Source organism: Glycine soja, chromosome 10, assembly GCF_004193775.1.
Source record: "Glycine soja cultivar W05 chromosome 10, ASM419377v2, whole genome shotgun sequence".
Classification (NCBI taxonomy): domain Eukaryota; kingdom Viridiplantae; phylum Streptophyta; class Magnoliopsida; order Fabales; family Fabaceae; genus Glycine; species Glycine soja.
The window spans coordinates 25,609,982-25,682,070 of record NC_041011.1 but is presented as its reverse complement, the minus strand read 5'-3'; the positions used below and the strand labels follow the sequence as shown (position 1 = coordinate 25,682,070).

General features: G+C 36.5%; 3 protein-coding genes and 3 long non-coding RNA genes across 14 annotated transcripts; 1 reads left to right on the top strand and 5 right to left on the bottom strand.

The window, feature by feature from the left end:
• Positions 1–8,545: 8,545 nt before the first annotated feature.
• Positions 8,546–12,038, bottom strand: LOC114369293 (zinc finger protein VAR3, chloroplastic-like). Of its 7 annotated transcripts, none has more exons than XR_003657577.1 (5): positions 11,956–12,038; positions 11,141–11,864; positions 9,542–11,033; positions 9,246–9,365; positions 8,546–8,810 (listed from the first exon to the last, which is right to left on the bottom strand). XR_003657577.1 is itself a non-coding variant. In XM_028326497.1 (4 exons), the coding sequence occupies exons 1-4, from the start codon at positions 11,586–11,588 to the stop codon at positions 10,880–10,882; spliced, it is 402 nt and encodes a 133-aa protein (XP_028182298.1). In that variant the 5' UTR covers positions 11,589–12,036; the 3' UTR covers positions 10,742–10,879. The 7 variants fall into 7 exon arrangements, 1 of the variants encoding a protein (XP_028182298.1); XR_003657576.1 differs by having other exon boundaries at positions 11,971–12,038; XR_003657573.1 differs by having other exon boundaries at positions 9,542–9,676; positions 9,755–11,033; positions 11,141–12,036.
• Positions 12,039–26,686: 14,648 nt separating this feature from the next.
• LOC114370500 (zeatin O-glucosyltransferase-like) lies at positions 26,687–28,294 on the top strand. Its single transcript, XM_028327862.1, has one exon. The coding sequence runs from the start codon at positions 26,696–26,698 to the stop codon at positions 28,139–28,141; it is 1,446 nt and encodes a 481-aa protein (XP_028183663.1). The 5' UTR covers positions 26,687–26,695; the 3' UTR covers positions 28,142–28,294.
• Positions 28,295–29,356: 1,062 nt separating this feature from the next.
• Positions 29,357–32,339, bottom strand: LOC114371067. The gene is made up of 3 exons (XR_003658001.1): positions 31,631–32,339; positions 30,234–30,291; positions 29,357–30,146 (listed from the first exon to the last, which is right to left on the bottom strand). It is a non-coding gene; the product is annotated as an uncharacterized LOC114371067 (long non-coding RNA).
• A 300-nt stretch (positions 32,340–32,639) lies between these two features.
• Positions 32,640–33,683, bottom strand: LOC114371562. Its single transcript, XM_028328963.1, has 2 exons — positions 33,152–33,683; positions 32,640–33,037 (listed from the first exon to the last, which is right to left on the bottom strand). Exons 1-2 carry the CDS (start codon positions 33,681–33,683, stop codon positions 32,640–32,642), a joined length of 930 nt encoding a protein of 309 aa, XP_028184764.1.
• A 2,083-nt stretch (positions 33,684–35,766) lies between these two features.
• Positions 35,767–39,945, bottom strand: LOC114371078. Its single transcript, XR_003658005.1, has 6 exons — positions 39,187–39,945; positions 39,035–39,107; positions 37,691–38,874; positions 37,412–37,605; positions 36,043–36,663; positions 35,767–35,965 (listed from the first exon to the last, which is right to left on the bottom strand). It is a non-coding gene; the product is annotated as an uncharacterized LOC114371078 (long non-coding RNA).
• A 12,379-nt stretch (positions 39,946–52,324) lies between these two features.
• LOC114369415 lies at positions 52,325–55,319 on the bottom strand. 3 transcript variants are annotated; one of them, XR_003657627.1, is made up of 10 exons: positions 54,906–55,319; positions 54,270–54,809; positions 54,108–54,179; positions 53,874–54,001; positions 53,706–53,796; positions 53,476–53,629; positions 53,036–53,322; positions 52,751–52,921; positions 52,555–52,671; positions 52,325–52,460 (listed from the first exon to the last, which is right to left on the bottom strand). It is a non-coding gene; the product is annotated as an uncharacterized LOC114369415 (long non-coding RNA). The 3 variants fall into 3 exon arrangements; XR_003657625.1 differs by having other exon boundaries at positions 52,339–52,460; positions 52,548–52,671; XR_003657626.1 differs by having other exon boundaries at positions 52,339–52,460; positions 52,548–52,662.
• Between the last annotated feature and the right edge of the window lie 16,770 nt (positions 55,320–72,089).

Below are 72,089 nucleotides of genomic sequence, written 5' to 3'. Positions count from 1 at the left end.
AAAATTATAATGGACGTCTGCTACATTAGTTACAAGAGAAAAATCACAGTCCAAATTGACAACACTCTGTAATTTGCACACGTGTCTAAAAAATAAAATGTCTCACTAGGAAAATTGACATGAAATGGACAACTCAAAATCTTTTTTTTCACTTTGAATATCATAATGGATGTCTGCTACATCAGTTACCAGGGAAAAATCACAGTCCAAATTGACAACATTCTGCAATTTGCACACGTGTCTAAAAAATAAAATGTCTCACTAGGAAAACTGACATGAAATGGACAACTCAAAAACTCTTTTTTCACTCTGAAAATTATAATAGGCGTCTGCTGCTTTAGTTACAAGGGAAAAATCACAGTCCGAATTGACAACATTCTGCAATTTGCACATGTCTCTAAAAAATAAATGTCTCACCAACAAAAATGACATGAAATGGACAACTCAAAATCTCTTTTTTTACTCTGAAAATTATAATGGATGTCTGCTGCATTAGTTACAAGGGAAAAGTCACAGTCCAAATCGACAACACTTTGCAATTTGCACATGTCTCTAAAAATTAAATGTGTCACCAACAAAACTGACATGAAATGGACAACTCAAAATCTTTTTTTTTTCACTTTGAATATCATAATGGACGCCTCCTGCATCAGTTACCATGGAAAACTCACAATCCAAATTGACAACACTCTACAATTTGCACACGTTTCTAAAAATTAAATGCCTCACTAGCAAAACTGACATGAAACGTACAACTTCGAATCTCTTTTTTCACTCTGAAAATTATAATGGACATCTACTGCATTAGTTACAAGGGAAAAATCATAGTCCAAATTGACAACACTCTATAATTTGCACACTCTCTAAAAAATAAATGTCTCACTAACAAAACTGACATGAAATGGACAACTCAGATGTAGCATGGACAAACTCAAGGATTTAATCAAGCAAGTTGCACCTATAGGGGTTCCCCCTTATGGAATTCACGAATCATAGTTGGTTAGACGATTGTTCTTACGACAACCAGGTCATGCTAAGTATTTAGAAAATTTAATATGAAATAACAAAACTGAAAAACGACAAAGACGTGTTAAAGATGTTAGTACAATCAAACTATTGGAAATGATTCTGCCCAATAGAAATTTTAGCTATTTTTAACAAACTAGTAACTAAAATAGAGGAAGACATGTCTTTTGCACAACATCTTTCAGATTATCATTAGTTTCATCATATTTGTGTTGCAATTGTATTTTTTTAATATGTTTCTTTATTCTCGGCTATCATCTCAGTTACCACACTTTTTAATTTTATGTCTATTGTATAAGAAAGATGTATCAATTATTTATTCATTGTGTTTTTTAATTTGTTTTAATACTACTAGCTAATTTTCTCATTTTTTAATTAACGTACATAATACAACAAAACTCTCAACGACACATAAATTTAGCCAAAAAATACATACATTGTAACTAAATTTTTTTACTATTGTTTTCACCAATTTTTACATTTTCCTTTATCTATATATATCTCTTAAAAAATTTATAAAAAAATTATTTTAATAACAAATTATTTTTAAAATCAATTAAAAATATATTTATACAATATAATATTTGTATTATTTTAATAATTTAAATTAAAATACAAATTTAAAAATAAAAATAAATTAAAAAAACAAAGCACCGTACGGAAGTCAGGGTGGCCAGTCCCAACTTCCCAAAGATGATGAAAAGTGCTGTAGTTTGGGTATTATTTTGTAAATAGGTGTATTTTGAGCAAAAATTGGAGAAAGAATGTGTACTTCCATAAAAAACCTCATATTTTCCATCACTTGCTTATCAATCATCATGGTGTCTAACAACTGCAGCTTTATTAACGAAATTGATATTGTTGAAAACACAAAATGAAATGGCTGGTTTAAGTGGATGCCACATCCTCCATCTCCTTATTTTTCTTAACTATAGCAGCTACTCAAAATTGTTGGTACACTTGTTTCTTGGTAAAAAAAACACACTACTAAAAAAAGTTTTTTTTATGACGCGGTTTCGATGGCGGTTGCCAGAGAATCGTCTTAAATAAAAAGCCGGTGGCACTTTCGTAAATCCCAGTATCTAAGACAAAGGCGGTTTTCAAAACCCTGTTCTAGGATGATTACTTATAAAACCATCTTAGAATCCATTGTATGAAAAATAGTAGGAAAGGAGACAAAGACGACTTTTGAATGGGACCATCTTTGTTTTTAAAGATTAAGGAAATAAGTGTATCATTGTCCTCGATCTCGTGCTCATCACTCTCCTTCATAAATCCTTTATTTTGGTTAATGTTGTTTTGTAAGATGAGCCAGGAATCCTACTCCTTGCTCGTGCTGTGGCCTGCCTCTAGCTCCCGATGTGGCCTACCTGTAGCTCCTGCCATGGCCTGACTGTAGTTTGCATCGTCGCCTCACCGTACCTTGCGCCCTGCAACTTTGGGTCAATGAAATATGTACAACTCTATTGTTATATGTTGTGGCAACATTAGGCTAGAGTCATGTCGTTAAAAGTCTCATAGGCTAGAGGATGTGTAACAGTTCCACACTCCTGAATCAGATTGTCGACAACATCTCCAGCTGGAGTGTTTATGAAAGTCTCATAGGCTAGAGTCATGCAGTTGAAACAAACTTGAGCTGGACCAAAAAACATTATAATCCCTTCAACAACAGGATGAGAGTATGCCTCTCTTAGTATCTCTTCCAAGTACTATGCCTACTCTAGAAACAAGAATAAGAGAAAAGTAAAGGGAATACAATTAGTCACATGATATATTAAGATTTGTTTGTTTTTTTCTTTTCTTGTAATTGATAAAAAAGACAAAATTGGTGCCTTTTGCATTAAGGTGCCATTCATAAGAACTTGTGAAAATAAATTGATCAGTTTAATTTCCTTATACTTCAAGTGAAAATATTTTTATACTATGAACTAAGTAGAAATCATTCTATGATTTTTAAAATAATTATTATAAAAGTACCATACATCATAATTTGATATTGTAGACAACATAAACAACATTTACACTGCTTTTTCATTCTAATTTGATACATATAAGATGTTTTTCATACATCATAATTTCATGAAGTTTTTCTTATAGCTTAGCAAAATAAACTAATAGTAGTAAACAAATTTTGTTCTAAGACTATAAAACATCCTCAAATGGTTGCTCGAAATGAGACACAAGTTCAACTCAACCTCTAAAAGGAAAAAAAAACAGCCTTGTATACTACGCTGGAAACAAAAAATAGATATGGCAAAGTAAACTTTGAGTTGCAAAAGTCTCGTTGAAAAGTAAAAACAATGAAGAGTTGTATTTAGGCTGACCATGCTAATTTAACAAGTCTATTTTCTTGATTTAAGATGGCTTGTTCTAAAGCTCATTAACGACTTTTGCTCAATAAGTCCAAATTTCTTAAATTTGGATTTTGTCCTATTCAGTTATCATACCGAGAAACAAAATGATAAACTAATCATCTTTTCTTTTTTCCCTGCATATGTTTGCTTACCTTGTTTAATTTATTAATCTGAATCCTTTTATGCAACTTTTTCACATCATAAGAAACAGAAATATATTTCCCAAGAAGATAACAACCTGTGTATTACTACTTCTGAAAAAATACCAGTCCTTTAAGGCATATAACAATTTAATCAAATACAATTGGAAATGTTTGAAAAATACATTCAATACACAATTACTAAACGAATATTCAATTCCACTATTCCATATTGTGCATATAACAATCTTCATGTATTATTCTAGTACATTCAGATACTTGAATAACTTCATCTAGGAGATTTACATCCAGAACTTTGGGAATGATACCAACACCAATTCCTTGGATCAGATTCTTACCTTTTGGAACGTAACTTCTGTGGTAATTTTAAGAATCATGCTGCTTAATTGGCCTTTAACACCTATTAGTTATTATATTTTATCTTTGGTAGAATTATATACGTTGTGAGGTTGCTCTTCTCTTTTAGTCTTGCCTATAGAAAGTGATATTGCAATTTTGTATTTTACTTTGAGTGAGAGTGGAGTCCTTGCATGTTCTCATTCACACCTCAGCTTGGTGGATTTTGCGTGCAATATGGAAGATGAATTCATGTTTTTTTAGCAACAACCTCAGTGTTTGAGTCTAGTGTTGTTATTGGAATTCAGTTCCCTCGTTATGTTTTAATGTAATCTTTCTTAGGCCCTGCTAATTCAAAAAGAAAAAATTATTATTATTATTTTCCAAACAAAACAACAAAGAAGATCAAACATGTGATTTTTCTCATTTTCTTCTTTATTTAACATTCTATGATCCAACAAGTCTTTAGCGAACTTTGTTTGCTTTATGTGAGATTTCCTTATCCAAACACTAAATAAAAATATGTTTAACTACTTATTTTTGTCCATATATATATATATATATATATATATATATATATATATATATATATATATTGTAAGTATAATTATCTCTAAAAGAAGAAGAAAAACTCCCTCTAAAAAATACTTTTTATAACAAACAAAAATGATTGTTTTGCATAACTTGTTTATTTAAAAATGTTTCATTTACACATCTTGACTCTTGACTATCGAGCACTTTATTTTAGAAGAAAAAAAAATGCACAAAGGGGTCCCTAACATTGAATTGATTTCAGATCCTGTAGATCCATTGAAACAACACACAAATATTCCAGGCAACACTGGTTTTAGTGCTTCACTCTATAGACATCATGGAAAAACACCAATAAAAAATGGGAACAATGAAGAACATACGAGCTGAATGGGATTTTTTATTGTTAATTCCAAAATAAAAATGTATTTAGAGAAATAAACTAAAATTAAGCTCTATTTAGCATAATTGTTAGTTTAATAATTTTAATTTTAAGCGTTTTACTGTTTTCATTTTCCCAAAGGGTCTTTTGGAAGCATGGTTTTATTCCATGTGTTCCAATTTTAACTTGGTTCCAATTCTATTGTTCAATGCATATAACAAATTTTCTTCTATACATCTTGATAGAGAGATGAAAATAATATAACCATCAGTCTTGGATGTCTTGAATTTTAATCGTCCATGAATACGATGATAGAGTCCAATAGTTATACAATGAAATAGACCAGAGAGAAATATACAGAATGGTCAGCTGACATGACTATAGCTCCACACCATAAAGCTTGGGGGGGGGGGGGGGCACAAGAAATCATAAAGTTAGTATAAGAAACTTGTTCCCAAGTTCTCTCCTAGTAAAGAAAGTATGCATGGTAAACAAATCAACCTTGATATCTTGGTTTTTCTCCTTAAGGAATCTTCCAACACCTGATATTGACCCCCCCCCCCCCAGTTCCTATCCATGCAACCAAAGCATCAATTTTCCCTCATGAGTCTCTCCAAATCTCAGGGCCTATTCTCTCATAATGAACTATAGGGACGACAAATTAAACAACTGTAATTTTTCTTAACACAAGGCAACGATTTATCTTTGTACATATTAGATTAAGGTTTCATTATTTTTGAGCCTTGTATTTAGGGTTCCATAGTGTTGGGAGGGTACCCTAGTAATGTAGAGTTTTTTAGTCCTTGTATTTTAGGACATTTAGACTAATTTTTATATTATGAGTAGTTTTGTAATTTCACATGCATTAAATGCACTATTTGATGTGTGTGTTGGAGATAAACTTAATTGAATTGGGAGAAGCCCAATCCAATTAAATTTTGGACCATCTTAAGGGGAAGGTGAGCATTTACTTGCTACACCTCATTGTCACATCATATAGTTATACTTTGTGCATGTCCTTCATGTTTTACATGTCTCATGACACCTAAGCACACTTAATGGAGAATCTTGGACTTGATCTTGGATTAGTGGGCTGAACCATAACTAAAATTTACTAATCATAATTAGTGAAATTTTGGCTCCAAATTTGGCTCCACCAATTCAAATTCAAATTCAAGTGAAATTTGAATAAAAATTCAAAAACTTTGTGTGACACTTAGACTATAAATAGAGATTTTATGTGTCCATTCTTTTCAACTTTGATCATTTGAGAATTACACTTTGGTGTGTTGCTTGAAGAAATATTTTTAAGTCTTGGAGGTTAACCATCCTAGGAGCACCATTGGATTTGAAGCAAACAAAGTCTTACCAAATCTTGAGTGAAACACTTGAGAAAACAAACAAGCATTGAAGACAAATTTGAAGACCTTAATTGCTTTGTTAAATTAGTTGTAATAGAACAATTGAGTGTTGAATTGTTTTCTCTATTGCAATTCCTTGTGTTTGGACATTCTTCAGGGATGTATTGGGAGTCTCCAAGAGACCACCCAAACCTCTATTTGTGTGTAATAACTTAGTGTAAACCGTGTAGACTAAGTGAAGACCTAGTTGGGACCTCCAAAGGGTCATCCAAGCCTTCACATAGGAAACCATCTAGCTTGCTTTAAATTTCCTTTATCTTTTATTGTCAAACAACCTATATAACTTGTTTTTTACCAATTAGTTTTTACATTATCTTTCACACCTCTTTTAGTGTTTATTTTGACAAGTTTCAACTATAGTTTTGTTTACCTTTTATTTTCAAATCCCCAACAAGAAAGAACCATAACTTAGGAATCAATATGAGTCTTCATTCTTCATCTAGTGTTAATGGTGATGGTTCTACTCCTAAAGACCCCTTGTATAAGATATTAGATGAGTTAAAATCCCTTAAATTGTGGAAAGAAAAACAAGAGAGAAAAGAAAAAGGAAAAAAAGAGTGGAAGAAATAAGTCTAGATGAAAGAGAGAAAATAAGAGAGGAAGAAAGAAAAAAAATAATGAAAGAAATGAAAAGAGAAAAACATGTCTCCTATAGTAGTCATGACTCTTGCAAGAGTTTAAGTGAAGAACTTAGCGATTATTATAGAGGGCGCCATAAGTCACATACTAAACATCTCTCCTAAAGAAAAGAAAAGGATAGAAAGTGATGGAAGCTTGCTTGTGGAACTTCTATGGAGGCTGGATCTTTGAGCTTCAATGAGGTCCTTTAATGGTGATTTTCCACCATGGAGATGCAGCGGAAGACAAAGGAGAAGAGATGAGAGGAGGCGCCATCCACTAGGGAATAAGCCATGGAAGAAGGAATTTCACCACCAAGATGAGCCTTGGATAAGAAGCTTGGAGAGGATGCTTCAATGGAGGAAAAGAAAGAGGGAGAGAAAGAGAGAGGAGGGAGCACGAAATTGAAGGAAGAAAAAAAGGAGAGAAGTTGAACTTTGAGTTTTGTCTTACAAGAGTCTCATTCATCAAAGTTACAACAAGTGTTACACATGCTTTTATTTATAGACTAGGTAGCTTCCTTGAGAAGCTTTCTTGAGAAAATTTCCTTGAGAAACTTCTTTGAGAAAACTTCCTTGAGAAGCTAGAGCTTAGCTACACATACCCCTCTCATAACTAAGCTCACCTCCTTGAGAAACTTCCTTAAGAAGATTCCTAAAGAAGCTAGAGCTTAGCTACACACACCTCTCTAATAGCTAAGCTCACCTTCTTGATATGAAAAACTAGAGTTTAGCTACACACCCCCTATAATAGTTAAGCTCACCCCCATGACAAAATACATGAAAATACAAAAAATTCTCTACTACAAAGACTACTCAAAATGCCTCGAAATACAATGCTAAAACCCTATATTACCAGAATGGCCAAAATATAAGGTCCAAACGAAGGAAAAACCTATTTTAATATTTACAAAGATAAGCAGACTCATACTTAGTCCATGGGCTCAAAATTTATACTAAAGCTCATGAGAACCCTAAGGCCTTCCCTTGGATCTCTAACCCAATCTACTTGGAGTCTTCTATTCAATACCCTTGCGGGATAAGATTGCATCAGAAGGCCTCAAGAAGTTAACATTAGTCTTCCATATTTCCATGGAAAAGATAATGTTGAGGCCTACCTAGATTGAAAAATGAATGTTGAACAACTCTTTGCTTGCCATCATATTAGTAAAGGAGAAAAGTTCTATTGGCTACCTTTAACTTTCAAGGGTATGCCCTCTATTGGTGGACTTCCTTTATTAGGAAATAAAAGATTCATGGGGATCTTTCAGTAAAGTATTGGAATGATCTTAAGGGTGCCCTTAGGAAGAGACACATTCTCTCCTATTATGAAAGGGAGCTTATGGACAAGCTTCAAAACCTAAGGAAGATAAGGATAATACCACAGAGAAATCCACCCCTAAGCATTTACTTGTTACACCCCAAGGAAGATAAGCATTTACTTGCTACACTCCATTGCCACATCACATAGTCACACTTTGTGTATGTCCTTCATGTTTTACATGTCTTATGACACCTAAGTACACTTAGTGAAGAATAACTTGATTTAGGATTAGTGGGTTGAACCATAACTAAAATTCACTAATCATAATTAGTGAAATTTTGGCTCCAAATTTGGCTCCACCAATTCAAATTCAAATTTAAGTGAAATTTGAATATCTATTCAAATTTCCCTCCAATTTTGTGTGACATTTAGGCTATAAATAGAAGTTTTGTGTGCGCATTTTTTTCAACTTTAATCATTTGAGAATTATACTTCAAAGTTCATACCTCATTTGAGGCATAAAATTTCATGCTCCTTCTCTCTCCACTCATCTTTTCCTACGTTCAAACTCTTATTCATGACTTCGTATGATAGTGAACTTATTCTTGACTCATCTTTTTTTTGAAGTGACATCTCCAATCATCTTTCTTCCTTCTCCATTCCGCTGTCATTGATCTTTAAGAAACAAGAAACTCCATTGATGAAGAAGATCCAAGACCTACAAACTCCACATGAAATTACATCAATTAACTTATGCCTACCATTGAGTGACGGTAGATACAAACCATTTACTTGTACTTATATGCTTTAATCGTAGGTAAAAGTCACATAATAAAAAACTCACATTGCTCGTTATCTATTGAGATACTTTATGTTTCCAAAATATTATTAATATTATTATAAAACAAAATCCTCTTATGATATTCCCAAGTACATCACTTCTCTTTTAATCATAAGCAAAATTTTCTACAGCCTTTGACAAACCCAAAAGGCTTCCATTAATTTTTTTAAACATTGAATCTCCCAATTATCTTATATCTTCATAGAAGCTTTAGATCTTTTTTCATATACAAGCAGAGCATTGACAAGGTTTGTCTCAATGACTAGGTCAAGAAAACCAAGATAAAGAGGGAAATGAACAGTGCCAACAAACCCAATATCATCATGATCTGGCCCATTGCTCTAGCCTTCTTCATGACCATTGCCACTTTTTTCTGATATCATAAATTATGAGACGCACTTCAACTTTCACTACTTTCTTTGCTATGCTCACCTAATAATGTATTACAATCATTCACAAGCATCATACAAATAAAAAAAACAGAGAGAGAAGGGAATCTAATAGGTGTTGGCAATAAAAAAATGTTGATAAACAACTATACATTAGGTTGAGAAAAAATTTGATTGTATTCTCCTAACTCTTACTCAAGTTCTGCGTGTTATAGATACCTGGGTATGCACAAAATAATCTAAGGTTTCATCATTGTCATTTGATCCATAGTTCTTACAAGCCAACAAAGGTTGTTGTCAATTGTTCCCTACACAGAAAGGACGAGTAATATCTATTGCTTCCTGATTGCTAACCTGATCATACAAAATTCAAAATAGAAGCTTAATTAGTTAATAGCTGAATAATAATATCATGCATGATACAAGAATTACCCGAGTCTCAATTTTGTCCCTTTCATCTTCCCTAGAAGGCTTGTGATCAGATGTTAGGACTTCAGCCATACCCTCTTTGCTAATCACAGCATGACAATCACCAGCATTGGACACAACAAGGTTACCATTCCATATCAACCCTCCCACAGTAAGAACCACCATTATGATCCTCCTTCTTCAAGAATTCAAAATCTGTGTTGAGGTACATACTTTGCTGCCTCCTCAATGTCACATTCATCACTTCTAACCACTTTGTCCAAAACATTCTTTTCTTATGGTATAAAAAACATCATGTTGAAGCAATCGTATATATTTTACAATGCTCAATGTGAAACTCAAATCTATTGAGGGCAAAATCTATTGATTGGTTATAGTGAAAGTAACTAAATTTGTTCACATAAGTAACATCATACTGCTAAATATTTTTAGGGGAATAATAATGGAGGAGCCTCCATAATTGATTCAAAAGTCTTATTAAAAAAAAGAAGAATTGATTCAAAAGTAAACAAGCACATAGAACTTAATCTATGTCGTAATTAAATCAATTTCTATGTTTACCTGTTATGCACAACAATAAGAGCCTAACTTAAAAATAGATGACATTCAAACCTTAAAAATCAAATAAAAAACTATATTTTATGATAAGTTTGTTGATTTTTATAATAGTTATCTTAAAAATCATATTTATCATGATTTTTGATTAGTTAGACAATGGAAAAATGTTTACATAGACATTACATACAAATATAACTCTTCTGGAATCCTACCTTTTTTTCCAAACCATTCGTCCATTTCTTCATCATTAGTACTCTGATTATTGACAGAACAAAACTCGTTATCAGTACTCAGGTTATTTGAAGAACAAAACTTGTCATCAGTTTCACTTTGCCATGAAGGCCTTTTGCACTGATTTGGCAACTCAGTCTTGTATGCTTCTCTCCTTTGTACCTTAGTCAAGTGAGTCTTACCTCCAACAATAGGAAAATCTATAAATTCAGAAGGATTATTTGATTTATTTAAGCACTTGTTATTTTCATTTCAATCCTCTACAAATCTCCACATAGGTGAATCTTTGTTCCTATTTTTTCTTTCAAACACCATTGGTGTTTCATCACTTCTATTACCCTAATGTGCCACAAAGGCAAATTTGCTATTCTTATCGTGGTCTATATCTTCTGGCTGAGGTTGAAGGGAAGAGCTTGAAGCCTTTGACACTATAAGGCGTCTATGATCACATTTCAGGAAAACCATGTTTCTTCTGAAATTGATGTAGATGCACCTGCACACATACAGGAATTCAATAATTTCAATAGTGAGTAAATACAAAAAGACTCTGGTCATTTCTTACAGAAACTGAAACAAAATACCAGTATAGTTGAAAAGAACCTGAGTCACATTACCACTCCCCGGGATTAATTTGACGATTGGAAGTCCTTTCTTTGCATTGCAAACATCTTGTATTCTTTGCAAAATTTAGGAAATTGCATCTTCAAAAATCAAAATTGATTATAATTTAAAATTAAATACTAGTGTCATATAAGCCTACAAGATAATAACAACCATTACTTATTGCATATCCAGTCTCCCTTCTTCAAAGGAAGGTGATTATTATCCTCCTTCAATTGGTTGATTCTTTCCTCAAAGAAGCTGTCACAGCGCAAGCACCTAATGTTTCTAGTAAAGTTCATGAAATTGCATCTGGCCAATGAAAATTGAAAATGAAAACATAAACAAGTGCAGGAGAAACTAGTACAAGATTTCAATTTAATACAATAAATAATTAGTAGATGGAAATTAAGTTCTACTTCGGGCAAAGCCAGTCGCCTTGCTTCATCTTTGAAACATCTATTTTTCCCTTGTCTTACTCATTTAACATGTCCAGTGACAACCTCTGTGCTGTCTGGAAAATTAGAATTTTCCGCTTTGTTACTGTGCTCTACTATTTCTTTCAGCAGTCTTCTCCCAGATTCTTCTACCCTTTTCGTTAGACATGGTTTGTTCTCCACTGAACCATTAATTGGATCAAGCCCATAAGTTAAAATAATACGCATAATGTCCACTGTTTGTCCACCTTCATCTTCACGTGCCTTCCACTGTTCAATTTCACTACCTCCACAATTATAATTATTATCTAAGTTAGTAATTCAACTTATCCAACCTCTGATTCTGCACCGAATCTAAACGCAGAGCCTTATTTGAACCTTGTCAATGCTTACTGATTAGCAAAGGATTGTAACGGTGCTGGTTTCCATTCATTTCAGTTGTGTTCATCCAACTATAGCCTAGAAATGTAGTTGAGGATAATTTTTTTTAGAATCAGCCAAGAGAATATATAGATAATAACAGAAAAAACAAAAGATAAGTAATATCCATTACGAATTATAAGATCCGATAACTAATTCAAGATCATCTAATACAAACTATATATATTGGAGGTTATAAAAATTTGAATAACATAACACCCAACCCAAATAATCTATAACCAACAGCAAATATAACCCCAACAAAACCAAAATAATGCCCCCCTGCATAAGACAGAACACAGGCATAGACTAGAAAATGAGCATGTTATTCCTCAAACACAAAAAGAGGCTAAGCCCACCATTTCATTGAAATCATCATAGGCGAACTTACGCCAAGTTTAATTGAGCTCCAAAAGGGACCCCATAATTTGAAGGAAATAAAATATTATACTATTTTTTCCAACCACTTTAACATCCAAGGATTTTTATGTTGAGGATAATATGAAAAAAGTTTTCTTGTGATCGATATAAAACCAGTCTTTAACTAGCTCCCCTCACAGTTGGCCAGATCAGTAATGCATTTAGTATATAACTGATAGTGGATCTTTGAGTTCTTCTAGTTGTCTCTTGGGACAAAAGAAGATAAAATATTACTAATGTAAAAAGGCAATTATGTGAGTATTAAACAAGATTTCAGGGCTGCCATTCCTGTTATCATGACGGGTCAAAAGTGATCAGAATTTACCTACAGGATGATTGGAAACATCTAATAATAAATTGATATAATGCAAACATATCTAGAGTCCACTTATGTAATATATGTTTAAGTATCAGAAAAGTATAAAACTTATAAGGACACTATTCAAGGTCCTGCAGTTCAGCCACCAGCATAGAAATAAGAATGACAACAAATTTGTCGAGTTTAATTACCATCCTTGGTGAAATACACTTGCTAATCATCTTCTCAAATAATTTTAAAAATGATACTGATGAATGATATTAGTTAAGAACAGTAATGTCTTTCACACAGAACAGGTTATACACTTCCATTTACCATAATATTTAAACCATAAGTGCAAAATTTCTTAAAATTTGAAAATCACAAAAAAAATAGTTGGCCTTTATCTCGTCAGCCATCAACTCGCCATTAGTATTCTGCACACCTCTCTTTATAGCATATGGTAAAAATACTATAAAATGATTGAAATGCTCAAAGATCCACATGCGTAATAGATTTTAGACTTTTTTTAAATAAAAAATCTATTCATTACGCAGAGATTTTAAAATTAATGAACATAAAAAAAATGGATAAGATTCTCGCCTTCATCAACCTCCAGAAAGAGCCAAAGTGCCACAACTCTTACTACCAGAGACTTCGTCCATCGTTAACGACTTTACCTTCTTAGTATCTAAATCAACAACAACAACGACGAAAATTATAAACCAATCTTTAATTTTAATTTCGAAGAAAAAAAACGAGAATGAAAGAAAAAATTCAAACCATTCGATTCATAAAAAATAACAGAAAACGATACGGTTCAGAAACTTGATTAGACGTATATTCTAAAAACCACGAGGAAAAGAATTTAAAAGGAAGACTAGTTACCGGTGAGAGGGAGATCGAATAGAGAGCAGCGGAGAGTGCAACGGTGGCACCACCGCGAGCGGCGGCTGTGAGATCCAAAGAGAGAGGGAGTGATGTGTATTGTATCCAAAGTAACTTTTTTTTTCGTTTTTTTTTAAATGAAGTAAATTTCAAAAAGAATTACATTACTGATAATATCTCTTTTTTCCCTCATTTTTATAAAATTATCAGACAAATCCTTCCGTCTTCACCTCCTTTTTCCTGCTTTTACCGGGATGCTTTCCACTAAAACCAAATCAGAAATTCTCACACTGAAGTAAAAGCTCAAAACTTGGTACATATTACATAATTGTAGGATTTTATTGAGAACAAGTCAACAATTACAAACACCGTTTATTAATATGTTAAAACAATTATTTTTTTCCTTTCATTATTGTTGTTCTGATATTTTTCGAAATAATTATTTTAATATGTTAAAAAATATTTTTATATGAGAAAAAGAGTAAGAATAACTTATGGTGTTGAGTCTATTATTAAAATAATTATTTTAATATGTATTTGTTTTATGAAATTTTACATACATTATATATTTTGAAGATAAATTTTTTTTAAATTTTATTTATATCGATAGACTGTAGGTACAAGTTTAATAAAATCTTATTAGTTATTGTAAGCATGTATTTTTTTAAATATTACCAACAATGAACGTTTGTAAATAGTTATATTTTGAGTTTTACCTACATCAAATAACAATGAATACAAATCTTTAAATTTTATCTATGATAAAAATTATAAATATAAATATTTTTTTACTTTTACCTAAATTAAGTTATATTGATAGATAAAAACTTCCATAGACATATATCTTTTTTCTTGTAGTGTTTTTTCCTACATATGTGTGTATGTACACTCATTCTTTTCATATGTTCCATATTTTATAAATTGAAACAGAAGTTGTCAAATATTGCAGAAAATTTACTAGTAAAATTATGACCTTCAATCAATTAATATTTTAATCTTTCAATTTTGGAAGCAAACTAGTTGAGTTATAGTTCTACCAAACCAGTCGCTTACGCTATACATGTAAAATGATAGGTGTTTAAATACAGTGGCGGAGTTTGATAAAAAAAAAAAAAAAAAAAGATTGGAGGAGCCAAAATAATTAAAATTGTAATCTATAAATTAAATATAATAATTTTTTAATATCATTTTTATAGGTGATTTTAAGCATTTAATAATATTTTTAAATATTAATTATTTTCTTAATTAATAATATTTTATGACACTAAAATATGTTTTTTTACAAGAATACACAAAAAAATAGTAAAGTTCTAAACGAATTTTTGAATGAATTCAAGGAAATAATCATTTTTTTTTCCAAAATCAAAACAAGTTTTGCATAAAGCAATTGCAAGAAAATCACAAAAATCATTAAAAAAAAAACATTGCATGAAAAGCCTATAAGAAAAATTCACACAAAAGATATAGATTGTTCGTATATCACATCTTGATCACTAAATGAATCCTTAAATTATCATAGAAGTTTTTCTATACATAACAAAGATAGAAAAGTTACAGAAAAATGAGATTGATGAATGCAAAAAGTTGTTTTCATTATGAATCACCCCTTTAATTGTTATAATTTTTTTTTTCATTTGACACAGTTGTAAATTATATATTATTCCATCATCTAATGGTTACTAAATATTTATGTAAATATTATCATAAATATTTAATAACCACCAAGTAATAAAACATTTCTAGCTATGATTGAAATGACAAACCCAAACTACACATGCAACACCACATTTAGTATGTTTGAATATTTTCAAACAAAAAATGACCCCTCATGTCATGCTAATAACTAAGGAAATTGCAAAAAAGTTTGTGGGTCATGGCCCCCTCTGTCCCAACGTAGCTTTGCCACTGTTTAAATAGTTTGTTGAACTTATACTTCTTTAAAACCTAACACAAACAATTCATGGGATATGCTAGGTGCACCCAGCATTATTGCTGGTGCACCCAGCAATTTATTGAAAGGTCAATTTTGCCCTTTATTTAAAAACATAAAAAACTTTTTCCCTCTTTCGGAAGCATTCCGTTTTCTCTCTTCCGCGAAAAAGCTTTTCTCCTCTCTTCTCTCTTCTGCGAAATTCCTTGGTGGTCTTCTTCTCTGCGAGGCTTCTCCGGCTTCATCTTCCATTTGCATTCGAGGTAGGTGGCCTTCTTCTTAGCTTTCCTTTTGTTTTGCACTGTATGTATAGCATTTAGGGTAGGTTAGTTGAACCTTAGGGTAGATGAACCTTAGGGTAGAGGACGCCGGAAAAAATGGCGGAAGCTTGGTGACGGTGAGCCTTCCGGAAGACCCGTTAGGGGTTCTTCAGGAACTTCCGGAAGAAGATCTTCCGGAAGAAGGGTTCTTCCGGAGGTAATGAAACGACTTCCGGAAGAACAGGTCTTTCGGAAAGCTCTCGGAACACCTCTTCCGGAATGTTTCCGGAAGATGTACTTCTTTCGAAAACATTCCGAAAGAGGGTTCTTGCGGATGACCTTTCAGTGGTTCCGGAAGCACTTTCCGGAAGACCCTTCTTCCGGAAGTTTTTTTTTTAAAAAAAAATATTATTATTGTTAATTGTTTTAGTTTATTTTTTATATCATTTTAGTTGACTAATTTACTAATTATTTAATTTAAAATTACTTATGTATTATTTTATAAATGAAGTAGTTTATTTGTATAAATAAAGTTGTGTATGTTTGGAAATATTTTTTTCCTATTATTGTTTTATTTGTATATATAATTTTAGTGGTGTATGTTTACTAATTATATATTTTGAAAGTAGTTGTTTTTTTTTGTCTATAAATAAAGTTTTTTATTTTATTATAAATAAAGTTGTTTATTTGATTATAAATGAAGTATTTTTTTTTATAAATGAAGTTGTTTAATTTTTTTTTAAAATTAAGTTGTGGATGTTTAGTAATGAATTATTTTTATATTAGTTGTTTTTTTTTATAAATGAAGTTGTTTATTTTTTTAAAAAAAAATTAACTTGTGGATGTTTACTAAGTAATTTAGTTGTGTTTTTTTTTTTTAGAAATGAAGTTTCTTATTTTTTTTTAAATTAAGAGTTGGATGTTTACTAATTAATTTTTTTTTACATTAGTTGTGTTTTTTTTTTTATAAATGAAGTTTGTTTAATTTTTTTTTAAATTAAGTTGTGTATGTTTAGTAATGAATTATTTTTATATTAGTTGTGTTTTTTTTTATAAATAATTGAAGTTGTATATTTTTTTATAAAAAAATTAACTTGTGGATGTTTACTAAGTAATTTAGTTGTGTTTTTTTTAGAAATGAAGTTTCTTATTTTTTTTTTAATTAAGAGTTGGATGTTTACTAATTAATTTTTTTTTACATTAGTTGTGTTTTTTTTTTATAAATGAAGTTTGTTTAATTTTTTTTTAAATTAAGTTGTGGATATTTAGTAATGAATTATTTTTATATTAGTTGTGTTTTTTTATAAATAATTGAAGTTGTATATTTTTTTTAAAAAAAATTAACTTGTGGATGTTTACTAAATAATTTAGTTGTGTTTTTTTTATAAATGAAGTTGTTTAATTTTTTTTTAAAATTAAGTTGTGCATGTTTATTAATAAATTTTTTTTTACATTAGTTGTGTTTTTTTTATAAATCAAGTTGTTTAATTTTTTTTTAAATTAGGTTGTGTATGTTTTAAAATAATTTGATTTAAGTTAGTCTTATTTGTTTATAAATAAAGTTGTTTTTTTATAAAGAAAATTGTGTATATTTTGACCGAAAGAAATACGTGTTCGACATGATTTATAGATCATGGCCAGAACACGAGGTTTAGGTCGTGCCATAGGTAGAGTTGTAGGCAGAGATAGACCTGTTGGCGATGTTCCCGAGAGGCGTAGGCCTACTGCCTCAGCCCGTAGACTACGCGTTCATCAGATGACTACGGAGGGACGTGATATGGCTGAGGACGTCGCTGACATGACTGATGATGTCCCTGAGCAGCCTACGGAGGCACCTGAGATGCGTGCGGACGCACAGGGTGCGGATAGTGGTGAAGGGTCAGATGGTGATGATGCTGTAGAGGGATTCGCTGGTGGTCCACGTGACCCGTCAGTGCTCACATCATTTGCCGAGCATGTTGCACATGCCGTGTGGAGTGGTCAGGTATTTTAATTTGTTAATTATTTGTCATTGTTGATTTATTTGTTTATGATTAATTTTTTTTAATAATTGTATAATTTGAACTTCAAATCAGGAACGTCCTGATTTGAAGTTAGTGTCACATGGGAGGAAGGTGACACTGATTGGGAGGCCAGTGCCTGAGATTGAAGGCATGGTGGCTGCCACAGGATTAAGTCCACTGATAGATTGTTCAGTTATTACTGGCGATCCTGGACTTATATCCGCATTTGTGGAGAGGTGGCACAGTGAGACTAGCACCTTCCACCATCCTATAGGAGAGCTGACGATCACATTGGATGATGTGTCATCCATCCTACATTTGCCCATCACTGGCGCCTTGCACAATTTCCACGCTCTTTCTACGGAGGAGGCCAGATTCTTGCTTACGGAGTTGCTGGAAGTGTCTGCCGAAGAGGCTAGAGCCGACACAGCACTCACATGTGGAGCATATGTACGATTAGGATGGGTTCGTGACATTTATGAGACCAGATGTCAGGCCCGGCGGTGGATTGTCGCAGCTCGTGCTTATCTGCTGCACCTTGTCGGTTGCACTCTTTTTGCTAATAAGAGTGCAACATACGTGCATGTGGTCCACCTTGACGCTTTCCGGGACCTCGCTCATAGTGGTGGTTACGCTTGGGGGGTTGCCGTGCTGGTTCATATGTATGACCAGTTAGATGAGGCTTGTAGGACCACCACCCGACAGCTTGCGGGGTACTTGACGCTACTTCAGGTAAATTTTGTGTTTATTAATATGTTAGGTTCGATTATGATTTAAACATGTTTTTATGTTATGTTAACCTCAATTATTGTGTAGTGCTGGATCTATGAGCACTTCCCTAGTGTGCACCAGTGCGTGATTGACGACACATACCAGGAGACGTCCCCACGTGCTTCCCGGTGGTTGACGTCGAAGGCGCACATGAAGGGCATCACAGGAGCACCCTACAGAGCACGTTGTGATGGTTTGACCGTCACAGATGTGTCCTGGTTGCCGTACACTGAGCATCGGGGGGTTAGGGCGTTTCAGGAGATTTCATCGTTCCAGGGTCCACTCAGATGGGGTCCTATGATCATCACAGTTCGACTGGAGAGGGTGGTACGCCAGTTCGGTTACATCCAGAGCATCCCTCCACTGCCTGTTAGTGCACGATTGTCACACGATCAGATAGATGACAGGTGGATGGAGTTTGCGGATTACTTACTACCCTGCGGGTCAGCTTTGTCTAGTGCCTGAGCAGGTATCTGCGGATTACATGGAGTGGTTTTTCCGCATATCTCACCCTTTCATGACACCGACCCAAGCAGGTGACCAGCAGAGGGATGCACCAGCTGTAGACCCTGAGGACTACATACAGCCGTCCAGCCCCCAGGTTCCAGTGGCATTTGACCCCCCTCCACATGTGGTAAGTATATTTGCGCGTTTAATGTTTTATGAGTTGTTGTTTATTTTAAATTTCATAATAAATATTTTTAATGACTTTGACAGGATGATTACGAGGGATATGAGGCGATTGCACAGAGGTTGGAGCGTGTGCTCAACCTTAGGATAGTCATTGCAGGCACAGAGTTATATGACATTATGCAGAACTGCCTGACGATCGCGAGAGGGGGACCCAGTGCTGATGGGACGGTCAGGGCTCGTCAGAGACACCGCACGGACCATTGATCATTGTATTTATTTTGTTGTGTTGTAGTTGACATGAATATTTGTAATTATTACAGTTTTTGTTTAATATAGTAGACGTGTTTTGCACAGTTTATTATTTTATAATATAGTTTATTATTCCGATTGTTTGTGGTCCTTAAGCGAAGTTTACGGTTGTTTTAAATTTACTTTTAAAAAAAGGGAACCTAGAATCATGAGTTTTGTTTGTAAGAATTACATAAAAAAATAAAAGTTTTTAAAATGATTAATAATTCATAAGTGAACCCTTTTTCCATGTTCAAGTACCCATGTTTGTAAGAATTACATAAATGAACCCTTTTTCCATGTTTGTAATAATTACATAAAAAACATAAGTTTTTAGAATCATGAGTTTTGTTTGTAAGAATTACAGGAAATGGACCATTTTTCCATGTTCAAGTACCCATGTTTGGAATTTTTTTGCGTGGGTGTGCCAGTGCCCTGAGACAATGGAGGGCGGCCATTTGTCATGTTTGGACGTCAAAGAACCCAAAAAAAATAGTCCCGTTCCCCGGTTCCGTCAACTAACACGTCAAAACAAAGCCTCAAAATCCAAAAAATAGGAAATGGACCCTTTTTCCATGTTCAAGTACCCATGTTTGGGATTTTTTTGCGTGGGTGTGCCAGTGCCCAGAGACAATGGAGGGCGGCCATTTGTCATGTTTGGACGTCAAAGAACCCAAAAAAAAAGTCCCGTTCCCCGGTTCCGTCAACTAACACGTCAAAACAAAGCCTCAAAATCCAAAAAAATAGGAAATGGACCCTTTTAACAAGTAATTTTTTGGACCACTGAAACAACACATTCAACTTTATTATGGGAATTAAACACGCCGTAAACAGATAAAGGTTACATCAACGAAAAAACAAAAAATTAAACATCACATTCAGTTGTTTAGCGACGTCCCACTGACCTCGTCTTCAACATATTTAGTAAAGACAGCTAAAATTTCTATGGGTCCATATTTTTTCCAGTAGTTAGATTGTACTAACACCTTCAACAGTTCTTCGTTGGTGATCAGCTCATTTATTTCATATTTTATAACCATATCTGAATACTCATACCGACCTGGTTGGCGGAAAAACAATCGTCTTACCGTTTGTGATTCGTGAATTCCAAGAGGGGGAATCCCTTTAGGTGCAACTTGCTTGATTAAATTCTTCAATTCATCGATGGTACATGTTGAAGGAATTTGAAATTTCTTAGGATTTTTTCCTGTAACAAATTTGTTCTGCGGTGGCATGTTCCATTTGCCGTTGTAATACAGGATCGCGTCATGAATACGAGGCATAGTGCGTTCAAGTAAGTTTATTATTCCATCTGGTGTTCTTCCAACGGTGCATAATAACTCAATCGGACCAACACAAGAAAATTGATCATTACACATTAACATTGTGTTGACATCGTCATCATTTATCAATTTGATACACTCAAAGCGAATTTGGTTACCTGTATCGGTGAATGGCTTCCGGTGGTGAATTTCATCCAAAAATTGTTTGTCGGATAGCTGAAGGGTATTGTGTATTCTGGTTTTTAGGCTTGCAAAATCACACCAATTTGGTACTCGAATGGGTACCAGAGTTGAAGTTTGGAAGTAAACCCCAGTATCATTGTGAATAATCGATCCATTTGGATAAATGAAAGCCAACCTTGAGTTGACAATCGTCTGACTGCTAGTTTCTCCTAGAAATGCCATAGTTTGTGTATCAGTTGGGAGATTATTTGAAAGCAAGATAATGTGTGATTTAGTAGCCTAGTCTGCCATATATATAGATGGTTGTGACCGAGCCTTTGTTTAACTTTGTTTACAAAAAAATAGACACGCGTAAATGTGTAGTCAAGTCAGCCAATGTGTTGTCGCTAATGTGTAGTCAAGTCAGCCAATGTGTTGTCGAGCGACTGCTAGTTTCAGAATGTGTACTGAAGTCAGCCAATGTGTTGTCGCGCTCAAACTGTAATACGCATGCATGTCATTATGTGTTGTCAATTATGACAATGATGTATGCTTCATTTAGGTCTACATAGTGTGTTTTGAATGACATCAAGCTTGTGTATTGTTGCATTCTACTAATATATGGAATTGCCCACTGCTTTGCCTGAGAATAACAATTGCTTGACCACAACAGCGCTGGAGGCGGCAACGGACAATGGTCTTTCAAATAAACCTGTTGTACATGAACAAACATTATATCATGCGCTGACCGTGCCAAATGAACCAACGAAGTCATTGCATAATTGTTACACTAACTATATTCAATGTACCTGAACAAAATGATTTCCAAACACGTGACCGACACATATGATGCGGTGGCCAGAAGAGTCAGGTGGTGGTTGACTTCTAAGAGGGAAAAATGTCATGCTTTGTTGTTGGGACAACGATACAAGGATTACGTTATACCGTGAAGCAATCACATATCCCATGTCTGTTATATCCATCCACTTGTCCACACTAACCTGAATGAACCAAACATACACATGTAAGTAATTTAAACATTGTTATTAAAAAAAATTAACCTAAAAACATACCTTTGAAAAGCCATCAACAAGTAGGGACAACTTTAATTGTTCAAATCTCTCTGTGCCACCGAAGAGGTTCATGTACTCATGCGACCACCTGCCAAGTTCTTTAAGCAATTCATTACGCACTAACGGCCACGAATCTTCCCCTATACCTAATAAAGCGGCAATGGACCGATATCCACAGTTACCGTCCGCTTTCACATCCACAACGTCACGAATGAAACCTTGAAAGAATGACGCAAATTGATCCAACATCGGGATGATCCTTGTTGGTTGACGCAGTTGAGAACATGATGCACTTCGTTTCACTGGAGAGTTGCTGCTTTGAACAGAATGAAAAGCATCAACATACTCCCAGTAAGACGGATCACGCTTTGTGGATGTTTGACTTCTTTTCATCGGTTTCTTCGGTGCACCTTTAGTGTTCACCTTTGACGGAGGAGGGCACATAGAGTTATGATCAGGGTATGCAATTTCTCGAAGTTTACTCTTCAGAGTTACTTTGCCAGCCACATCAAGTTCATCAAACCTTTTAGATATGACCTCTATTTCTTCCTTGATGGTGACTTCCGTCTCACATAACCCTTGGTCTGAAAAACAAAGTCTCCTCCAAAAAAGATGGACTGACTCCAATGGGATGCTGCCAGCAGTATACCTAGAAAGCTCACATGCACAAGGAAGCCCGTGCGTGCTTCTCATCACACAACCACAAGAAGAGAGATTGTTGCCGAGATAACGTAGACGGTCAATCTCAGAAGCAATCTGATTTAAAGCATCCCTCGAAACCATCCCAAGAAGCCTCTTGTATAAGGTTTTTTTATATACATGGTCAACCACATGCGTACTGGTTTCAAAGGATGCTTTAATTTCGACGTGTTGCAGCGTGATCATGTTGTTCATGGCATCCCAAACACTACATAGGTCTCCAACGCTATTTTGTAGTACTCTTTTGAGAGCCCAATGAGCTGATTCAACCCTACATTTAAAATACACAACAAACATGAAAATATACAACAATTAAATACTAATCGTTACTAACAAATAAAATCAGTTGTTAATACCTGTTTGTTGTTGTGTTGCCTAGGTGCATGACCTTATTCGTCCATGCTGTAATAAATTTTTCCTTGTGGGGGATAATCCATGTGTCGTTAACATAGTCAACGAACATCGGCCAAGGCGAACAAGCAACTTGAAACTTCTGATGTGACTCATGGAACTCGTATTCAGACGGACAATCAACCAAAGTACCCCAGCTATCCATTACATAGTCCCACGCATTTTTTTCCCCGATTAAAGATTTGCACTTCGCCTTCACATTCTTATCGATATGAAACCTGCACAAGAAATTAGTAGACTCGGGAAACACAGTTTTCACTGCATTCATCAGTGCTAGGTCTCTGTCAGTGACAATAACAAGAGGGAGGCGATCATGTCTTAAAAATAGGCCTCGAAATCGTTCCAAAGCCCATACAATATTATTAACACGCTCAGCCTCCAGATATGCAAACCCAGCAGAGAATGTCATCGCCGTTGGTGTCACTCCAACAAAGTCAAGTAGTGGGAGTCTGTACCTGTTTATTTTGTAGGTACTGTCTATAAAAAACACCAGATGACATGCATTGCATAACTTTACTGCATCTGGGTGACACCAAAACAGATCACGCACCACAACTTCATCCTTCAATCTATGCCAATGAATGTATTGATCACGTTTGAGAAGCTTCATCAGATGCTGCATTTCGGTATCAGCTCCTCTTATTGAAGAACGATATGCACTTCTTGCATTGTAAATTTGCTTTATCGTGGCGTAACTGTCGGCATTGTGTTCCTTCAACGTTAGCAAGATGTTTTTTGGTTTCACCATCGACTTTGTCATATCAGCAATAATTTTCTTTTCTTCCTTAGTCAATCGCCCGGCGTATGGATGTCCAACTAAGGACTTCGCCAATTCATGATTATGAATCCCACAGATCAACTTCACCATCCAACCTTCCCCTCCATGCACTGGTTTCCCACGAAGCCTGAAGGGACAACCACATTTCCTACTCCCGGTGTCTTTTCTAACGAATTCTTTATTTCTACACTTGTACGTACCATTCCTTTCACACCCAATTAACACAAATGAACTTCTTCCTCTGCTACCAGTCTCTGTGTCAGATCTCATAATCACTGCAACAAATCCATTTTCATGGGCAACTGTTCGAGCCCATTGCAAAACATCATCTCGAGTAGCGAATACCTACAACGCAACCCTAACATATTAATTTTCATACAAACCATCAATTCAACCAATGACTCAAATTATCTATGATTACCTGAGATGTATTAAAAGCATTTGAACAATCGACATGCGGTTCATTCACTCCACTTTCTTCTTGATTATCATAATCATAATCCATATGAACTTCTTGTGACATCGCAAAGTCATACCTCCATTGATCTTCGTCCATCTTAAGGACATATGCATCATACACAAGTACATTCAAATTATCATATAACCACATCCAAAAAATTTACTACACCTTAAATAACAAACATATTAATAGCACATATGCATCATACACGACTATATTAAAATTATCATATAACCACATCGATAAATTGACTACTTATTAACTAACAACTAATACAAATATATTCTAAATTTATAACTATATTATTTACTTAAACTAAACTTATCACTATAATAAACAACTAATAAAACATTTTTGTACCATTATACATTTAAGTTACCTAAATCATTTAATATTATACCATTATACCTAATTAAATCAATAATCCACAACATATATAAAACAGAAATAAAAAAAAATTATAAAACAGAAATATATATATATATATATATATATATATATATATATATATATATATATACCATTATAAAACAAAAAAATTATTAAATGAATTTTATTCTTATAAATTTTAATGTCCACAATATATACCATTATACCTAATTAAACAAATAATCCATTAATCCATTATTAACTAACAGAAATATATATATATATATAAATATAAATTATAAAACATTCCGGAAGACCTTCTTCCGGAAGTTACTGAGGCCCATTCCGGAAGAAGTGCTTCCGGAAAACACTTACGGAAGACCTTCTTCCGGAATGGGCCTCAGTAACTTCCGGAAGAAGGTCTTCCGAAAGTTAATGACGCTCATTCCGGAAGAAGTGCTTCCGGAAGACCTTCTTCCGGAATGGGTCTGAGTAACTTCCTGAAGAAGGTCTTCCGGAAGTTACTCAGACCCATTCCGGAATAAGGTCTTCCGGAAGTGTTTTCAAATAACACTTCTTCCGGAATGCGCCTCAGTTGTGCCTAAAATTTCTTCCGGATACACTTTTTTTTACTGTTTTTCTTCTCTAAATACTAGCCGGAAAAGAAAAAAAATACCCATAAAAGGGTACCTCCGACGAAATAGGAAGAACAGCCACTAACAAAACTTCAAATACGGAACACGGGACCACCGAATCTCCAAATACTTCACGGGACCACCAATGGAAACTGCAAAAGGGACCACCGAAACAACAGCAAGCAACCAAAACGGAAGAAACAAAGCAGAGAAGAAACAAGCAGGGAAGAAAGCGCAGTAAAAAGAAGCGTGTACGCGTTAATTTAAAGAAAATTACACAAGGACAAAATCGTCATTACATACGCATTAAATATTATTTTATTTTTACTTATTATTATAAAATGAAATTTCTTTTTTCTTCATTTCGTCATTACATACGTTCACTAATTATTTAATTATTTATGTATAATAATATTAATTATTTTATAATTTAGTTTATCCATTAAAATTAAATTATTATAAAATAATTTTTTTTTTAAAAAAGGTAACTTCCGGAAGAAGGTTATTCCGGAAGCTTCCAGAAGAAGGTTCTTCCGGATGACGTTCTTCCGGAAGTACTTTCTGGTACTTCCGGAAGTCACAAATTCTTCTTCCGGAAGAAGTTTTTTTCCGGAAAACCTTTTTCCGAAAATTTTTCGGAAAAACTTCTTCCAGAAGAAGAATTTTTGAAGGACAATTTCGCCAATTCACTGTTTGCTGGGTGCCCCAACAATAATGCTGGGTGCACGTAGCAACTCCCACAATTCATTAGACTCATACCTTCTACCTTCTGTTAATGGATCCTTCCTTTTCAGGCCGGTATATCCAATTTAGAAGCTAAAGAGGTGAGAATATTAACTTGCATATCTTAATAGTTTTTAAGTCCTTAAACTATTTATTTTTTTAATTAGATTATTAAATTGTTTATTTAATAGGATCCTGAACCTGTATTTATTTATTTTAATTAAGTCTGACATGAACTTAATTAAAAAAAATAAGTACAAATTCAGATACCAAACTAAAAAATAAATAATTTAGAGATCTAATAAAAAATTCTGGAATAGTTCATCAAATTTTATTTATCGAATAAAAGGAATTAATTTTGTGTTATTACAAAAGATTTAGAGTGATGATACATGGACATTCATATTTTTTATACACAACTCTCATTTTTTTTTATTTCTCTCTGTGAAATCATATTATCTATAAAGCTTATACTTTTTTTTATTTTTATATTTGTCTCACTAGGTGTCCATTAGTACATTAGATGTTGATCTATAATTTTTCAAAGATTTATTTGATTACAAACCAAGCGAGCTTTTAAGATTGGGGAACTATAAATAGTTAAATACTTGCAGATGCTGCCGTCCCTAATCAACATCCAACCCAAGAGGTACCTAAGTTCCCCAATGGCTTCGAATGAAAAAACCCTTCCTCATCAAACCCAAGTGGTTCTGATACCTTTCCCTGCACAAGGCCATCTCAATCAGCTTCTGCACCTCGCACGCCATATTTTTTCACACAACATACCAGTTCATTATGTTGGCACTGCCACACACATTCGCCAGGCCACACTTCGAGACCACAACTCCAATATTTCTAACATAATTATTCATTTCCATGCCTTTGAAGTTCCACCCTTTGTATCCCCTCCTCCCAACCCCAACAATGAAGAAACCGATTTCCCATCTCATCTACTTCCTTCATTTAAGGCCTCTTCGCATCTTCGCGAGCCTGTGAGGAATCTTCTTCAGTCCCTCTCATTTCAAGCCAAAAGGGTCATTGTCATCCATGACTCGTTAATGGCATCAGTGGCACAAGATGCCACAAACATGCCAAATGTTGAGAATTACACTTTTCACAGCACGTGTGCCTTTACCACCTTCCTTTATTATTGGGAGGTAATGGGAAGACCCCCGGTTGAAGGCTTCTTCCAAGCCACAGAAATTCCTTCTATGGGAGGATGCTTCCCACCCCAATTCATCCATTTCATTACTGAAGAGTATGAGTTCCATCAATTCAACGACGGCAACATTTACAACACAAGCAGGGCAATTGAAGGTCCTTACATAGAGTTTCTGGAGCGTATTGGTGGAAGCAAGAAGAGGCTTTGGGCACTGGGGCCTTTCAACCCTTTAACCATTGAGAAGAAAGATCCAAAAACAAGACACATATGCATAGAGTGGCTTGATAAACAAGAGGCGAATTCAGTCATGTATGTGTCTTTTGGGACAACAACAAGTTTTACAGTGGCACAATTTGAACAGATTGCAATTGGGTTGGAACAAAGCAAGCAGAAGTTCATCTGGGTGCTGAGAGATGCTGATAAAGGAAACATTTTTGATGGAAGTGAAGCAGAAAGGTATGAGCTTCCAAATGGGTTTGAGGAAAGAGTTGAAGGCATAGGGCTATTAATCAGAGACTGGGCACCCCAATTGGAAATTCTGAGCCACACTTCAACAGGGGGGTTTATGAGTCATTGTGGATGGAACTCTTGCTTAGAGAGCATAACCATGGGGGTGCCAATAGCAGCATGGCCTATGCACTCTGATCAACCAAGAAACTCAGTTTTGATCACAGAGGTGCTCAAGGTTGGGTTTGTTGTGAAGGATTGGGCACAAAGGAATGCATTGGTTAGTGCTTCAGTTGTTGAGAATGCTGTGAGAAGGTTGATGGAAACAAAGGAAGGTGATGAGATGCGAGACAGAGCAGTGAGGCTTAAAAATTGCATTCACAGGTCCAAATATGGAGGTGGAGTTTCTCGCATGGAAATGGGTTCTTTCATTGCTCACATCACTAAATAAATATCCTTCTATATCGATTGATAATTTTGTGGCTCCTAGCTAGTTCAAGATGGCAGAATTTAACGGTTCATGAAGTTAATGCAAAATAAATTTTGCATGAAAATGCACACATGTACGCTAAGCCTTTTCCCATAATTCTTATCTCATTTTAGAACAATCCTTCTTTAAAGTTCCTACTATTTTCACTGTTATTTTATTTTATTTTTTTATCATTACTATCCTCCATTTCAGTTCTAGAACTTCTCTATCAAAGACAAATATATATATCTATAGTGCATATAGGTATATTGTTTTTCACGCACAAAATCGTGTGTCTATGTCCTATAATAGTTTCCGGGAAAGCAATAATATTATTTGTTGACGTAAATTAAATTGTAAAAACATTTCTCTCATCGTTCCTGATTGAAGCTTGCCTGAAGAGTGAAGGGGTCATGTTTCATGTGTAAGGGAAGCAATAAGTCCCAAGGGTGATTTTTTTTAGATATATAAATCCTAAGGATGAAATTATTATAATATAAATGTGATATTGATTTATATCGACATATGTTAAAATTTCTTTTAAATAATTATACTCTAAATAATTTACTTAATGTAAACATTTACTGCTAGACTGATATGAAAATAAAAATTATTTAGTTATATTTTCATTTTTAATTAAATTAACACTGATAATAAAATTACTTAATAGTTATTACTCAATGATATATGGGATCAATGGAAGTGATCGAAGAAGATTACATTTAAATAAAATTATTGAATAATGTGGTGTAGTGTAATTTTATATTTTTCTAAATTTTTTTATTGATTTGATGTCACATTCAAACTTATATTTTAATGGTTTAAAAAAATATTACAAATTATAAAATTATGACAGAAATTGACATTTTTCTAATTTTATGATTTAACTATATATAATATTAAAATTAACATATAATGTCAACCAATAAATTTGACTTAGTCTTCTTAATTACAGGGTGATGAGGTCGATGTGGGATTATATTCAAGTTAAAATAATTTCATGGATGGGGACAAAAATTAATAAACTCCTCCTTGTTTCCATCGCGAAACAAATGTTTTACTTGGAAACTAGTCTGTCACTTGTGCATACGTACGGGTTATTCGCCAATTGATTTTTGCTGAAAGAATTAAAAGAAAGGTATTGTAAAAGAAAAAAAAAAGACTAACATTCATATTAAAGAGTTTTATATAGTACAGTACATTGATTGCCAAATCCATAGAACATAAGCACAAAGATAGTTCCAAACAAAGATAACTAAAATTGTCTGCCAAAATAACAAAATAGATTCAATAACAACGCTAAAACCTAATCTATGTCGTTATCGTCCCATTCTTTTTGGCGTCTAATAACAACTTCCTAGATTTTTTCATCACGCCTATAGTAGAATGACACTTCGTCTCCGTGGCTGAAATCGCTTTCTTGAAGGAATTTATACCAAGGCTGAACGACATACTTATCACCAATCTCATTGTGAAGCACGATGACATTCCATTGTAGTGGAGGTTCAAATCTTCTAAGGATTGTCATGTGGTCACTATAGTGGATTAGACATTGTGTGGCAGAGGGTGGAAGTTGCTATAGGAAAAAAAAGTTAAGCATTGAAATTAAGATTTGTATAGAAGCTATAAATAGATATGAATATTTTACTAGTGGATACGATGCAGCTAGCATGGATTGAGTGATGGGAACGGTTCAGATAGGTTTCCTTGAGGCGCAGCGTGGTCTTTTGCATGTCTGCTGGTCTAATGGTGGAGTGAAGTCGAGGTCAAATTTTGAGTGGTGGTCACAGGCCAGGAAATTTATGGTTATCGATTCTTAAATCTACAATTCTTTCCTGAATCTTGTTAGGCCATCAGCAAAGAAAAATTTGCCCCTGTGTTGCCTGACTCGAATTTCATAGCTGGCCCCATCATATTTGAACTCGACGAATTCTGGATAATCTGGTTCCCATTGCCAGTGATAAAAAGTTGGTATCTCTATGTTGTCCTGCAAGGAAAAAAAATTGTTTTAAAAAGCAAAGACAATATCAAAAGCAGCAGTGGCAAAAGTAGGCATTTGATTTTACTATCTCACAATGGAACGCTGCTTTAAACTGCAATATTAATAGCCGCCTGATTGCTTGGAATTTGATCTGCAATGCCATGAAAAAAAAGAGGAGTTAGCATTTAAGGATTCTAACTTAATAACAGAAATAATTTTTGTTGATGTTGCAAAGAAATAGAGAGATAGTTTCACAATACTAAAGTTTGAGGTGTAAATCAGTATTTGGAAAAAGATTAAAAAAAGCATGCATATTGACCAATTTGATTGGGACAACATAATACGAAGGAAGGGAACAAAATTAAAGTCTACAACCCTAAATTGGGGTGTTGCTGCAATGGAATACTAATTGAATTTAAGTTGTTTGACATTACACTATTAGGATGGACGAATCAGAGTTCTGAATTAGGATTATCAAAACAACATAACAGAACATGCATATAATATAACAGCTAAGAAGTTTAATCCAACACATGAAAATAACCAAAATAGAACATGTGTAATTCAAGCAGAGTAATGAAAACAAAAAATGAAACCATGGGTAATGGATTTAAGCATTGATTAAATGGAAGAAACTTTGAGAGGGAAAAATCGACATTATAAAAAGAACATAACAGACGATGTATATAACCTAACAACTAAGAAGCTTAATACAATACTTGGAAATAATGCTAATAGAACCCAACAAAATGCAATAGACACAGTTGCGAAATTTGTGCATAATGATACAAGCAAAAGATCAAACCATGTTGTAATGGATTTTAGCATTGATGAAACATAAGAAGTTTGACTGTGTTATATAGATTTCAGCATAATAGCTAAGAAGTTCAATAGAAAATGTGGAAACAACTGAAATAGAACGTAACTAAATTAACATTTAAAGAATTTAATAGTGTTGGTGGTGTTAAAGAACGGTTATTTCTTAGAATCTATTTAAGAATACACTATCACAACGACTGAAACAGGGTTTTGAATTAGTATCAGGAAAATATCAAAATAGAACATGCATTGCTATCAAAACAGAACATGCATGCAAAAAGACCATGCAGGGAAAGCTATAAAATACAAATATGTGTGGGCCAAATAACAACCGGCACAATTACTAAGGTAGATGACAAAGTAGTAGCCAAGAAACCTAACAAAAGGGTGGAAATAACCGAAATAGAAGGCAGGAAAAATGGATTAAGGGTTTGGCACATGAAAGAAGGTTGAGTGACAAAGTAGGAAGTCACTGTGCATGGACAATCATGGATTCAAAGCTAGAAGTCTGAAATATGTCTATCCTAAATTGCAAGTGGAAAAGTCACAAATACAGATGGTAAGATGATCAATTTTGGTTCGAGATATGCATGAAAAATGTAAGCAAAAGCAAAAAAAAAAAAAACCACCAAATGAATAGACATCGAGTGAGGTATTCGGTTTATACTGACCTTGCTTGAGGCAGTTGATGAAGCGGAATTCATGGCGACAGTGGCGTTGAGAGAGTGATTTCCTTAGAGTTGAAGTGGAGGTCGCAGAAAAAGGAAGCGTGTTTTGGTGGTCTGAGGTAGTGGGTGGTGGAAGGCTCATTGCTTTTCCAAGGGTGTAATTGGCGGCAATTAAGTGGTTTGGGAACTGTGGAGCATTGAATGCTACATCTAAGGATTGGACGTGAATGGGTGGATTAATCAATGTGAAGCTATGTTCGACCAGAATACTAGTTTACTCCCTCTTCCAAATTGATATTACTTGTTTTTATATGGGAGTGGTCTTATCGGCAAGCGCACCGGGTCGCCAAGTAAAATAATTAAAATGGAATGAACCGAGTATCGAACACAGGGAACTTGTTCATTTAGCAAAGTTTTGTTAAGTAAGAAGACATTTGCAAATAGAAATTAATGATTGTGAATTAAAGCAAAAGTATGTTCTATCCTAAGTAAAAGCAATAAACGAGAACAAGTAAGTGTGAAAACAGATATCTAAAGGCATTGGGCCCTCCTACTGAGTAAGTTGATGCAATTAAAGATGATTTTCTAATTAAAGATGTTCTTGTGTTCTATGCTGAGGACAAAAATACCAAACACAGATTCCTCCAGAGTTTGGACTAATTTAAATCAAACTTCGTTCACAGATCCCTCTTGTTGAACTTAGCCTAATTTAAACAGCATTATACTCACAACATAATAAAGAAAACTAAAACCCTGCACACTATCCCTAGCAATGCAGTTATTCAGTCCATGCTCTATCAAGTTCTAAGGAAATAGTACATTTCCTAATGCTAAAGTCCCTAATAGCACACACAAATGGGTGATCAAGCCACAAGCATACATACAATAAGCATAGATAGAAGCAGTGAACACATAAAACAACCTTAATTAGATATGAAAAAGAGTTTACATCAACTACTCAATAAGAATCCCCAATTGAGGGTTTTAGCCTTTCATGGCAAGGAAGCTTCTTTTACACTGAAGAAGAGGAATCAAGAGAAATTGCTTGAGAAGGATATAAACATGGTGACTGAGAAGGCGACATAGACATTCCTGGGATATAAACATGACCTCCGACATTTGTCACAGAAATTATGTCAGCTGCAATAACATGTTGTGCTAGCCTTGTCACAATTAACCTAGTATTGTTACACAACCCTTGAGTTTGGTCTAAGTTCCTTAACAACATTATAGGTGTTCCAATTTTGAGTGTGAGACAATGATTAGGTAAGCCAGATGTTATCAACGAATTAAGAAATTCAGTTATGAGTGAACGAAAATGACAACTTTCAATGGTTTCAGATTTGTCAACTGAATCAGAGCTCGGATATTCCATTTGTTCACCTATGATTATTTTAGACATGAAAACGCCTATTCATTAACAAAAAATGTCAAATTCAGCAAAGTTGCAACATTAATCGTTATTATGATTTTGTCGGAACTAAAACATAAAAAACACAATAAGATAATTTAGTATATGATCACCTGGTATCAATGTAAGTATATAATCATTAACTTGTTGTATTGTTTCATTTATAGAAGCTAATATTGCTTTAGATTGGAAGTATTCAGGATCATTGTGATGATGACATAAATCTGGGAATGTAGAACTGACTATACTATGAATGGGATCATTATATTCTATGATTAATAGTTCCTGTGGAATTTCAATAGTAGCATAGCCATCATTGTCATGTCCAATAATACCATCACCAATATCTATAATCCATTGTGCAAAAGACGCAATTTCTTCTTGATCTGTTGCTTGCATGTTGTTTTGTAAACGCATGTTTTTTGTCAGCCTCAAGACCTGACAATGATCCCATAGATAAGAGGAATTAATTTTTGCATTAGCAATATCAGAGTGGCTGCCTCTTGGAATGACTGGCAGGATCTGCCGAAAATCTCCACCAAAGACCATGACTTTACCTCCAAAGATTTTATTATCCGTTGAGTTGTGTTTGATGATATCTCTAAGGCTGTGATCAAGTGCCTCAAAATAGAATTTGTGAGCCATAGGTGCTTCATCCCAAATGATTAGACTTTTCTGATTTAATAGTTCTACTAATTGAGTTCCTTGATGGATATTGCAAGTTGAGTCTTCAAAAACTAGAACTAATTTTGAATGTGCAGTTCTACCTCCATGCAATAGTAGAGAAGTTATGCCGCTAGAAGCAACCATAATTACAATTTTATTGTCAGCTTTTAGTGAACTTGCGAGTGTTTTCCAAATGTATGTTTTTCCTATACCTCTATATCCATAGAGGAAAAACATACCACCTTCATCTTTATTAACAACTTCAACAATCTGGTTATAAATTGATGCTTGTTCGTCTGGAATCATCGATATGTGGTGTTAGATGCGAAGAAAAATGAATCCAGTTGAAGTATTCAATTGTAGAGGAGAATAACTAAAAGAGAAATGGACATAACAATTTTCAGAGGTGTAAATTGCTCTGTAATTAATATACCTGTCATCTGAGAAAATAGATGTTCAAACTTTGATATGAGTTCTGCATTGTTGTAATTGAGTTCAGCTAATATAAGGCTATTGTCTAGATAGTGTTGGATCGAGTGGCCTCAGAATAATTAAGAAGGGGGGGTTGAATTAATTATTCCTAAACCTTTACTAATTAAAAAATTACTCTTTTAAGGCTTTTACTTTTGTTGTTAAGAGAATATGGAGTAGAAGAGAAACTTAATAGAAAGTAAAAGCGGAAATTAAATGCACAGTGGAAAGTAAAAGAGTAGGGAAGAAGGAAACAAACACACAAGAGTTTTTATATTGGTTCGGCAACAACCCGTGCCTACATCCAGTCCCCAAGCGACCTGCGATCCTTGAGATTTCTTTCAACCTTGTAAAAATCCTTTTACAAGCAAAGATCCACAAGGTATGTACCCTCCCTTGTTCTCTTTGAACCTAGTGGATGTACCCTCCACTAGAACTGATCCACAAGAGATGTACCCTCTCTTGTTCTCAGTCAAACCCAAGTAGATGTACCCTCTACTTGTACCACAAAGGATGTACCCTCCACTGTGTTAAGACAAAGATCTCAGGCTGTTAAACCTTTGATACTTTGTGAATGGGGATACAAAAGAATTCTCAGGCGGTTAGTCCTTTGAACACTTTTGTATTAGGGAATGGGAAGAATCAAAAGAATTCTCAGACTGTGTCGTTTTGAATTCTTTGACAGGGGAGAAGGGAGACACAAAAGAATTCAGACGGTTAGTCCTTTGTTCTTTTGGAAAAGGGAGAAAAGAGACACAAAAAGAATTCAGGTGGTTAGTCCTTGGCGAATTCTTTTTGGCAAAGGGAGAAGAGAATGAAAAGATGAATAGCACAAGTTTTCAAGGTTTGGAAAAACCAAAAAACTTCAGAAAGCTTTTGGTACAAAGAAGAAGAAGAAGTTCAAAGAGATTCAAGGCTTGTAAAGGATTGTATGAAATAAGTGTTCAAGATTCTTGAAATGCAAAACAAAGACTTGCTTTTATAGACTCTTCATGTCTGGTCAAAAGGACCATTCAGAAGAGTTATAACTTTTAGAAAAACTTAAAACCTATTTGAAAAAGTCAAAACCTTTTTGAAGAGTTACATCTTTTGATTTTTTTTCAAAAACAGTCACTGGTAATCGATTACCAAATTAGTGTAATCGATTACACAAAACTTTTGAGTGAAAGGATGTGACTCTTCACATTTAAATTTGAATTCCAACGTTCAAGGACACTGGTAATCGATTAACAAAACATTGTAATCGATTACAGCCTTTTGAAAATAATTGGAATGTTGTAAATTGAGTTTGAAAACTTTTTCAAACTCATTTTGATACTGGTAATCGATTACACCATTATGGTAATCGATTACAGAGAGTAAAAACTCTTTGGTAAAGATTTTGTCAAAAACTCATGTGCTATTCAAAGTTTTGAAAAAACTTTTTAATACTTATCTTGATTGAGTCTTTTCTTCATTCTTGAATCTTGATATTGATTCTTGAGATCTTGAATCCTTCTTGATTCTTGAACTCTTGACTTGTTCTTGATTCACTTGAGTTGTTCTTTGATCTTTGAGATTTTTTTTTCATCACCTTTGTCATCATCTTTTATTGTCATCATTGTTATCATCAAAACACCTTTGAATCACATTCACCATGAAGCTTTGCTTCTACAGATAGGTTGGGCAATTCGCATCTTCTGGATATGGCATTGAAGGATAGTCTGTAAGCGATCTTTGATTTGCTTGCAATAGTTGTTCAATTTCAAGCAAGACCAGATTTTGAAGAGTCCTATCATCAAGCTGTAATGCTAAGACACAAAAGGAAAAAAAGTCAAATTATGTGTCAGATCAATATTCATTTGTGTCATGGGAAATTAATACTAACCTGGACTTGTTGATGATTTTTTATAATTATAGACAATGTCATCAACCATCCAATGCCAAGTTTGGTCGCAAACTTGTTCAGGTTTGTTCATTGTTGCAGTTAAAAGTAACAACACAAATAGCTTCCTTATATAATGTGCTGAGCCCTAGTCTTTTGCTTCTTTGATTGCCTCAATGAATTCTTTATCATCTTGCAAAAGACCCATAGCAAAACATGCTTCTCTATATGTAGGGTATTGAACATTACCAATTGCTCTTAAATCCTCAAATGAAGTAAAATAATTCGCCTGTAATTGGTGGGACCCATAGTAACCTGCCAATGGTGTAGCCTTTCTTCCTAAGCTGCCAACATCTTTTCTTCTTACTATATACAAACTTAGAAACAAATTCTACATAAGTAAGACTTCTTCCTTCAACAAAATTTTGGTTGATGTTCATCCATGAAATAAACTTTGAATCTGAGATATTTGTTTTAGACAGCACATCATCAATATCATCATGGTCTTCATAGACAACATTATGTTGGCCTGGAAGATGGAACTGTAATCTTTCAACAACAGGTTTTTTGCCATGTATTGGAAACCCAAAGATTCTCCAAGTAGATTCGCAGGGACATATGTATCTGTCAGGAAGATAGATGTAGGTGTTAAAACAATAATGGTCAAATAAATTAGAGATTAAAGTTTAATAATACCTGCAATCTAGATATTCTTTGATCTCATCATTATGAGTACTACCATTGTGAATTGGATCATTATCATCATGAATCAAAACAACAGTTACTCTATCATATCCTTTGTTGATGTACTTAAATAAATATTTGATAGAAGTGCTTTGGTTACACCATTCAACATTGATATGAGCTTGGTATTTTCTAAGCAATCTTGGATTGTAAGGTACAATATACCTGTTATCAATTATAACACCATTTTTATGAATTGTGTGACCATTGTTTCTCCTACGATAGACTAGATAACCATCTGCATCTAAAACAATATATGGCTGGAACATTTTAGGATAGAAACGACTGCACTTGCCTTCTTTCATGCATGGAGATAACACCATATGGTTTTTTTTACTAATGAATGCAGTTCTGGATCATCTTGCTGTGAAGGTATCTCTGGTGATATAATTTGATAAATTTCATTTGAAGATGGATATTTGTTACCGGGATGTAAAACAAGTAACAAATGGACATGAGGCATCCCCTCGGTTTTGAAATTCTATTCTATACATATATGCAATTCATTAGTAAGACTATTAATAGACAACAATTAAAGTTATCAGATATGGTTGTGCGGTTAATATTAACAGTGCAAAATAAGTATCTGGCATATAATATAAATTCACCAAAGTTAGAATCAACTTACATGCAATAACTTTCCCTAGCATCTGATTCTTTGTTAGGTCCATCAACATTTGTTCATACTTTAGTTTGAAGACTCTGGAGATTATGTCTGGTCTATCTGTTGCTTTCAGATTCAAGGGATTCAACAATCTATGGATTTCAGGCCAATTTGGATTGTAGATTAAAGTAATAAACAGATTTGGGAAGCCCACATGGCTGCATATGGTCATACCATCAAAGTAAAGTTAATCCATATAGCATGGACTGCCAACAAAAGTTAAAGGCAAAATGACTCTTTTACCTTTATTTAGGCCTTTTGTGCTTCCATCATCCAAAGAGTGTTGTAAGCTGCAAAACTTGTCAACTCGAAGTTTTTTTTTGTTGTTTCTGATGTAAGAAAGCCTTTCTGATTCAACCATAGTATACCCCTCAACAACAAATTGTTGGAATAGTCTCCTAGAATACAACAAAGTTTTTGATTCATTTGATCTGCATTATAGCCTGTAAGCAAATCACTCCCTCATTGTAAGACGATTTCTCTTCCTTTTCTTGCTACCTGGTGTACTACTATGTAGGATATCAGGTCTATATCCATCTTCCCTGTAAGGAAATAGGAGAGGGTATTGTAGAGCTAGATAACTAGAATGTAATTCATGGATCCTTTGTAATTGTCCATGCTGGGTTTCAATAATAATATCTCTTTGAATTTGCATCAAAATTGCCTACAATTAGTGCTGCAACTTCTGGAACAGTAGGTACATTATATGTACGACCATCTTTTTCACGGTTAGCAATCAATTTCAACCTGACATTATGCCATCCTGAAACTTTTTGCTTGCACGTTGTATTCATCTAGCTTCTCACTAAGTTGTGAAACAATGTGTGCTTGAATTTGATTATGTGGACTGTTGACAAAAGTAGACAATTATATATATGATGATTGCAAGCTTAGCAATGCAGAATAAAGAATTGAAATATGTTTAAATCTAACATTCTTTATGGATGTTGTGCATTCATAATAATAAGAATGAAAGAGTAACTACCTTACTGCATTAATCCTATTCTGCACTTCATTTTCTGTGTCAAAGATATACAATTGTGCAAATTGAGGTTCTTTCCCAGGCATTGGTAACATGCTTCCTATTCTATGACATGGTTGACCTTGAATTCTTATTGTAGGAGGTCCTCTTGAATGATTAATTGATTTGTCGAACTTAATACTAGTAGAAGTAAAGGTAAACATAATGTTATATGTCCTTATGTTTTGTTGGTAATTTTTACTATCAGATGTATCATGATCATACAAAAGTTGGTGGAGATATTTAGGTGGATTTTGTAACAATGGAAGTTCAACTTTGCCACCTCCACAACATAAGTTGAATGTTGGGTTTGTAGTACTTACACGTTTTGAGATTCTTTCATCATACCACATATTTGCATTACAGTGGCTACATTGCATGAGTTGGTCACCAAGATCAGAGTACCCTGAAATTGTTTAATGACATATGGCAAAATGATGTTGGCTATTGAAAATGTTTTAGACAAAACATGTAAATTGGAACACGATAAACAAAAGGGGTTCTGCACAGTGCAACCCATCCGAGGCTAAGCTACTAACATAGTGTTTAAGAATATTAATTGTTACCTTCTCTGTTAATTGCAGGCTCATTAGCTGAGGACACAATTTTGATTTTCAACTAAAGAAATTGAAGCATACCCTATGAAAATTGCACTTAGATCAGGTTATAACATGATAATCTTGAGATTTAATTTGATAAAGTAGATTTTGAGTGGTACCTTGTGTTGATCAGAAGCCTCATCCTCTGATGAATCAGAAACATTAGCTAAAAAAGTGAATTAAATCTAAGTTAAGTGGAATCTATTTTGATGAATCAGAAGCCTCATCCTCTGACCATAATGTTGAATGCAACTTACAGCTTGGTTGCCTTTGTGTAACAAAAAAATGTGGACATTGTATTAAATTAATAAACTAATTACAAATGTTAATTGTAATTTGGAAGATAATATTTTAAATTGCTTACAATGATTTTTTGTATATTATGAACACACACTGACATGTGCATGCACAATGTGGTGAGGCTGATCATCAACTTTGTGTTGCCTGATACATTTTCTGTTCATCCTTGCTTGTGCTGGATCAATATGCTTTTCATGTTGATGGTTATCCATGTTCTTGATACTTGTTGTTAATGTTGACTGAGTTATAAAATTTTCAGTGATTTCTTGTTGGGATGTTACAATACATGGTGGATTAAAACTTCAAAAGTATGTAATAAACACTAAGCATAAGCGAAATGACTAAAACTATGAATGTTGACAGTTGGTTAAATGGACCATACTTTCATAAAAATGATTAGACATGAAAGTATAGGCATGATTATAGCCATGGTTTGGCAGCATTGATAAGAAATTTGATATGAAAGATGTTATGAATGGCAGAAGTAGGGTGTCAATCTAGGCAGAAATTGTTTTTTCTTTTTGCTTGGGTTATTAATCGTACATCATATTGGGAGATATGATGAAAGATGGAGTAGATTTATAAAATATCCGATTCTGTATTTGTCAAAGTTAAATCAAGGCAAACATGCCATCTAAAATAACAAATGAGGCTAAACAATGATTGATAATAAATAAATACTTAATTACATATCATTGATGATTTAAGATCATGTGTGTAGAGACTTGAAAGCTGATACTTTTGTCTTGATGTGTATATTTTGTTCTTAGAAAATTAATCAGATATGAATGTTGGTTTAGCTGTCATGGTCATCGATGTTTCGTGGTAATTATTTCTAAGATGTTACTTTGTTTTGGTGTGCATACTTTGTGCTGAGACAATTAACCATGTACTCCTTAAAATTAGATGCTTTAATGGCCCCCTAAAACTTTGATTGAAATTTAAGGTATCATTTATATCATCATTGTCAAGAACATGTTTTCTGAATTTTCTCTCCAACCATCTGTGATTTGTATTTCCAGATCTTACTTGTTTCGTCTTTCGCCATACATTTGAATTCATAACATTTGCGTAGGTATTGTATGAACTTTGACAATTTGTCGAGTTTCTTGAAACATGCCTTTATAACCATTAATATAATCATGCTTTGTCTTTATTTATTTTAACGATTGAACAAATAAGGATTTTGAAATATAGTCTAATAGTTAAGGTGAGACCGGATAAACAACAAAACTTAAACCCCACAATATTTGGATACAAAATAAGTTTGAAATTTTAACAAAATTTGTGATTAAAGTTTTACAGGAACACCACAGCAAGAGAAGTAAAGTTGGGAGCGAATTTACAATTTGCAAAAAGCAGGCAAAAAAAAAATTGGTTTGCACAACTTGCAAGCAACCAAATGCACTAAATTGCGTCATGTTTTTTTAATTTGTTAGGTGAAAGCTGTGCAAGTGAAATTTGAGAGCTCCTTGCTTCATCATCGCAGTCCCGAAATGTCTGTCTCTTTGTAGGTGTCAATGGGAGCCTGTTAGTCGATGAATATGACTAACTTTTGTGTAATAAATCTGTGAAAATTATATCTAACTCCTCCCATTTAAGGTTATTTTGTAGTGTTGTAATTACTTTTTGTTAAATATAGGTAATAAATACTTAGTACTCCCATTTTGTGTATTTAATAATCATTTCCTTTCAATTTCAGGTTAATTAGGCAAATTTGTGAAGTACAAATTTTGATCTGCTCGCTAAGCCAATCTGCTGGCTTAGCGAGCCATCCACTGAGTGCACCTCTCTTGCAGCTAAGCGCGAGGAAGAATCTGGAAGAAGGATGAGCAGGACACATGCGCTAAGCGAGAGCTCATCCTGCTAAGCGCACCGCTTGCATGCATTCGCTAAGCGAGAAGCCGACCGCTAAGTCGAAATTCACTTATGCTCATTAAGCGATCCAGAGTTGCGTTAAGCGCGCAAGCACCAACAACACCTATTTAAGCCTAAAATCAGAAATGGAGAGGGAGTTTGGGAAATTCTCGAAGCTTTTGCATGTTTAGAGATTTCTAGAGAGAGAAAGGTCCAAGTTCCAGAGAGTTTTGAGAGCTTTTGCTGTGCGAAGACTGGCAGAGAACTGAGCTTGAAGAGGAAGCCATCCTGAGAGAATGAGATGAGTCTATGAGAGATTGTGAGGTTCTAGAGGTGGAGGAGACATCCCCACCACTTGTATTTCTTCAACCCTTCATTTTTCTCTTCTCTTTGTTGTAAAGGAAGCTTCCCAGATATGGAGAGCTAAATCCTCTGTTGGTTCTTCCTTGTAGGTACTTGATGTAAATACCTATATATCTATTTAATGATGTATTATGTGTTCTCTATGCTATCAGTAGGTCATTTCAGTGTGCTTTTGCCTTGATCACGTAGATACATGCTTTGTTAGGATCATTCAACAGTGGAAACTAGTCTGATTCTTAGAACTTGATAGGACGGGGCTAGTTTATTGTATTATCACGAGGGATCGGGGTACGATAACCTAGTTGTTTGTATGTTTATCTTAATGCAGTTCTGGTTGAGTTTAGTCCAACAAGAGGAATCTGAGAATGATGCTTGATCAGGATTAGGCTAGATTATCACGAGGAATTAGGGTTTAGCATTTCAGGAGACACCATAGAACACATGAGCATTGTTAATTTGAGAATATCCTTATAACATCAGGCACCTAATAGGAAGACCAACACGTTGTCTACTCATCTTTACACATCATTACTCACGTGATTTTCCTTTTGAATAGTTAGTTTACATACCTGTTCATAGTCCATACATATTTTTTCATACTAGACACCTATCCACTGAATATAGCTTTACCCAGTAACACAAGTTCCCCGGGAGTTCGATACTCGGTTCTTACCGTTTTATACTACTTGCACGATTTGGTGCACTTGTCGGGCTCGACCAAGTTTTTGGCGCCATTGTCGGGGAACTTCTTTCTATTTGGAAAGTTAGTTCAGTCCTAGGTGTCAATTCTTTATTCTTTGGTTAACTGTGAATATTTGCTTTTGATTCACATTTGTTTTCCTCTTGAACTGGATAACTGTTGTTTTTGTTAGTGTTTTATATGCATAGATCTCCCACAGGCAATTTAGTTCTATTGGACTTGGAGATTGAAGCTACATTAAGAAGGAACAGAGCCAAGAGGAGAAGAAAATTGCTGCAAGACAGGACAATAGCGTCCATTCTTGAGGAAGAAACTCATTTTTCTGATTCTTCATCATCTAACTCACCATCATCAAAGGAGTCCGTGACATATTTACCAGAAGCTATTATCATGGCTGATGAACACCAGCAAAGGGTTACCCTTGAGGACTATTCAAGCAGTTCAGTGTCGCAATTCTTTACTAGCATTGCACGTCTTGAAGTGCAAGCTCACAACATAAATTACCCTCAATCTTGGATTCATTTAATACAGGGGAACCTATTCCAAGGATTACCCAATGAGGACCCTTATGCACATTTGGCAACATTCATTGAAATATGTGTTAGTCGATGAATACGACTAACTTTTGTGTATAAAACTTGTGTATATTGTATCAAACTTCTCCAATTTATAGTTGTTTTGTAATATTATAAGTACTTTCTGTTAAATATAGGTAATAGATAATTTATACTTTTGTTTTGTGTGTTTAATAATCAATTTCTCTCAATTTCAGGTTAATTAGGCAAATTGGCAAAAGTGTTGTTTTCACCTTCTCGCTAAGCCAATCTACTGGCTTAGCGAGCATTCGCTAAGCGCGACACTCAGCGGCTAAGCGCGAGGAAGAATCCAGAAAAAGATGGGCTGTCAGGTTCGCTGAGCGCACCACTCTAGGTCATCAAGCACACTGCTTCAGCTCATTCGCTAAGCGAGAGAAGCGTGCTAAGCCAAAATCCCGCCTATTTAAGCTTGAAATCAGATTTTTTGCAGGAGTTTGGGCATTTTTTTTCTTGAAAAGCCTCTGCATGCACAAGAGTCTGGCCTTGGCTTAAAGCTTTTGCATGTTTTGGAAGTTCTAGAGAGAGAAAGGTCCAAGTTCCAGAGAGTTCTGAGAGATTTTATTGTGTGAAGATCTGCAGAGACGAGAGCTCGAAGCGGAAGCCGTTCTGAGAGCTTGAGATGAGTTTGTGAATGATTGTGAGATCCTAGAGGTGAAGGAGACATCCTCACCACTTGTATTTTTGCAATCTTTCATCTTGTTCTTCTCTGTGTTGTAAAGGAGGTTTCCGGACTATGGAAAGCTAAATCCTCTGTTGGATCTTCCCTGTAGGTACCTGATGTAAATATATTTCTATCTATGTAATAATGTTTTGTGTGCTCTCTGTGCTATCTGCTTTTCATTCTAGTATTCCTTTACCTTGATCACGTAGATGCATGCTTTGTTAGGGTCATTCAACAGTGGAAACTGGTCTAATTCTAAAGTCCTTGATAGTATGGAGCTAAGTTGTTGTACTATCACGAGGAATCGGGGTACACAAACTTAGTTGTGTATGTGTGTCTTAATGCGGTTCTGGTTGAGTTTAGTCTTACAAGAGGAATTTGCGGACGAGGCTTGATTAGGATTAGGCTAAGTTATCATGAGGAATTGGGGTCTAGCAGTCCAGGAGACAACATAGGAATACATGAGCATTGTTAGATAGAGAACATCCATTTTAGCATCAGGAACCTATTAGGAAGACCAACACATTCTATACTTGTTTTTACACAACATTTCTCTTGCGTGATTTTCTTTCTTTTTGTATAGATAGTTTACATACCTATTCATAACCACAATTATCTTTTCATACCAGACACCTATTTACCGAAATAGCTTGCCAGATAACACAAGTTCCCTGAGAATTCGATACTCGGTTCTTACCATTTTATACTACTTGTGTGATCCGGTACACTTGCCGGCCACGAACAATATGCAACACTGTAAAAATTGCAGGAGTGCCAGATGAGGCTATTAGACTCAGCCAGTTTTCATTTTCCTTGGCAGGAGAAGCCAAGAGGTGGCTCTACTTATTTAAGGGTAACAGTCTGAAAACCTGGGAAGAAGTTGTAGAAAAGTTTCTGAAGAAATATTTCCCATAGTCAAAGAATGCGGAAGGGAAGGCTGCAATCTCTTCATTTCATCAGTTCCCTAACGAGTCCTTGAGTGAAGCGTTGGAGAGGTTTAGAGTTTTATTGAGAAAGAATCCCATCCATGGGTTCTCTGAGCCAATTCAATTGAATATGTTTATAGATGGGCTGAGACTATAAACCAAGCAACTGCTAGATGCTTCAACAAGGGGAAAAATAAAGCTGAAGACTCCTGAAGAGGCAACTGAGCTAATTGAGAATATGTCAGCCAGCGATCATGCCATTCTGCGTGACAGAGTTCATCAACCCACAAAGAAAAGCTTGTTAGAACTATCATCACATGACACTTTATTGGCACAGAATAAGTTGCTTTCTAGGCAACTTGAGATTTTAACAGAAACACTTGGTAAGTTGCCAACTAAACTGTCTATTGGTGAACCTACACATTCTTTTGTTTTGCAGGTTACAGGTTGTATCATCTATGGTGAGGCTCATGAAACAGGCCAATGTATTCCCATTGAAGAGAACACTCAAGAAGTTCACTATATGGGAAATCAACAGAGACAAGGATATACTCAAGGAGGATTCTCAGGCTTCCAGCAGGGTCCTTATAACTAACAAGGACAGTGGAGATCACACTCTAGCAATCAATTCAACAAGCACCAGGGTGGACCTTCCAATAGGCCAATTCAACAAGAGCCTAACATCTTTTAGAGGACTACTAAGCTGGAGGAGACTTTGACTCAGTTTATGCAGGTAACAATGTCAAATCATAAAAGCATTGAGTCAACACTGAAAAACCTTGAGGTCCAGGTGGGACAATTGGCCAAGCAGATAGCTGACAAGTCATCCAACAGTTTTGTGGCAAATACAGAAAAGAATCTCAAGGAGGAATGCAAAGCTATGATGACAAGGAGTAAGAGGTTTGTGGAGGCTGAGGATGAGGATAGTGTTGTATCCAAAAAGAAAGTTGTTGAAAAGAAAGGTACTAATGAAAAGAAAGATGATGTGAGAGATGAAAGCAATCAGGAAAAAGAAAAACAAATAATGGTCAAGAAAAAAGAATTAAATGACCAAGAGAAAGAAAAAAAAGTAGAAAAAGAAAATGAAAAAAAATGAAAAAGATGAAAAAAATAAGAATGAAGAGAGGAGTAAAAGTGAACAAGCTAGAGAGAAGAAAAGAGAAAAAGTTGTGAAAGAAGGTGCGAAAGTACCATATCCTGTGGTACCTTCCAAGAAGGAGAAGGACCGTCATTTGGCGAGATTCTTAGATATTTTCAGGAAACTAGAAATAACCATGCCCTTCGGAGAAGCTTTACAACAAATTCCACTCTACTCCAAGTTTTAAAAGGATATGTTAACATGGAAACACAAGTATATTCACCAGGAAAACATTGTTGTGGAAGGAAACTGTAGTGCTGTGATTCAAAAGATCCTTCCACCCAAGCATAAAGACCCTGAAAGTGTAACCATTCCTTGTTCAATTGGAGAAGTCACTGTGGGAAAGACTCTTATTGATTTGGGAGCCAATATTAACTTAATGCCACTCTCCATGTGCAGAAGATAGGGAGGGTTGGAGATCATGCCCACTAGGATGACTTTACAACTTGTTGACCGCTCCATTACCAGACCATATGGAGTAATTAAAGATGTGTTGGTCAGAGTAAAACAGTTTATCTTCCCGGCAGACTTTGTGGTAATGGATATCTGTGAAGATAATGGCATTCCTGTAATATTGGGAAGGCCATTCATGTTAATTGCGAGCTACATAGTTGATATGGGGAGAAAGAAGTTGGAGCTGGGCTTTGAAGATCAGAAAATTGATTTTGATTTGTTTGTTGAAGACAAGCCTGCTCCAGAACAAAATGTTTGCTAATAGGTAATGGAAGTGGGGAAGGAGGTTCTGAAAGTAAGGACCAAAACGTGATTTCGCCCATTGAGGTAAAGGCGTCAAGCTAATGACGTTAAAGAAGCACTTCCTGGGAGGCAACCCAGTTCTAATTTTTGCTATTTTGTTTTGTTTATGCATTGTATAATGTGGAACTTGCTTCATAATCATTACATTGGGGTATATCAGCTTGTTTTTGAATGATAGATATAAGGGTTTCAAATTCTTGAGAAAAGGACTGAAATAGAACTTAGAAATTTTTTTCTGAAAATCAGTCCTTTTAATAAGCACAAGCCTCGTGCTAAGCGCATCTTTTGTCATGCGCTAAGCGGAGAGTCTCTAGCACTTAGCGCTCAACCCTTGCATCTCAAGCTGATTTGGTCCGCTAAGCTGGCCAAGGCTGAGCTAAGCCAAATTCAATTTGATCTGAATTCACCTAAACGATGGCCTGCTCGCTAAGCGCATCGTATTCACTGGCTAAGCACGAGACGTCGCCACTAAGCCCATTTCGATGCGGCCTAAATTGGGGTTCATTGAGCTAAGCGCTACTCATGCCAGCAAAGCCCAATTCATTGTGGCCATAGCAGCGTTAAGCGGTCTATCATTTGCTAAGCGCCTGCCCCCCTGTATTCAAGATGCATTATATTAGCTAAGTCGGCCTAGAGCCAAGCTTAGCGAGAGTTGTAGGTTTTATGATCTGCAGCATTCACTAAGTGCCCCTTCTGTGCGCTAAACCCAGCTTTAAAAAAAATCAGATTTTGAATTTCAAACTTGGGCTAAGCGCGCAGCTCCGCTAAGTGAACCTCTTTGAGAAACCAAACGTCTCTCTGGCTCACTTAGCGCGGTGGTTCGCTAAGAAAGAGGGTCGAAAATTGCTTAAGCAAGTGTAACATCAGTTACACTTACCTTTACCAAAAAAATTTCTGAACATTGCCTGCATCTTCTCTCTCACACCCAAACTCGCGCATGCTTACTTTCTTTGTGCATCTTCGCGCATTTTCAGCAATCAACAATCCAAGTAAGTTTCTCATTCCCTTTGCTCTTTTATTTTTGTGAACTTTAGGGTAGAAAACCATAGAATTTAGCTTTTAATTTTTAGGGTTTTAACGATATTAGATTAGTTAAAAATTAGGATTTTGTAAATGATTGTACTGTGTAGATAGCTTTGATTGGTTTGCATGTTTGATATGCCTTTGAGAGGCTCAAAAAAGAGAAGAAAATGAACTTTGTTTTCTGCATTTTTCTGGAAAACGTGATGAACTCGCTAAGCGCGCTTGCTGCGTTAAGCAAGGTCATCAAAATTCATTGAATATATGCATTTTTGGATGAACTCGCCAAGCACGCCTGCCGCGCTAAGCGAGTTCATCTTTTGAGGATGAACACTCATCCTCCTGTTGAGATGCCTGTGGCTAAGCGAGGCTGAATCGCTAAGCCCAAGTAACTTAGTCATTTTTTTGTTTTAATCCACGCAGTAAGCCGAGCCTATCTGGGCTAAGCTCATTTCACTGCGGCAGGCATTGGGCTAAGCGAGCCTAGCTCGCTAAGCCCACATACTTATTGAATTTTTTGAAATTCATGAGCCGCTAAGCGCAACCCTGCTGAGCTTAGCGCTTATCTGTTGCGGCTATCATTAGGCTTAGCAGACAATCGCTCGCTAAGCCGATTATGCAGAAGCAAAATTTTCTGCAATATCCGCTAAGTAGCCCTCCATGTCGCTAAGCGGTAGTGTTATTTTGTGAAGGCGCGCTAAGCAGACCATGTCCCGCTAAGCTGCCAGTGTTTTTCTCAGTCTTATTTGTCTATTTTTTAAATTGAATAACTTGTGGTCTAACTAACTTTTTGGGTTCCTTTGTGTTGCAGATGGCCTCCAGGAAACGTAAGAGCATTGGGGCAAGGCCAACTGCTCAATATGATACTAGACGGTTCCTTTCGCTTGATGCTTGGAACCGTTATACAGATAATGTCTTGGGAAGGAGCATTTTGTCAGAGAGGAAGGTTGTGATATACCACACCGAGTTTGATGACTTCAAGACAGAGTTGGAGAGGGGTAATCTTCACAAACGCCTCACCAACCTGGCTGATGGGTCTATTGATCTTGCTTTGGTGAAAGAATTTTATGCTAATCTCTACAGCCCTGGGGATCCTTCACCAAAGCAAGCCAGAGTTAGAGGCCACTTGATGAAGATAGACGCCGACAGCCTCAACACATTTCTAGATACTCCTGTAGTCCTATAGGAGGGGGAGACATTACCCACCTACTCTAGGTACTGCAGGTTACCCACAAATCATAGAGAGATTAAGGATGCTCTTTGCATACTAGGGAGAGGGTTCAATTTCAATGTTGAGGGCCATCCGAGGAGGATTCTTAGGAAAGATCTGACTACCTTGGCCCAGGTATGGAGTGTTCTCTCTTACTCCAACCTGGCCCCTACATCTCATACATCAGATCTCACTATAGACAGAGCCAGGTTGATCTTTGGCCTGGTCTCTCATATGGACATGAACATCGACGCTCTCATCTCAGGATATATGACTTCTATTGCCCAGTCTAACTCTTACAGACTTGGGTTTCCTACTTTGATCACCGCCTTATGCCGAGTCCAAGGGGTTGTCTCTGACAGCCTCACATTTGAGCGCCTGAGCCCGGCCATTAACTTGGCCTACATAAGGAAGAACTGTTGGAACATTGATGATCTAACAATTGCTTTCCGAGGGGCTAGGAGGGCGAGGGCGAGGCCAGCTAATATTCCATCTTCTTCTGCAGCTCCAACACCTACTCCAACATCTACTTCTACAGCTTCTTCAGTTCCAGCTCATGTTGACTCACAGTGCTTTGAAGCCATGCTTCAAAGTATCCATCAGGGTCAGATTTTATTGTTGCAGAGTCTACAGGTAGTAGCTCCTCCAGGATCCATCCTATCAATGGAGCAGTTCTTAGAGAGGGTAGCCTGGCTTAGGGCCCAACCTTCTCTTGATAGGGAAGGTGAAAGTCCCACAACCTAGGTACCCCAACAGGTACAAGATGCTTCCTTCGAGACCACCATCCCAGAGCCATTCACTCTTCATCCTGAGGCAGGGGAGGAACAGGCGAGACCAGAGACTGCTACTACTCCTGAGAGATCCCTTGAGGGTACATCAGAGCCTCCTACTCCAGTGGCAGACCTCTCCTCTTCACAGCCTGCAGCTGACCCTTCCACCCCTTTACTTGACATACCAGAGGACCAGACCACACCAGTCCTGGTACTGAACACCTCTCCTCCAGCTACTCTAGTACTTCATTTGACAGATGAGGAGGAGGCTCAGTCACAGGATACCTAGGACCTGTCTCAGGGATTTGAAATTCCTAATGATTTTTCTTTTTGGATAATGATTATAACTATATTAGTTTTAGTACATTGATTTAGTGATTTTGGTCTATAATTATATACTTATACTTTTTGTGAATAGTTAGTATGCATGTTTTGAAGCATACAGAACAGTTTGACTTGATCATGATGATTATGCAATGAAAAACTTTTATCTTTTTATGAAATGGGTGTTATAGACTGATTTTGGATTGAATGCATGATTGTGATGAAGTTGTGTTTCTTTTCATAAGTTCAAGCTAGTGTGTATGTTAGACAAAGAAAGAACAAGAATGTGAGCTTGCAATTAGAATTGTTAGTCAGTAGACAGATTGATTGAGAAAGAAAAGCTTGAACCATAACCGGTGAGAGTGTGATCTTAAACTGTGAGTGAACGACTAGCATCGAGTAATAGTCTTTGCATCAATCTCTGAATTTTAGAATGAAATGTATGAATGAAGGCCATGATTGTATATACAAGCCAATTGACCAAAAACCTTACCTTGAATTATAACTGTATCCTTTGCACCCTTTGTAAGCTAAATTAAATTTTCAAAAGTGAACCCTAAACTTGAATAAATATCTCCAGATACCTTGCTTAGATTCTAGGAGAGCAGATGGTTCAAGGCAATTTGCCCCAAATTTGGGGGAGTTAACCGGGATGTAAAGTGGAAGGAAAAGCACATCAGCACACACAACAAATAAGTTGTGTTAAAAAAAGAAAAAGAAAAAGAGAAATCAAAGAAAGTGTGTGTTGTTGTAATAAGGTCAAATACAAGTCAAAGTGACAGGCTAGTGAATAAGCTAATTGTATTGAAAAGACTACTTGGATAAGTCTAGGATTTGTGCTCTCTTAGAATCTAAGCCTTTGAATCCTAAAAAAACCAATTATTTTTGTAGCCAAGCCTCACTACAAGCCTGTGAAAGTCCTTTTGATTCTGTTTATGCATTTCTGACTTTATGGCTTGAGATGAAGTTCAAAGATTGGACCTCTTGCTAGTTGTTGTTGATGAATAGCTTAAACACTTGTGCTTGAGTGAAATAGTAGCCATCAGACTATGGTTTAAGCTACTTTCCTTGATATCTATCTTATGCCTAACTTCAATTAATTGAAGACATACATCATGTTCTTCCCTTTAAATAACTACATGCTTTGTGAAAGACAAGTGATGAGGGCATTTTGCTTAATTCTGTTATCATGCAATCAATAGTTTTTGTAGCATACACCTTTATACATAGTCACTGCATATTTTTGTCACTTGGGGACCAGTGAGCTGTTCTGTATTTGCTTGAGGACAAGCAAAACTGTAAATTTGGGGGAGTTGTTAGTCAATGAATACGACTAACTTTTGTGTAATAAATTTGTGAAAATTATATCTAACTCCTCCCATTTATGGTTATTTTGTAGTGTTGTAATTATTTTTTGTTAAATATAGGTAATAAATACTTAATACTCCCATTTTGTATATTTAATAATCATTTCCTTTCAATTTCAGATTAATTAGGCAAGTTTGTGAAGTGCTGATTTTGATCTGCTCGCTAAGCCAATCTGCCGGCTTAGTGAGCCATCCACTGAGCGCACTAGTCTTGCGGCTTAGCGCGAGGAAGAATCTGGAAGAAGGATGAGCTGGACACACGCGCTAAGTGAGAGCTCATCTTGCTAAGCGCACCCCTAGCATGCATTCACTAAGCGAGAAGTCGGCCGCTAAGCCGAAATTCACTTATGCTCGCTAAGCGATCCAGAGTTGTGCTATGCGCGCAAGCACCAGCAAGGCCACCTATTTAAGCCTGAAATCAGAAATGGAGAGGGAGTTCAGGCAATTCTCGATGCTTTTGCATGTTTAGATATTTCTAGAGAGAGAAAGGTCCAAGTTCCAGAGAGTTTTGAGAGTTTTTGCTATGCAAAGACTGGCAGAGAACTGAGCTTGTAGAGGAAGCCATCCTCAGAGCATGAGATGAGTCTGTGAGAGATTGTGAGGTTCTAGCGGTGGAGGAGACATCCCCACCACTTGTATTTCTTTAATCCTTCATTTTTCTCTTCTCTTTGTTGTAAAGGAAGCTTCTCAGATATGGAGAGCTAAATCCTCTGTTAGTTCTTCCTTATAGGTACTTGATGTAAATACCTGATATGTATTTAATGATGTTTTATGTGTTCTCTGTGCTATCAATACATCATTTTAGTGTGCTTTTGCCTTGATCACATAGATGCATGCTCTGTTAGGATCATTCAACAGTGGAAACTGGTCTAATTCTTAGAATTTGATAGGACGAAGCTAGTTTATCGTATTATCACGAGGGATCAGGGTACGGTAACCTAGTTGTTTGTATGTTTGTCTTAATGCGGTTCTGGTCGAGTTTAGTCCAACAAGAGGAATCTGAGGATGATGCTTGATCAGGATTAGGCTAGATTATCACGAGGAATCAAGGTTTAGCATTTCAGGAGACACCATAGAACACATGGGCATTGTTAAGTAGAGAATATCCTTATAACATCAGGTACCTAATAGGAAGACCAACATGTTGTCTACTCATCTTTACACATCATTACTCACGTGATTTTCCTTTTGAATAGTTAGTTTACATACTTGTTCATAGTCCATACATATCTTTTCATACTAGACACCTATCCACTGAATATAGCTTTACCAAGTAACACAAGTTCCCTGAGAGTTCGATACTCGGTTCTTACCGTTTTATACTACTTGCGCGATCCGGTGCACTTGCCAGGCTCAACCAGAGCCCAAGTAGTGGATCATGGTCTGCTGTCACAGACGTGGATTGCTGGATAAAACAAACACCAATGAATAAGTTGAATACTAAGTTGAAAGTGATGAAGTGTCAAAATGGAAGAGTTGGAAGAAAGATCACATCAAACCATGAGGGCCATGATTAAAACTCATAGATTCATGTTGGGTATGATCATTGGAACCAAAGGCTGGGACATTGATTTTTGAAGATGTCTGAATGAGACATACATTGATGGCTACACAACCTATGCAAAACAAATGAGTATGTGTAGAATACATAGTTTTGACAATAGTTGATGTAAAATAAGCTATATAAAATAGTACCTCAGCATCAGGTAACATGGCCATCACAACATCAATTAAGCTTGAGTCAGTTGAACACTTCAAAACGGCAGAATTCCTGAACTTGGGTTAGACCTTTATCTTAAAAGCAAGCACATAACCCAGTAGCTTATCAAGTGCTTGGGGTGAAGTATTCAAATCAACATCACCATCCTTGTGCAAAGAGAATAATTCAATGCATAAAAAAATGGTAATGGTATTGGATATTATACAAACAAAAAATAACATATCAAAGCAAAAGAGTTGCTTTTGAATCCAAAGACGTACTGCAATTTTATGCCTATCAACTGCATCAGCTGATTGACCAATCAATTCAGTGCATTCACGGTCCCAAAGCAGGAATTTTGTGCTTTCATCTTTGTGGTTGATCATCACCTCAAGCCTATACCTGGTACCATATATAGCAACAGTATAAAAAAATATGAATATATGAAGGATACATAGGATTTTAAAAGATCACAATGACTTAAGCATAACTTCCTGATTGTATTTGCCACATGCACATGTGAAGGGCGCCATCTCTGCATCAATTTTTTTATGCCATTGAATGCAAGCTGCATAACACCATGAATGATTGTCCATAACAATCCTAGTAATTATGTCAACAGTAACACAAACAATTTCCTATGTAAAACAACATAGACATCAAATGCTGCATAAACTTGGGATGGTGGGGGGTGAAGAATTAAAATCTATAAGATAATTACTTCAGAGATGGTGTTAATCTCAGCAATAGTCTTTGCCTCAGTCTTTCCAAAGAATGATTCCTTTGATGATAATTGTGTAGAACCTGAAAGTTGTGAACTGCCTTGACCATGGGATTTAAAAACTGACCGGGCCTCAATGCCCAACTTTGCACGCCTACAAATATAGAATCAACAACAAAAGTAAGATAAAAAATTATCAACACATATTAGGCACTGCATGAGGAAAATACCGTTCATTGAATTCTTGAATCTCCATCACCAATTGGTTAATAATTAACTTCGAAGCCTTGAAAGAATTGCTGACTGATGGCGGATAAGATCCTGAATCATTTTAAAATAGAGTGATAAGATGGAATAGCATAAACAAAAGAAGAAACAAATTGAACATGAGGCTATACCCTGAGCATCCTTTATTCTACCATGGGTCAATAGAACTGTAATCGGGCCATGACCTTCATGATCATCTAAGAACTTTAAAAACTGCAAGCAATAATCGTCCCACAAAGTGCAAGATAGCAATTGTTGGCTATCAGAAACAAATAGTTATGAGACAATCAGTTAATAATAATGTAATCATAGCCACAACCTGCCAAAGTATATGAGACAAATTGTTGGCAACAATCAAACTTTACCTAAGTCCTTTAGTTTAAAGACAACCCCTGAAACATGGTGAAAGACAACCTCGTCCATGACACTGATAATGTCTAAAGCAAGTAGGAAAATGAAGGAATGTTATTTCAAAAAGAGCAGAACTTAGCAAATAAACACAGTGGCAAAAATATAAGTTAACATACCAACCAATAGGCCAGGTTCAGACTGCCCAGCCACAACATTGGCAAATCCAGCAAACCTGTATTTTCTAAAAGGGAGGTCGTCTAGAATAGACTGCCTTACAACAATAACTCCAGTAAACACCAATTTAAATTGGTGATCACAAACTCTCTACTGACCGTTGTTTTTGAGCACATTAAAATTGTGCATGACATAAGTACAATTTTCCTTCAAGTCCATCTTCCAAGACTTCAGCTGGTCTTGTTTATAAATAACATGGATCTCATCACCCTAGAGACCGTTAAGGTTACAACACAATGGGCTGAACAATAAGTAATAAACCTAGTAAAAACACAAAATTGAAGCATACATCAGAGTCGACAAAAACCATCTTAGCTTGCTCAGATTTGTCAGGCATCCCAACAAACCATAGATCACTGATCCTCACAGCAAGTTTAAGAGTTTCTTTTGAGCCGTCGATGTTCATTATCTTGTCTGGAGAACGTGCCATAATGCAGCAAAAAAATGGAACAACAATGTAACACAATGTCGTTTTTCAAGACCTACAATAATCATCGAAAAAACCAACAATGAGTGGCACCATCAGCCCAAAAGAAATATTGTTGTTCTTATCTGATGTCATGACCACAATAGCTTACCTTGTCTAAACTGCTTCCTGCACAACCTTGTAAATGGGATTGTGAGGACCAAAAACAAACAAAGACAGGCCATAAGGAACAAACAAAAATGTCCATGCAAGTGGCAGAGCCAGCAACAAACCACACGAAAAAATGTACAGAACAAATGACAAAGACATAGACATGCCTGGTGGATATTTTTCGTAGATAAACTTCTTCCTGCACGACCTTGTGAACGGAAAATCGCAACCACCAGAAACAAAGAAAGAAAGTTTGACTTGATCTTCTTAATTATGGCATGATAAGGTCGATGTGGGATTATATTCAAGTTAAAATAATTTCACGGATGGGGACAAAAATTAATAAACTGCTCCCTGTTTCCCTCGTGAAGCAAAGGCTTTATGTAGAAAACGTAAGGATGTACACAAGAAGCTGACATGTTCTCTCTGCTATTCACAAAAGGTTCATAAAAGCTAACGTAAGTATTGTTGTCTATATATACTGATTGCTTCTGTTAATTTTGTAATTTTACGAGTTGGCTTTTCAATTTTGGAAATCAATTTCCTATGTATAAAATGTCTACGTTATATTTGGACCCAATTTTTTTATGATTTAATTACACTTGCCGAGAACAAATCAAAACACATTCAAAATTTTATGCACCGGCTTTCATATTTTTTTTCAGGAAACGTAGGTCCAACATCTTATTTAGAAAAAAAAAACTTTAACCATTGCTAACAAATTATGAAATTAGTCCACGAGGTAAGCAAGCAATAAAAAAATAATAAAGACAACTAAATCACACGAACCTATAAGAATATAAATCAACAACGAGTACAAACTAAACAAACGAAAATAAAGACAAAAAAGGGTACTGAACATAAGAAAAAGGAAAAGAACCATATGCGTGCTTTGTATGAGCAGTGTCATGTGAGAATGTCATATAGAGTGATAAAAAATGGGGTGAGTATTATTTATGAATGTGACTTTGAATGAGAGAGAGATTGGTGTTAGAGTGTGTGTGTGATTGTCAGAAAATAATACAATGTGAGTGATTGTTTGTGAGAGCGAGGCATGGTGATGATGAAAAATGAGAGAGTAATGATCGACGGGTGCGCTGCAGTGTCTTTATTTATGTGCACCGTAGCTTCGATTTTGGTGAAGCTAAAACTCACTTTTTTTTTAAATGAACTAAATCTATTTTTGGGTTTAAAGTGAAGAGGATAATTGTCTAATAAGATTGTTTTCCAAAAGCGCCTCTTAGAAAAGCACGAATAAAAAAGAAATCCTCCACCTAGAAAATAGCTTTTTAACACAAGTTATTAAAAACTTTTAACATCAATTATTAATCGACGTTAAAACTACCCACATTAAAAGTTTTAATGTTAATATCAATTTTCTAATATCAATGTTAACTAAATTACACAACATTGATTTTTTATAAAACCAATGTAGTATCATAGAAAGATAACAAAAAATTATAAAATATGTAAAAAAACACATCGATTTTCCAAAAAATAAATATTGATTTTTCTAAAAACTGATGTTAACAGTAAAAATCAACATTGATGATGTTGTCAGTCAACAAAACCAATGTTGTTGGTTGACAACATCGATTTTTCCAAAATATCGATGTCGCTTTTTGTAATTTTTTTAATATCCTGTCTATTTTTTTAATTATCCCAAATTAACCTGTAAATGGAAAAACAGAACCAGACCAAACAGTTTTTATCAAGCAATTTAAATTTTGTTCAAAATATATAATTGAATATTTACAATGAATTATAATAAAAATGAAAGTCAATACATAAAATCATTTGTAACCTAATCTAAATTAACATAATAACTACTCTGTAATTCTAAAATTACTTAAACTCCTAGTGTTTGATTTTTAACTTTCAGATAATATCTTGCCCACTGAATGCGAATTGCTTTCATCCTCATTCCAATGGTCTTTGATCAGTAAAATACTGCATGATATAATAAAACATAAGTGAATATATGAGTCAAAATGATAACAATTATAAGAAATTGAATTTGTTTCAAAGTAAACAATTACCATTTCTCAGCTATCCTTAAAACCTCTTAGGACTATTGTTGTTGACATCCAATGCATTACGTAGTACCCGCACTCAGTATTTCGTTTTTTCTTATTACACTAAATTGAATAAGATATTTAGATATTCAAAGTTAACCAAAAATTAGTATACAACGTAATAAAATTTAATTTGACCGGCATGAAACATTATTTAAATGCACTTTAACTACAATCCATCTAGCAGCAGTTTTGGATTTACTTCCTTGACTGTCATCGAATCCCTTCAAAGCACCGATGAAGAGAAAAATGCATGCGTATAATCAAAATATTGATGTCAAATTGTAATCACAAAGTAATTGTATTACAAAATACAACTGACCTGTTAATAATTCATTTCAAGTAGTTGTCGGGCCTATTGTGCAAGGAACAAAACCAGATGATAACATTGTCCTTAGGCAAAGGAACGACCATTTGTCGATGTGCATTGCATTGGAGAACATTAAGTTATTAAAAGCATACATGATTTAAATTGATTTGCTCAGTTTAACTTACCCATTCAAGTAGGCTCCTAGGTACACATCTCTTTGCGAATTTTGCATCCATTTCTTAATATAATCTTCTGATTCAAATTGCGATTGCCCAAATCTTTGTATGGATTGTAGCTCGAGGAATCCATACACATCGGCATTCCCGCTCGCATACTTGTCTCAATCATATGCCTATTGTTATTAAAATAAAGTAAGTTATGCATGAATTTAAAACAATCAGTTAGGTAATATACAATAACGTAAAATGACTTACAAAATCCACAATTGTATAATAGAGATGCTCAAACATTGACCACCATGTGCTATTTCAGAAAGATCTTCATGCTTTATGTCCAATGGAAAATTATCATTATGCACCCTAAACATGGTAGCATCCCACGACACCTGCAACAGCTTGCAGGATGGTCAATGTCATCAGGTACAAGGGATTGACGTCAGGATCCAGCATATCTACAGGTTTCGCCGGTCCCTCAGCTCCTTGTTTATTCTACACATTTAATAAACATTAAGCGAATGATAGTGAAAACTTGATTTGTAAGAAATCCTTTATTAATAATTATTAAAAAAAACAAAAAATGAAATACTTGTTCTGAAAAAAGCTTTACAAGATGTATCAGCCAAGCAAGGAAAGTGTTAAGTGCCTGCCCCACCAAATGAACCTCTTGAGTGGGTACAGGAATGCGAGCATCAATATCTTAGACTTCCTCAACACCAACCTTCACTTGATCATTTCCTAAAGGAACATTGTGGATGATCGTCAACCCTTCATAAACTCTTCCAAGAGGGATTGACATACAACCCACATTTATCTGAATCACCCGTTTCTAGGTGCTTCCTTGAGGGATTGACACAACTTTCCTTTGTTCTGACACAAGCAGTAGAAGGACCAACCTCAGTCTCAGGAGGTAGTGCGAGTCCATGTGATTGCATCTGCGACTGCATCTGGGACTGAATTTGGCTAAAGGACATCATTAATTGTTGAGTCACTTTTTGTGTGATCGACTCATCCAACTGGTCTTTGATCTTTTGTGTCAGTTGCTCTAGGTCTTCAAGAGCCATGGACGAAGAGGTATGGGAGCCCCTTGAAGCTGGTCCAAAGTAGTGTTTGATCATGACATCGGCTCTAGTAGCACGGACACGACCAGGGTGCTCTGGTCGCCCAATGGCAGTTGTCAATACATCTTGATGTTCATGGGCGACAAAGCTTCCCTATAAGGCCTGCTCTTCCAGGAAATCTTATAGTCAACTGATTAAACAAATTTGGTTTACTTATCCAATAATTATTATAAAAATTGACCTCTAACAAATGATAGTCACTTACAATCCTATCTACAGTTTGCTGCAAGCCTTAAACATCATTCGACCTGAATTTTTCGTGCGGGTCATCTTCCACTTCACATGTCGTCTAATGGGAGATGGAGGATCAACGACTGTGTCAGTGCTCCCGGATTGGGCTGCTTCCTCCCATCGTTTCTTTTGCTTCTCCTTCATCAACTTTTGTTCTTGAAAATCATAACCCTCATAAGATAACATGTGAGGGGCAGTGTTTTGTTTCTAAATGGTCTGCGCCTTCTTTCGAACATCCTGTGACAATAACACATAACGGTAACTTAATATAGTTGGCAATAATACGTAAATATGAAGCTTAAAAAACAATGAAAATCAACTAACCTCCCATGAAGGGTCTCTATGACTCTAACAAAACTGGGTCCACTTCTCTTTGCTTATGATGTATTTCTCACATACTTTGCCATCCTCGCCCTCCTTGCCATGTGCTAGAGCCCATTTGGAGGTCAAATCTGACTTAAACTGCCTCCACTTCTCTCCGATGATCTAAAGTATTTTTTCTTTGTGCTCAAATCAGATGATTCAGGAATATCAAATTCAGCCTGATACAATAAATACATTTTGCAGTTAGTCAATTACAAATTAAGATTTTTAGTACAACATATTACAACAACATTTAATTGAAATACTTGAATATCCTCCAAGATCAAATCCTTTTGAGCTATAGGGACTTGTTTCCAATTATGATATGCAACATCCACCTTATCACGAGCGACAATCCCCAAGTATGTTCTTAATTTCTTTCTGTGGGGACCATTGGCTCTCTCAGAGATAGGATCGACATGAACCACTGGTCTCTCCACCCCAACTGGTCTAGTAGCCAACGATCTGAGTTATGTTGCTTTTCTTTTCTTCTTCGATGTAGACGGTCAAGGTGTTGTTGACTCAGGAGGAGGTGGAGGGGAGCTGGGTGGTGTATCCATGTGCCTGTTAAAAAACAACATTAATTAAACAATGAATGAAAATTATATTAAGTTGTGTAATTGAAATTAACAAAGCAAGTAAATATAAAATAAATTACATTATACGATGTTAATTAATTATCCTTCATCATGATCATTACAATTTGCGAGGACGTCATCAACTTCTTCTTCTCCGTTGACGTTAGTTGGCATTTGTGTGGAGAAAGGAGTGAGAAAAATATCAAGGGTTAAATCATCATCTTCAATATTAACACCAATTGTTTTTCCGTGTAGAACCACTAACCATCTTTCATTACAAGGACCTTGAACATAAAATATCTGCTTAGCTTGTTCTGCCATTATGAAAGGCTCATTCTGATAAGCGAGCTTCTTTAGTTATGCCAAAGTAAATCCGAAATCATCGGTTCGTACACCGATATTGTTATTTACCCACTTACACTTGAAAACACAGACACTAAATTTTACATAATTAACCTCCCAGATTTCTTCAATGACTGCAAAGTAAGGCATGGAAGCTACACAGGGATTGCCATTATATACAATAGCAAAGTGTTGAAATTCAAACCTTAGACTAACACCACTATTTTGCATTGTACTCTTGTCATTTTGTGATTTCGTGTGGAACGAATACTTGTTGATATCCTATCCTTTCTAAGTTATAACATTTCTTTTAGGTCCATCTACTAACTTCCTTAACGTTTCAGATGCATTATGGTCATCAAAGATTATATCTTTATACCAATTTAGGAAAGTTTTGTTATGCTCTTTCAACACCCTATTCTTGGTCTTTTTTGGGTTACTTTCCTTGACTAAAGCTTCATGACGAACTATATATGGCAGAACTTCATTACTGTTATTCAGTATAGACAAATGAGCTTGTTGCAATTCTTCTAGACTTAGAGTGATAACATGTAATCCTCTTGAACCCTTACCTCCCACTCTCTCATCATGCCGAGACTCCGGAACCCTAACAGGTTTTGCCTTTTCCATGTACTTGAAACAAAACTCAATAGCTTCTTTCTCAATGTACCTTTCAACAATAGATGCTTTAGGACGGTGTAGATTATTTGTATACCATTTTAAGATCTTCATGCATCACTCAACCGGGTACATCCACCGCAAATAAACGGGACCGCAACATTTAATTTCCCTCACCATATGAACAATTTAGTGAACCATGATGTCAAAAAATGAAAGAGGAAAATATATCTCCAACTGACATATGATAATAATAGCCTCATTTTCTAGCTCATCTAACTTGAGAGGATCAATGACTTTGCAACATATGGCATTGAAGAGAAAACATGAGGGAGTTATGGCATGCCTGACTTTCTTAGGCAAAATGTCTCGTATTGCCACAACTAACAGTTGTTGCATCATGACGTGGCAATCATGAGACTTTAAGCCAACTAACTTTAGATCTTTCAACTGCACAAGGCTCTTAATATTTGAAGAGTATCTCTGTGGCACTTTCACATGGCGTAGACACTGACAAAAACTTATCTTTTCCTTTATGGAAAAAGTATGACAAGCTGGAGGCAAGTATATTTTGTTACCATTAGACCTTGGATGTAACTGGTCTCGTATACCCATCTCAACTAGATTTTGGCGAGTATTCAAACCATCATTTGTCTTGCCTTGAATGTTAAGAAGCATGCCGATGACACTATCACAAACATTTTTCTCGACATGCATAGCACTAATAAAATGTCTTACATTTACATCAGACCAGTATGGAAGATCAAACAATATCGACCTCTTATTCCATATGAAAGTTTTACTTTTTTCCTTCTTTTCGATATTTCCAAATATAGTATTAATGCCCTCAACCTGCTCAAGAACTTGTTGACAAGTTAACGGTATCAACACACCATCATAGGGCATACATGATGACCCTTAACATTGTATCCACTCAAATTCTCATATGCTAGAAAGTCATTGATGGTACAAAATAGCATTGCACGCAACTTGAATGTCTCATTTCGATACCCGTCAAACACAACAACTCCCTCATCCCACAACTTTGTAAAGTCTTTAATAAAGGGACTGAGATAAACATCAATGTCATTTCCTGGTTGTCTTGGGTCCGATATCATCATAGACAACAATCACAACATCATGCATTTTCGCTTCACGCACAACCAAGGAGGAAAGTTGTAAATTACTAGCAAAACATGTCATGAATTGTGTTGAGTGCTTAAACTGCCATAGGGATTCATTCCATCACTGGCAAGTCCTAGCCTAAGATTTCTTGTCTCTTTGCCGAAATCTGAATACAAACTATTAATCTTCTGATGCAATCCTCCTAAGGAGGGGACCCATCACCAGAGCCATGGCTAGGAGACTCAAGGAAGATTGGGCTAGGGATGCAAGAGAATGCTCTAGGGTTCTCATGAGCCTTAGGGTAGCTTTTGGGCCCATGGGCTAAGTATGAGCTCACTTATCTTTGTACATATTAGATTAGGGTTTCATTATTTTTTTGGGTCTTGTATTTAGGGCTCCACAATGTAGGGATGGTACCCCACAAGTTTAGGGTATCCTAATAATGTAGGATTTTCTGCCTTTGTATTTTAGGGCACCTAGACTAGTTTTTGTATTAGGGGGAGTTTTGTAATTTCACATGCATTAAGTGCACTACTTGATGTGTGTGTTGGGAGAAAAATTTAATTGAATTGGTAGAAGCCCAATCCAATTAAATTTTGGACCAGCCTAAGGGAAAGGTGAGCATTTGCTTGCTACACCCCATTGCCATATCATATAGTCACACTTTGTGCATCTCCTTCATGCTTTACATGTCTTATGACACCTAAGCACAATTAGTGAAGAATCCTGGAATTGTTCTTAGATTAGTGGGCTGAACCATAGCTAAAATTCACTAATCATAACTAGTGAAATTTTGGCTCCAAATTTGGGTCCAGAAATTCAAATTCAAATTCAAGTGAATTCAAATTTCCCTCCAATTATGTGTGACCCTTAGGCTTTAAATAGATGCCTCGTGTGTGGTTTTTGCAACTTTGATGATTTAAGAAATTAGACTTCAAAGTTCAGACCTCATTCTTCCTCTTCTCTCTCTCAAAATTTCATTCCCCTCTCTCCCTCTCCCTTCACTCATCTTCTCCTACCTTCAAGCTCTTATCCATGGCTTCCTATTGTGGTGAGCTTGTTCTTGACTCATTTTCTCCTTGAAGTGGCGTCTCCAATCACCTTTCCTCTTTCTCCATTCTGCTGCCATTGATCTTCAAGAAGCAAAGGACTTAATTGATGAAGAAGATTCAAGTCCTACAAGCTCTACATGGATCCATATTATGTGGTATCATAACATCTTCATCTAGGTGATATTCTTTTGCTTCCTCTATCTTTTGTTCAGTCAATTCACTTTAATTCCTTGTTCTTCATCGTGTTCTCCATGTATCTCCTCTATTGTCTTGTGGTCTAGTTCTGTTTAGAGTAGATTAAAAAAATTAAACCGATTAAATCTTAGATCTACACTTGTTCTTGCATTTCTATGGTTCAAATTTTATAGATCTACTCTTGAATCATGTTTTTGTGTTGATTTTAGGTTCTATCATTTTTCAGTCATAAACTTCTTGGGCTGAACCTTTAGATCTCAATTTTCTTGCAAAGTATTGATTAGAAAAGAAAACACAAAATCTAAGTGTAAATAACTTTATTCATGTTGTCTTAAAGTCATGTTTAGTCATAATAATTGTCACATTATGTTCTAAGTTTGTGCTAAATTTTGATTTTGTTGATTGAATTCTAGATACATTTGTTCATGTATTCTTGCAATTTTTAGCCTATAATTTGAATTTTGGGTCTAATTCATGCATATTGTTTAGTCCATAACATGTTCTAAATCAATTCCTAGAAATAGTCTCGTTGTTGAACTTTTCTTGTTTTCTAAGTTTCCTATATGATGCCTATGAAGAAATTGAGTTGTGGTGTTGAGTTGTGGCTAGATTTGTGAATCTAAATAAGTCTTAATCTCTATTGAATTGTGTTATCCAAGAAAATTATGCGTAATCAAACACAAATTGCAACTATCCAAGCCTTAAGCACCATAAACACTACTCTTGATTTCTAAGTTGAAATTCTGGTTGCTGTCAGTTTTGGCTCACTATCTTCTTAACTCCACTATGGCTTGAATACTTTGAGTTTTGAGCTGAAATTTTAACTTGATAAAATAGACATCTGGATGAAAACAATGGAAAAAGAATTAACAAAAATGAAAAATAAATGAGTGAGAAAAGGTGATAAAGATTAACGTCAAAATCCACGTCCAGAACAGAAAAAAATGTGTATGCTTAATTTGCTTGAAAATTGTTCATTATTTTGAGTTTTATTACAAGCCTATTTGAATTCTTGGAGTTTTTCATATTTTAGATGTGTTTCCAAATTGACATAACTAGAATTTTTCTTTGAGTCTTGTTTTTAATTTGTCAATCTAATCTAGTGCCATTCTAGGACTTCCTTTGTGTTCCACCTTGGCTTATGGTGTTGTCCTTTTGCTTTACTTTCCTTGAATCTAATTGAATTAATGTCATGTTAAATTTCCTATTGATTAAGCTTTCATTTCATCTTTTGGTTTCTTGCTTGTTTTTTTTTTATTTGTGTTTAAGTGCTGCCTACAATAAGGATTGGAAGAGGAAATTGATGCATTGCTCGAAGGAAGATTTTTGAGTCTTGGAGGTTAACCATCCTAGGAGCAGCATTGGATTTGAAGCAAACAAAGTCTCACCAAATTTTGAGTGAAAAACTTGAGAAAACAAAAAAGCATTGAAGACAAATTTGAAGAGCTTGATTGCTTTGTTAAATTTGTTATAATAGAACAATTGAGTGCTTAATTTTTTCTATTGCAATTCCTTGTATTTGGACATTCTTTAGGGGTGTTTGGGGAGTCTCCAAGAGACCACCCAAACCTCTATTTGTGTGTAATAGCTTAGTCTAAACCGTGTAGACTAAGTGAAGAGCCAGTTGAGACCTCCAAAGGGTCATCCAATCCTTCACATAGTAAACCATCTAGCTTGCTTTAAATTTCCTTTACCTTTCATTGTCAAACCGCCTAGATAGCTTTCTTTTTACCAATTAGTTTTTACCTTATCTTTCACACCTCTTTTAGAGTTTATTTTGGCTAGTTTCAACCATATTTTCTTTTACCTTTTGTTTTCAAACCCCCAACAAGAAAGAACCACAACTTAGGAACCAACATGAGTCTTCATTCTTCATCTAGTGTTAATGGTGAGGGTTCTACTCCTAAGGACCCCTTGTATCTGATATTAGATGAGTTGTGATCCCTTAAATTGTGGAAAGAAAAACAAGAGAGAAAAGAAAAAGGAAAAAAAGAGTGGAAGAAATAAGTCAAGATGAAAGAGAAAATAAGAGAGGAAGATAAAAGAAAATTAATGAAAGAATTTAGAAGATGAAGAAATGCTTCCTATGGTAGTCATGAGACTTGTAAAAGTTTGAGTGAAACGTTAAGTGACTACTATGGAGGGAGGCATAGGTCTCATACTAGACAGCACTCCCAAAGAAGAGAAAAGGATAGAAGGTCGCAAGAGGTTAGAATTAGCCTCCTATATTTCCATGGAAAAGATAATGTTGAGGCCTACCTAGATTGGGAAATGAAGGTTGAACAACTCTTTGCTTGCCATCATATTAGTGAAGAGAGAAAAGTTCAATTGGCTACACTTAGCTTCCAAGGGTATACCCTCTATTGGTGGACTTCCCTTGTTAGGGAAAGAAGGATTCATGGGGATCCTCTAGTAAAGTATTGGAATGATCTTAAGAGTGCCCTTAGGAAGAGGAACATTCCCTCATACTATGAAAGAAAGCTTATGGACAAGCTCCAAAGGCTTAGACAAAGGAGAATGAGTGCCGAAGAATATAGACAACAAATGGAACTACTCCTTTTAAGAGCTGAACTTAGGGATGAGGAAAGAACAAGAATAGCTAGGTTCCTTAGTGGGCTTAATATGGAAGTCAGGGACAAGGTTGAACTCCTACCATATAGGGACCTAGATGAGCTAGTCCAACTTTGTATAAGGTCTATATCACCTTCTTAACTGTACACATGAGGCACTGCGCCCCCAAATGCACAAGTAAGAAGAAATGATTTTTCGGTCTCTCGTGTCCGTAAATGCATTCATATCATGCACCGCATAAGCATCTCTTCAAGGCATCATAATGAACATATCGTTCCTGCATTTGTCCGTGATCATATTCCAGCATCGCATTTTGCATGAGTCATTGCATCATAATGCATATGCGTTCAACATACTTTTTGTTCTACAAACTGCATACCTTTGTTTTCATGTTTGCTCATGCATGATCCTTGCATTTTCCTCTGCAAAACAAAAACAAAAAAAGAAGCGTGAAAATTCACACTACATTCTTAGTTGCATGTGTTAGGTACCATGAGCCAACCATGTTGGGATCATAAACCCATTTCTAAAAAACAAAAAATAACAACAAAACAAAATGATTGAGCATGGTACCTAATGTGTTGCTAACTAGGAAATGATGTTTCTTCGGGCATCTCAATCTCAACATTACATTTTCCATGCATAGCATACGTATTACCGAGTCTTTCATCTCTATGAAATATTGTCGAAGTATTGGCGATCAAAATTGTCATTCCTTGGGTTATGGGGTTGAACCAAGCTCATGCTTTTACGAAAATGTTCATCAAGTCGGGTTGAAGTATGGAAGTAACCATCTTGCAAAAAAATTGGGGCAAAAGATGGATTGAGTTACATCGCTGCTCCGTCTACTGCCAAACACATTAAGGACTGTTGATGTCCTTGTTACTTCTAGTTTCACCTTGACAAAAGATGTCATGGACCATGTTGAAAATCTAAATTGATTCAACCCTATGTCCTGCGTAAAAATTCGCAATACTTCAATTGTGTGTCATTTGCATACATCCATGCTTTTCATTGGTTGCATTGCTCATTGCATTCTTTCCTTGAAAAAAAATGAACTTAATCATTGTTATCAAAAAGAAAAGAACATGTTTTATGGTGCCCTTACCGAACTCGTGCTAGAGCTAGAGTAATGGGTGAAGTAGAAGAGGAGCAAGAGAAGATGAAGACCGACAGGGAGGCCATGAAAGAGCAAAAGGCCACAATAATGGAGGCCATGATGAGCATGAAGAAGATAATGGAAGCCAATGTGGTTGCAGTTGCCGCTACCAGCGCTGTTGCTAAGGTGAACCCGATGCCCCCATCTGATCTCAATCAAATAAGTCATCCAACCTCGGATGTGAGAGGCAAGGAGTTGGCAAGTATGGGCGGCCCCCATTGTGTGCAAATTCAAAACAAAGCACACCTTCCCGCCATATGACTTGCCTCCTAACTATACACCACCTAATGTGGCGTACACTCCCAATGAGGATGTCAATAACTCCACTCCCATACTCATTGAGAGCCGACAACCTCATCATGTACATGTCTCTCAAACCATGGGGGAGACACATGAAATTCCCCACCACAATCTAGCCGACTTCGAACCTTGCCTCGGATATGCCACTGAAGGGCAAGTAGTTTGTGGTATACTCCTGCAAAACACTTTGGAGGGCCCTCAGTATCACCCACAACCACACCTCTTGCATTCCACAACGGGTAAAAACCCTTATGCTATGGCAGAAATGAGAAAGTTGGATCATCTAGAGGAAAGGCTCAGGGCCGTTGAAGGAGGTGAAGATTATGCCTTTGCAAATCTAGAAGAGTTGTTCCTAGTACCCAATATCATCACCCCTCCCAAGTTCAAGGTGCCGGACTTTGACAAGTACAAGGGGACTACTTGCCCCAAGAACCATCTAAAGATGTATTGTCGGAAGATGGGGGCATACACAAAAGATGAGGAACTGCTAATACATTTCTTCCAAGAAAGTCTTACTGGGGTAGCTGTTACCTGGTACACTAACTCGGAACCTTCCCGAGTCTATTCTTGGAAGGACCTAATGGTTGCCTTCGTTAGGCAGTGTCAGTACAATTCTGATATGGCTCTGGATAGGATGCAACTACAAAAACATGTGCAAAGAGGAGGGCACGAATCTTTCAAAGAATACGCCCAAAGGTAGAGGGATCTGGCAGCCCAAGTGGTTCCCTCAGTGACGGAGAAAGAAATGATAACAATGATAGTAAACACATTACCAGTGTTCTACTATGAAAAGATGGTGGACTACACACCTTTAAGCTTTGCTGATTTAGTTTTCGCTTACGAAAGGATCGAAGTGGGTCTGAAAAGAGGCAAATTTAATCATCCTGCTTGGACGAATGAGAAAAATTGGGACAAATGAAGAGGATGAGAATGAAGGAGAAACCCATGTTGTGACTGCCATTCCTATACGGCCAAGTTTCCCACCAATCCAACAATGTCATTACTCAGCCAATAACAACCCTTCTCCTTACCCACCACCCAGTTATCCACAAAGGCCATCCCTAAATCAACCACAAAACCCATCTACCACACAACCAATGCTAAACACCACCTTTAGCATGAACCAAAACACCAACCAAGGAAGGAATTTTGCAGCAAAAGGCCTGTAGAATTCACCCCAATTCTGGTGTCCTATGCTAACTTGCTCCCTTATCTACTTGATGCTGCAATGGTAGCCATAACCCCTGCTAGGTTTCCTCAACCTCCATTTTTTCAAGGATACGACTCGAACACAATGTGTGCTTATCATGGAGGAGCCCCGGGGCATTCCATTGAGCATTGTATGACCCTGAAGCGTAAGGTGCAAAGTCTAATTGATGCGGGCTGGCTAAAATTTGAGGAGAATCGCTTGTGAATCCTAACATTGACAAACAACACCACACATGGGGCAATTTTGAAAGTTGTTGTTAAATGTCTCTAATGGCTCATCAGGATTTTTAAGTTTATGCCATTATTATAAACTACAGTTACAATGCTAAAATGGATGAATTTGACATCCTTGTCTCTCTCATCCTCTCACAAACACATCTTTGCTTATTCAACTTCCACCGGAATGTGAGTGTAGGCCATTGGTTTGTTTGCTCAAAGCGACCTGCGCTCCTGAGTGTTGACTTCCAAGACCGTTCAATCAGAGATTACTCGTCCTGCATATTGGTGGGGTGTTGTAAACAACGAGTAAAGCAGAAAAGTTCAAAAGGAAAAAAAAGCATTTAGAGAGAAGTGAGTTATCAAGAATAGGAGTCATTTGACTTAATCCTCGATTGAAAAAAATCCTTGAACTATTTCTCGTCCTTGGAAAATTCTTTTTGCAAGAATCAACCGCTTCTTTCATTCTTCCTTGCTACCAGGTTGGGAAAACAAAGATGGATACCTCAGAGCCCTACACTGGGGCAATGAGGGGCATCGTGCATGAACCTCAAGTGAACCTAGGGGCAGATTAGAAGTTCTCACCCAATAGGTTCCCTGCTACAAGGTCATGACGAAAGACAACGATTGGTACCTCAAAGCCTTACACTAGGGCAATGAAGGGCACCGTGCATGAGCCTCAAGTAAACCTAGGGGCAGATTAGAAGTTCTCACCCAATAGGTTCCCAGCTACAAGGTCATGACGAAAGATAACAATTGGTACCTCAAAGCCTTACACTGGGGCAATGAGGGGCATCGTGCATGAGCCTCAAGTGAACATAGGGGCAGATCAAAAGTTCTCACCCGTCGATGTTTTTAAACAACAAAAGGGGGACAAACCCTGGAATTTCAATGGATTGATTAAACATCAAACGACTCCATTGCCATCACTCCAAAATGGTCAAGTGAGTAAATCAAATAGAACATATACTCTGAGGGAGTTCCCGGAGAGATTTGCAAAAGATAGGATAAGGTTGCATGAATTATCACCTCTTTCAAAAGGACAATCAATCTGTGTTTTCCAAAAAAAATTAAATCAAAATCAAAATCACAAAATAGGGAAAGAATGTCATGAGCATTGTACAACTTTCCATTACATTGCATTGTTTCGTATGAAGTCCGCATTTACCAAATTGCATGACAAAGGTTGCATGCATCTGCATCCCTAAAAATCATGTTAACTGCATAGGTTTCCTACATCTAATGTCTAATCTTTTGAATTTGGGATGACCGGCCCTCTCGATGAGTCAATCTCTTGCTTTCTCATAAGGGTGGACCCTTGGGTACTAGTACCCTCACCCTTAGAGGGCTACACGCCCTCGCCTTCACAGGACTACACGTCCACGCCTTCAGAGGACTACACGTCCTCGCCTTCAAAGGGCTACACGCCCTCGCCTTCAGAGGGCTGCACGCCCTAACCTTCAGAGGACTACACGTCCTCGCCATCAGAGGGCTGCACGCCCTCGCCTTCAGAGGACTGCACGTCTTCACTTTCAGAGGGCTACACGTCCTCGCCTTCATAGGATTAGACGTCCTCGCCTTCAGAGGGCTGCATGTCCTCGCCTTCAAAGGGCTATGCATCCTTGCCTTTAGAGGGCTACACGTCCTCGCATTCAGAGGACTAAACGCCCTCGCCTTCAGAGGGCTGCACGCCCTCACCTTCAGAGGACTACATGTCCTTGCCATCAGAGGGTTGCACGCCCTCACCTTCAAAGGACTACACATCCTCGCCATCAGAGGGCTGCATGCCCTCGCCTTCAGAGAACTGCACGTCCTCACCTTCAGAGGGCTACACGTCCTTTCCTTTAGAGGATTAGACGTCCTCACCTTCAGAGGGCTGCATGTACTCGCCTTCAGAGGGCTATGCGCCCTCGCCTTTAGGGGACTAGACTTCCTCGCCTTCAGAGGACTAGACGTCCTCGCCTTCATAGGGCTACACGCCCTCACCTTTAGGGGACTAGACTTCCTCGCCTTTAGAGGACTAGACGTCCTCGCATTCAGAGGACTAGACGCCCTCACCTTCAGACGGCTGCATGCCCTCACCTTCAGAGGACTACATGTCCTTGCCATCAGAGGGCTGCACGCCTTCACCTTCAGAGGACTACACATCCTCGCCATCAGAGGGCTGCACGCCCTCACCTTCAGAGGACTACACGTCCTCACCTTCAGAGGGCTACACGTTCTCTCCTTTAGAGGAATAGACGTCCTCGCCTTCAGAGGGCTGCATGTCCTCGCCTTCAGAGGGCAACGCGCCCTCGCCTTTGGGGGACTAGACTTCCTCACCTTCAGAGGACTAGACGTCCTCGCCTTCAGAGGACTAGATGTGCTCACCTTCAGAGGGCTGCACGCCCTCGCCATCATAGGGCTACATGCCCTCACCTTCAGAGGACTACACGTCCTCGCCTTTAGAGGGATGCACACCCTCGCTGTCAGAGGACTACACGTCCTCGCCTTCAGAGGGCTACATGTCCTCGCCTTTAGAGGACTACACGTCCTCGCCTTCAGAGGAATGCACGTCCTCACCTTCAGAGGACTGCACGTCCTCATTTTCAGAGGACTACACGTCCTCGCCATCAGAGGGCTGCACGCCCTCACCTTCAGAAGATTGCACGTCCTCACCTTCAGAGGACTGCACATCCTCACCTTCAGAGGGCTGCACGCCCTCGCCTTCAAAGGGGGACACGTCCTCAACTTCAGAGGGTTGCACGCCTTCGCCTTTAGAGTGCTACGCGTCCTCACTTTCAGTGGGCTCCATATCCACACCTTAAAAGAATTTAAGGTCCTTTGCCCTTAAATGCTTAACCATGACTTGCGCTCCCGGTTAAGGGGCTAGTAGTTTCCTTTATCAGTTCCTGGGCCACCTCCTGATATTGGAGGGCGCCAACTGTGCGAGCACAACCAGAGAGGGAGGCTATCATGCAGCTACTATGCATACCGGGGCAAGATTTCACTCGTGCCACTGCAAAGAGATGAGTGTGGATCATGCGCCCAACATGACCACTCTTTCAAGGATATGGATGACGTTGCTACTTTGCAACATTCTGCCTAGCGAACGCAATGTCGATCTCCCCCTGCGGAAGTATCAGTTGGTCTGTGCCATCACGACATAGGTAATTATGCATATGGTTCAACTGATTTTTGATGCCATCTATTATTTCCAGGGATCGCGACCACAAGACACCCAGTGGACCCGGAGAAGTCCAACAAGGCCCTGGGGTTTCCAGCTCTGGTTACGGGCCTCTGCCTGTCCTACAGGGTGCCTGTTCCCCCAGCAAGGTCATGCCATCCCGACATAGGTAAGTATGCATATGGTTCAACTGATTTCTGATGTCATCTATTGTTTGCAGGGATCGCGCCCGCAAGACACCTTGTGGACCTAAAGTAGTCCAACAGGGTCCTGGGGTTTCCAGCTCTGATTACGGGCCTCGGTCAGTTCTACGGAGTGCCTGCTGCCCCCAGCAAGGTCATGAAGCCCCCTACTAACTGAGCTTTCATCAAGAAGTAC

Excerpts from the sequence above, each read along its gene's own strand:
- LOC114369293 (XM_028326497.1), bottom strand. The coding sequence starts at position 11,588 with ATGAAGCAAGGCGACTGGCTTTGCCCGAA. Across the intron at positions 11,453-11,559 it reads GGCGACTGGCTTTGCCCGAA|ATGCAATTTCATGAACTTTA; the intron begins GTAGAACTTAAT and ends TTCATTGGCCAG. Across the intron at positions 11,242-11,320 it reads GGAGACTGGATATGCAATAA|ATGCAATTTCCTAAATTTTG; the intron begins GTAATGGTTGTT and ends TGATTTTTGAAG.
- LOC114370500 (XM_028327862.1), top strand. The coding sequence starts at position 26,696 with ATGCTGCCGTCCCTAATCAACATCCAACCCAAGAGGTACCTAAGTTCC.
- LOC114371562 (XM_028328963.1), bottom strand. The coding sequence starts at position 33,683 with ATGGCTCACAAATTCTATTTTGAGGCACTTGATCACAGCCTTAGAGAT. Across the intron at positions 33,038-33,151 it reads TATACTTACATTGATACCAG|GCGTTTTCATGTCTAAAATA; the intron begins GTGATCATATAC and ends GTTAATGAATAG.